Source organism: Molossus molossus, unplaced genomic scaffold, assembly GCF_014108415.1.
Source record: "Molossus molossus isolate mMolMol1 unplaced genomic scaffold, mMolMol1.p scaffold_m16_p_15, whole genome shotgun sequence".
NCBI lineage: Eukaryota > Metazoa > Chordata > Mammalia > Chiroptera > Molossidae > Molossus > Molossus molossus.
Window position 1 is genome coordinate 65,455,670 of NW_023425350.1, and position 72,089 is coordinate 65,527,758.

Here is a 72,089-nt window from a genome sequence, read left to right on the forward strand (position 1 = left end):
TCTGCGCTGGCATCACAGTAGGTCTCCCTCTCGCAGCATCCAGTAAGGACATTTCAGGTAGTCCGAGAGACTTTAAAAAGCACTCAAATGAACTGTTGAGAGCTCCTCCAAAACTGGTATTGCTTTTTTTTTTTTTGACCAGCACACTGCCTGGTACATATTGCCAGGCAGGCATGCAAAAAAAAAAGGCAATTTATAATAATGGAACTTCATTTCAGTGTTTCGGAAAACATGGTTATTCTTGGACAGTTTATTCTTCCATGACTCTGGATAACAGAGGTTTTGTCCTAATTTTTATAAGCCACTTAGGACTAACAGTGGAACGAACACCTTAGATTAACATTTAAGTGCTTTGGAAGGAAGGGCAGTTAAAACTCTCAAGAAATTCAAAGTTGCCGTAACTGCAGGGAAGACGGTCGGTGGCGTCTGCAGCCCAGGCAGATGTGCAGTGCTGAGAGGACACGGGAAATGTCTTCCGTCTCTGCCGGGCCGGGGACCTTCAGGTCAGTCCCCCTGCTGATTCCTATGTCTCCTGGCAGGAGGCAGACCAACAGAGAGGCACCACAAACTTCTCCAACCAGCCCAGGCCTCACACTGCAGCATGGCCGGCCCAGTACCAGTGGTTTTGCTCCTGAGCAGGTCCTCCTAACAGTGGCTCTGACATCTGTCCCACGACACTGTAACAATGTAACAAGGACCAGAACCAGGCGTTCAGGGCTCTCTTCACAGGCTGACCTCCCGTCTCCTTCCACTGACCTGCCTGGTATTCTATGTGCACTAGACATGGGCAGAGTTCTTACAAATTAAATAACTGTCTTTAAATACAATAAAACATCATTACACATAATTCTCTGTGAAAAGTCTTTCCAATTCAATTCCCAAAATTAATTTACAAAATTCTGTGCTTCAGCCCTGGCCAGATAGCTCAGTTGGTTAGAGCGCTGTCCCAGTACACCAAGGTTGTAGGTTCGATCTCTAGTCAGGGCACGTACAAGAAGCAACCAATGAATGCATCAATAAGTGGAACAACAAATTCATGTTCCTCTCTCTCTAGTCAATAAATAAAAAAAAAAATTTTGTGCAAAAGCAAAATTTTGATCTCAAATAAATAGGGAAAAAATGGGGGAAGAGCTAACTGCTTTTTGTCTTTTAAATTAAATGTCAAAACCACCAGCTGCGCTTCAAAGTATTTGTAGGACGAAATGTCTCAAGAAAGCCACGGAAAATGGCCCTCGGAGTCAGGGGTGCGTTTTCAGTGAGGTTTCCTGTGTTCAGAACTCGCAGTGGACGCCCCCGCTGAGGTCCTTCACCACGCCCTCTTTGACCAGCTTTAGGAGCAACCTCGTCTCCGTTGTCACATTATGCATGGTCTGGAAGTTCATGGCAGCCATGCAGAGATTGTCAAAGTAATGCAGAGGTGTTTTGGGTTGATTGAGGTCATATCCAAAGCCTGCCAAACTGACTTCATCACACAGGTGTGTGGCTAAGACAACAGCAATGACACCAATCGTGGGGATGTTCTGAAAAAGAAAAAAGACAAAGCCGTCTGGGCACCATTCACTGCTTCCCAAGTAGCATACATGCTGCGCCGCGCAGTAAGGGCTGCAACGTTCAACATCACACAGTTCTCTGTATCACAGAATTCTAAACTTGGACTTCCCATCCAAGTCAGGATGCTGGACTCTAAAACATGATCCGTGGTGTGAATAAGACACACCACCCAGAGGCAGCTTGGCAGTTCTTTTTACGCCAAGTTAAGAGTTTCCCCGCCTAAAACATCTGCCGACTGGTCCTACATATGACGAGCAGCATTGCAAAACAAGCCCATTTCCTCTCTCACATGACAACTGTCTGAGGTCTGTTCGGGGACAAGTGGCCAAAGGACCTTCCACAGTCATCTTGCGATATACCCCTTCCTGGCCGCATCTGCGCACGGGCTCTGCCTGAGAACAGAGCAGCAGCAGGACCGCCAGTGGAGACTGAAGCCACGTCCACTTAAGGTCCTCGCTGACTTTTCTGGCAAGTAATACCTCCAGGCCACTTTCACACGTACAGCGTAAGTCGGTTTCTGCTCACCCTCTGTTTGGGCAAATACATTTTCCGGCCCCAAATGTCCAAACCATCTTGGGTTCTGACTGTACCAGCACTCCCTCCTCAGGGCTGACATCTTGCCACTTGCAAATCTGGAATTCCTGCTTTCGGGCTCTGCGTCCCGGCCTTGAGCAGACACAGCACACAGGGCCGAGGGGGACAGAAAAAGCCCTGTGGCTGTCTAAGCCCTCTCTGAAGGCTGCTGCTGACCTACTAATCGACACCCTCTGTTGAAACCGGGAGAAATTAACCCGAAGGAAGTCCTCCTCCTGTTGAGCCCAGGACCCCAGGCAGCGTTCTGCCATCTCCGCCCGCGGTCAGCTCGGCACCCGGCCCGGCGGGAACGCTCCGCCAGAGCTGGTGGAAGGAGTTACGGAATCACTGTTCCCGGGGCAGCGTGTGGAGGGAAACTCAGAAACTGCCCCAAACAACCCAAACCAAGTTTCCTGTCTCGAGAAACTATCCCCCAAGATCATTACCCGCCAGCTTCTCTCTTTGTGGGAGGCCACTGCATGAGGACGTTTCTGTCCATGCACTTTCTCAGATCAGAAGTCATCTTTAAGTTATTGTTCTCATCCAAAAGAAAAATACCATCTTGTCAACTATAAAAATTAACAAATATTCAATTCAAATAATAAATTGGGTTATAATGTGGAAAGTAAAAGTCTTCCACAGATTCACTTTCCAGAGAAGGGCATTCTTCAGTCTGTTTACTTCCAAGCTTTTTCCTGTGCATCTCCATGTATACTCTTTTATTTTAAAATGAAAATGGGATTGTTCTGCAACAAAATTTTCTTGCTTTTATCGAGGTGTTTTCATATCCATTAGTTTTTCTTAATTTTAACAGTCACACAATATTGCACTGACTAGATCATAGTATTTATATACTCCCCTACTAAGGAATGTTTAGGCTGGTTTTAGTCCTTTGCTATTATGCTATGGTGAGCATCTTAGAATACCCATCTTTTCAGATTTCTCTAATTTCCTGATACTAAAATTTTTACAGTAAGATGACTGGGTCAGGAATTAAATATTTAAAATTGATACATATTGCTAGACTGCCCTCCAGAAAAAGCACCCACATATAATTCTACCCAAAAGCTAAGAACTAAATTCTACTCAAAATCTAAAAATTGAGTCAACACCTTTATCTGCTTTCTTTCCCAAAGCCTGTTTTGTTAAGTGCTCAGACTTCTCAGCTCTGCCCCATTCATACTTTTTGCTTTCCTACTGCCTCCCCACCCAATATTGTTAACAACAACAACAACAACAAAAGCCCAAGGAGCCCTGGCTGGCTTGCTCAGCGGTTAGAGCATTAGCCTTCGGATGGAAGAATCGTGGGTTTGAGTCCAGTCAAGGGCACGTACCTCAGTTGTGGTTCGACCCCCAGCTCTGGTTGGGGTTGTGTGGTAGTCAGCCAACTGATGTTTCTCTCACTTTCTCTCTCCTCCCTCCCTCCCACTCTGTCTGAAGATCAATGGAAAAATATCATGGGGTGAGCATTAAAAAAAAGCCCAAGGACATTATTAAGCTTTTCATTGTTTTTGTTTTTTTTTGTACGTGCCCCTAGTGGGAACCGAACCCGGGACTCTCTGGTCCGCAGGCCGATGCTCCAACCGCTGAGCAAAACCGACTGGGCAGTAAAGCCTCTTTTTAACTTAGTTTAAGAATCTTGTCAAAGTCTAAGTCTTTAAAAAAAAAAAAACTTTTGTTAAAAGTGATGCGAACAGATTGCCCTGTTCTAGGGGCCCCGATGTGCTTCCGTGTGGGCGGGGCAGCTAGAGCACCTGTTCGGTGGCTCCAACCACAGACCCCGACAGTCACTGCAGAGGGGGCCGCTCTCCTCCGAGGATGCACCGCCTCTTGACTGGAAAGCTGGTCCCGGACCAACCCCTGCAAAGGGCAGGAGCTACACGGCCTTCACGGCCTTGCCGTGGACGGAGGTAGGAAAGCACCAAAGAGGACAGAGATCCGAGGAAAACAGCAGCCTGCTAGGTAGGGAAAGAGCTTCAACACGAGGAGCATCCAGGTGAGCTGGGTGCGTACTCGAGCCCGAGCCCGAGCCGAATTCTCCATCACTGATCACAGGTTTCGTTTTCAAGAAGCCTACTTAGGTGTTCGTTTTCCTTAATAACCACAGAATTCTTGCTTTACAATTTACACAGTTGTTTTCAAGAATCTTTATAATGAGAATTTGATTTATACGGCAAATAGAAGAACCTGCGAATCTGCCTATCAGTTGCCTACATCTGAGTCTAACTCAGTGTTTGCAAATTGTGACCCTGACCAGCTCCGCATCCTAGGAAATATCTCAGGCCCTCAGTGTGAACACTGATGTCCCTATTTCAAAATTGCTTGCTTTCCTTTACATATAAAGGTTTTGCTCAAAATGCTAAGAATGATTTCCACTGCCTTAATAACAAGTTAAAAAACATTTTTTAAGATGTTTTTATTGATTTTTAGAGAGAGAGGAAGGGAGGAGAGAGAGAGAGAGAAGCATCAGTAGACTTCCACTGGGGATCAAGCCTGCAACCTGGGTGTGTGCCCTACCCAGGAATTCAACCAGCAAACTTCTGGTGCATGGGCTGATGCTCAACCACCAAGACACACTGTCTGGGCACTTTAATAACAAGTTTTAAAGACGCTAGTCTAGCCAGGCTGGTGTGGCTCAATGGTTGAGCATCGACCCATGCACCAAGAGGTCGCTGGTTCAATTTCTATTCAGGGCACCTGCTCAGGTTGTGGGCCAAATCCCAGTGGGGGCATGCAGGAGGCGCCCAATCAATGTGCTCCCGCATCGATGTTTCTGTCTCTCTCTCCCTCTTCCTTCCTCTCTCTCTAAAGCCAATAAAGAAAAAAACTGAGAAAAGACACTAGTCTAGCTATTCAGATTATAAATAAGTAATAAAGGACTTGTCGCCTCCTGCTGGCAGCATGGGCTAATTGCCGGTTAGGAACTGACTGCAGTGAACAGCCTGTATATAGCTCAAAGATTCTCAAATTAGGCTGCAAAACCAGGAACTCTGAAAATCCCACTGTGTAGACCAGGCATCAGTTGAAAGGTATTGCTCTAGTGGCTGACCTTGATGAGAAGTGTCAATTCTCACCTGAGTGGCCCATAGAGTTAAAATGTAAAGAACTTTCCAGTTTATCACAGTACCTTTCAGTGTCATGGAGTTAGTTATAGGGAGTCCCGGAGTAAGACTATTTTAAATAACATCTCAGTGACCTAAGTGTTAATGTGCTGACTATATTAAAGAGAGGAGTCACCAGGGGGAAGACCAATTAAACAAGGAACAGCCCTGAAGTCGGGGTGCAGAGTGGTGAACACAGATGAAGCATCGAATGAACTAGATTTCTCTGCTGGAAGATGCCTCTGTGTACACAGCTGAGCCTAAGTGAAATGTGTACAGATGTCGCCCCTCAAACACAGAGAACAGTTAACTTTAGTAGCAACAACAATACCTTATCTTGGCCCCAGAACCTGGACTGAGGCTCTGAATACTGAAGGATGTCAAAGGCAGTCTCTTTAATAATAACTGGATTCAGAATCCTGAAATGTCTTGGCTGTAATGGGATTTTTTCTGCCACCTGCTTCCAAAAGAAGAGTCGTACCCAAAATGGCTAAAGGAAAGAAAACAAACAATCATCAGGGCTATTTAAATAATCTGCTCAGTGGAGAGTGGGAATCAGGCCGAGCCATGGTTGTGACCCCTTGTGGGCAAGCATTGTGTGGCAAAGTCATTAATCTCTGCAAATTAAGTATCTCAACTCAATAAAGCAACTCTAAAGGACCTGATTTTTATTTTTCCTTGGTTTATTTTAGAAAGAGAGGAAGGGAGAGGGAGAGATAGAAACATCAATGAGAAAGAACATCAATTGGCTGTCTCCTGCATGCCCCCACTGGGAACTGGGCCCACAACCGGGCCCTGACCGGGAATTGAACCGGCGACCTCTTGGTGCATTGGGTTGATGCTCAAACACTGAGCCACACCAGCTGGGCAAGGACCCAGTTTTTAAGGGTGGCATTGGACAAGGAGAGAAACTGCAGAAACACCTCGTTTGTTTGGGGAAGAAACTGACCTGAGGTGGTAGCCTCCTTAGGATTGAAAGCCACCATTTAGCCCAGGGAAGACCAAGCTGACAGCCAACTCGAGGGCATTGAGTACTGTCAGTGCCTGGCTCTGATCAGGCCCTCACTCCGCGTCCTCTCTCTCCACTTACTCTGTTTCTCAGTCCTGTGAGGCCTCTTGGCAACTGAGTATAAGTGTTTCATCTTCCAACTAGAACTACTCAGTAGAAAGTCCCGAAGACCATAATAGCCTGTACAGAATCACGCTCTGGAAATACAAAGTCTCCATCACATGAAGCTTATGTGAGAAGTCTAATATGTCCTATTAGTTTTGTGGACAGTTAGTTTGTGCAAGTGTATATAAACGCACACACACTCCATGACAGTGGGCCTCTGAAATTTATTTCAACATGATGGTGGGACTATAAAGTAATGTGACTGATTACTGTAAAGACAAAGAGGAATGTGACCAAGTGAGGGACATCTCCACACCCGCCCCTCTGGAATGCTGGATATTTGCCCCTGTGAATTTAACCACCAGTCAAAGCCATTTCAGCGAAGCGCTTTGAGAATATTCCTGAGACTTCATGTTTATTCTTTTGAATATCCTCAATAATGGTTTACATTAATCCATGTTAACCTAATTTCTAGAAAAAGCCAAAAATCACACATAAGTTTAAGTCTAGTGAATAAAATGGGTCATCAATCTTAGTCATAACAATTTTGGTCTAAAACTTGATATTCTCATTCATTAATGATCATGATTTCCACCTGTTTCTTGATCAAGTTCAGCAAGCAATCCCCCCCCCCCAAGGAGTTCTGAGGGGTTTCCACAACGGGAGTGGTTATTTAAAACACCATACAGAAGTACGCATTCCACTGTGCTTGCTTAAAAGTCTGTAAAATTACAAGGAGAGAACTCCCTCACTTTTCACAAAGACACTTTGATGGCTGAATTTCTAGTGCTTACCAGGGTTTCGTTTTTGACCATTGCTTGAAGCCAGCTGAAGTCAACACTCTTAAATAAAACAGCAACAAACAAGTCATTGGAATAATATTCGAAGTCAGACAGTGGGGCACCCTCCGGATAAGTCATCCTTATGGTAGTCTTATTTCCAACATGCTCTGAATATCCCTCAACTGGTGCACTGTTTAACCTATTTTAATAGAAAGGACAAGATAAATTGACAGAGCAAGCCATTAACTATCTTACCACACTACAGAATAACCCGTCATCATGCTCTCCACCCTTTTCCTAGGACTGGGGGTGGGGTGAGGAGGGCGCCCCTCCCAGCAGCCTCCTCGCCCCACAGCTCTGCCCTTGCCAGGAGCTTGATGAACGCAGCCTTCAGTCCCCCTGAGAGATGCCCAGATCTAATCTCTGAATGTCAAGCAATTCCCACTAGTCCCGTCATTTTAAGCCGATGGCTTTCTCAGGGCACTAGTAAAGTTTCCTTGAAAGCCTCCCATTATGCTTAGATATTTGTGGCTCTCGTCAGAATTTCAAAAATGTAATCAGAGAGGAAACCTAGAAACCAGGGCAAGGTAAACACAGCGGCAGTTACGTGTGGACAGGGTGGAACAGGGATGTTGGGGGGAGCGTGCGGGGGTGGTGGGCAACGGGCCCAGGTGCAGCCTGGGCTTAAAGTAAGGACTGTTGGATCAGGGAAGGCTTTACCAGGGTGGTTGCTTGGGGGAAAACTCTAAGAATTCTTTCTCCTCTCCCGTTACACAGTTCTGCAGTCTGCCCGGTTCTTCACCTGCACTTTGTCACCTGTGTCTAACCTTTCTTTTCTATCCCACTGTCACTTCCTCTTCTGGGTCTCAGACACCCAACCCCTGGACTACGAAGATCTTATCAGGCAAGACAACTAAATGCAAGGCATGATCCTGGAGGAGTTATTGTTTCTTATTCTGTTCCCTCCTCCCCCCTTTCTTTTCTTTTTTTAAATAAAGGACATGATTAAGATAGCTGGTAACAATGGAATCAAGGCTGTAGGTAAGGACAGTGTGTCAATTCCGAAGACTGTTCTGTGGGCCTGTAACAGACGTCCTTGTTCTGAGGAACACACACTAAGTGCTCAGGAGCAGAGGAGCTCGATATCTGCAGCGAACTCTGGAAGGGTTCAGGAAAGCATAATAGCCTCGAGGGGACCTGACAGAGCCATGTGATTCAGGGCTACCAACCAGGGAATCGGGGAGAAGGGTGAACGCGAGTTCTTTGAACTATTTTTGCTACTTTTCTGCGAAGTCTGGAATCACTTTAAGTCTAAAAGTTATCCCCCAAAAGCTTCTTAACTGATCTTCTCAGGTGATGCTGAGTCACCCTTTCTCTGTCCCCAAGTCTCAGTGGCCTCCCAGTACCTATGCACGAAGCCCGCGCTTCCGTCTGGTGCCCGCTATCACCGGCACCTTCCCAGCCCCCTTCCTGCTTTCCCAGGGCCCCTTCTTCCTCCTGCCAGGGGAGGCTCCTCACCAGACCTCGCCGCCTGCCCTCCTCCCGAAGGGCCAAAGCCCCGTTCGGCTAAGGCCACCGGTCGCCTGGCACCTCTCCTCTGGCCCAGAGCGCGCACTGTTGGCACCCTGGTTTCTCTCGCCTTCTCCCCCCATATCCCAGTCGTGTACCATGAGATGGGCACCAGGTCCTGTCTGCCTCCCCCGAAGGCCAGGGTTGAGGTTCTGGAAGCCTGACGACCCTGATTTGGAATGCAGGGGTCTGGCTTTGACGCTGGGCCCTGTGGTGTCCTCATCTATGACACTGGCCAACGGAGATGGCTCACTGAGGAATGAGGGCGTCTAAAGCACGTGACACACACTGCCACATAGACATCAGCCCGTGAAAGGCAGCGGACGTATCTGCCTTCACCCCAACCACGACCCACTTCACACCATTCCAGCTTCTGGTCACTGGGGCCTAGGGTACCCCTTTGGTCTTAAATCTTGGTTCTTACCTGTTTCTTCTACCTCTTGGAACTTACAAAAGCCTGATTCTCTTCTATGAACACCTCATACCCCTTGCCCACTCCTCCTTGGTCCCCCCAGTCCTACACATCCCCCGTTTTATCTTCACGGTGACCCTGCCAGGTATGTGCTCTTGCCACCTGCACTTGCAGATGAGGGTGAAGGCACAGGACAGTCAGGAAACCTGCCCTGGATCTCAGCTGCCGGGGACGAGGCATTACATGGACATATCGCTTTAGTTCAAAATATCTGAGGTGGATCTCGTCATCCCCTCACTAACCAGAGATTTTCCTCAGCTGCTCCATGTCTGACAGCAGTCCCCCGACTGTCTCAGAGTCCCAGACTAGAAATGCTGGTGTCCTCTGTAATTAATTATCAAACTGTCAGAAAGCCCTGTGATTCACTTTTCCAATATGCCTCTCATATTTGGTCTTTAGCCTCTTTCCTTCCTTCTCCACCTCACACCAGGCCCTCACAATGCAGGCCCCGACTGCACCCTCCAAACCCAGGCTCCTTCCTGCTTTCTCCTGCCTTCAAGCCACACCCTACTCTCGACAAATCTAGGACCCAACGTTCAGCATGTTGCTAGTTCTGCACACCCTTAAGACAGGGACAACTTACAAAATATATCAAGAGCCTTAAAAACATTCAAATATCTTTAAGCCAACAATTCTAGGCATTCTTGTCATTATACCCACGAAAATAATCAGAGATATACATAAAGACACACCTATGAGAATGTGCAAAGCATTTTCACAATAACAAAGAAATTGGAAACATTCTAAACATCCAGCAACAGGAGAGTGGCTAAAGAACTTACGACGCGCCCCTTTAAAGGAACAGTAAACACTTAGCAAAGTTAGTTTCCCCAAAACACAGAATGACCTCAGAAACTACTCATAATATTAAGTTAAAAGAGCAAAATACTCCTAAGAATATAAATACACTCATTTGTATGTATACAGAATAAAAGTGAAAAAAACATACAGCAAATTAATAGTAGTTAGTTATTTGTACTATTAGTATTTTCTTCCTTATATTTTCCTGTATTTTTTAATCTTCAAGAGTAAACATATTTTACTGTCATAATCAGAAAAATGTGTAGCCAGCGAAACCAAGAAGAATTGAGGCTGACTGCCTTAGGGCCTGTTGTGTTGCCTAAAAACTCGGTGTGCTTTCCGCAGCCTGGCCAGTGGCTGCCGGGGCTCCCCCACGCAGGCCCGGCCGGGAGGCCAGGCGCCCCCGGCTCAGTCTCCACGTCCTCCTCTTGGCCCCGCCTCTGCGGGCTCATCGGAACTTCCCCACCCTTCTAAACCTCACCTCTTCCTAAAATGTTTTGCCAAATCGGGGTCAGTACTGCGCAGTTTGCAGCATTTAATCATTTCATGGTTTTGATTTTCAACTTCTTAGGGAGTTACCTCCCCAGATGGCAGCAGGGACGTGGGAGGGAGGTGGGCGCAGCCCAATGTACCTTATCACCACGTCGAACTGGTTCAGGGCGGGGCCCAGCTCCAGCCCGTGCAGAATCCCGCCGCTTCCGATGACCACGCAGCGCCTGCAGCTCTTGGCCTGCAGGTGTTCGGGAAGGCCGTCCTCAGGCAACAGTTCCAAGAGGTGCTGGACTTCGCTGGAGAACTTCCGGAATCCAAACGGAGGGTCGTACTTGGACTCGGCCTCGTGCCCGCGGGGGGCCTTCCTCATGAAGGGCGGCACGTCCGTGCTGTACCTGTGCTCGAACAGCTGCGCCATGGCCTTCTTGGCAAACCTGGGTCGGCATTCCTTTTGCAAGACCTGCTGAGCGTACCTCTGAGCTCTCTGCAATGGAAGCACACGGATCTGAGTTTAAAACGGTCGGGCACTGGAAACAGACTCACAGACGGCACTTTGTGTAAGGGGTCGGATGTAGCTTCCCTTCTGATTATTGTTTTTTATTTTCTTTCTTTTTTTTTTATCCTCACCTAAGGACATTTTTGCATGTATCTTCAGATGGGGGGGGGCATCGATGTGAGAGAGACACATCACTGGTTGCCACCCACACGACCCCAACCGGGGCTGGGGACAAACTGCAACCGAGGTACGTGCCCTTGGCAGGAACCGAACCCAGGACTCTCTGGTCCGTGGGCCAACGCTCTAACCGCTGAGCCAAACTGGCCCGGGCTGATTATTGTCTTTTAACATAGAATATCTGCCGCTTTTAAGAGTTAATTTCGCTAGTAACTTGAGGGAAAAACCTGGGTGATCACATGACAAGGAAAAAGAAGATAAGATTCAACAAGAATCTTATTTCATTACAGAAGTAAAGCAGGAAGGACCTCCACCTTCTACCACCCCAGCCTGACCTTGTTCAAATAAATTTGGGGGTAAAAGACATACTTTGAGGTGTTTAAGATTTCATGTTTCATAAAATCCTGTCACATCCTAAAATATGGACAAACCTTGAGGACATTACACCCAGTGAAATGAGCCAGTCACAAAAATACAAATACTGTGTGATTCCATTATATCAGGTATCTAAAGTAGTCAATGGCTCAGCTGTTGGAGCGTTGGCCTGCGGACCAGAGAGTCTTAGGTTCGGTTCCTGCTAGGGGCAAGTACCAAAACACAAAAAAAACCAAGATATTTTAATAAAGTAGTCAAATTTACAGAAACAGAAAGTAGAATGGTGGTTTCCAGGGATTGGGGGAGGAGTAAATGGGTAGTTTTTTAATGGGTTGAGTTCCACTTTTGTAAAATAAGTCAGTTCCATAATGTGAATGTGCCTAGTATAAACAGTTAAGATAGTAAATGTTATGTTTCTCACCACAATTAAAGATGTTTTCATATTTCAGGTTCCAATCTAGCAGGATGAGAAATAGGCTTATTTATCAATAATCAGTTGGGGTAATGAGCTTCATATAGTCTGGAATGCAATTTACTCTAAATGTAATCAGGGAACAAGGTCATGTTGACATAGAAGTTGCTTTGCTTTCATATACAATTTTCCCTGTAGATTAGCATCAACAGGGAACAACCACCTAATGCCAAGTACACTAGCCCAGCTGAACACAGGTCACGGACACACAGTACAAATGCCCATTTGCCCCACAGTCTTCCTCTTGGCTTAGTCTGGCTAAATGCTGCCTCAGAACCAACTGCTTGGCAGAGAACTCTCCCTCATCGCTGTGCTTTGTCCTCATCTTCACGCTCAGCAGCCTGGGCCCTGCCTCACACGTCCTGCCCCCACACCTCCTTAACGTGTGTGCATGCGCAGTCCTGTGTTCACCGGGATATTTTTAGGACTGAGCGTGTCCTTTGAACTATGTCAGTACTGTTACAAGGATTATTATTGTTGTATATAATTTTAAATATTTGCCCCACCTATGTTCTTTCTCAAAGCCTTGTTATTTTTGTCAGATTTTTGTATAACACATTTTTTGGTATTTTTTATTTATACTTAGCATACAATATTATATTACTTTCAGTTATACAACACAGTGATCAGACATTATATAACTTGTAAAGTGATCAGCCCATCTGATACCATACATGGCTATTACAATATTATTATTATTATTACTTTTTGTTAATCCTCACTCAAGGATAGAGTGGGAGGAAGAGAGAGAGAAACATCAATGTGACAGAGACACATAGATTGGTTGCCTCCCACAAGACCCCAACTGGGACGGGGATCAAACCTACAACCCAGCTACATACCCTTGACCCTTTGGTGCAAGGGGCCAACACTCTAACCACTGAGCAAAGCCAGCCAGGGCCAATATTATTGATTATGTGCCTAGTGCTGTACTTTTATAACTTCCAACTTGTACTTCTTAATCCATTCACCTTTTCACCAAGCCTTCCAACCCTCCTCCCATCTGGCAACCGTCAATCTGTACTCTGTATCCATGAGTTTATTTCTGTTTTGTTTGTTCACTTATTTTATTTTTTAGGTTACACATATAAGTAAAATCATATGGTATTGGTCTTTCTCTGTGTGACTTATTTCACTTAGTGTAATACCCTTTAGGTCCATTCATGTTGTCTGATGGCAAGATTTCATTCTTTTTATGGCTGAGCAATATTCCCTTGTGCATATGTACCACATTCATCCAGTCATCTATTGATGAACACTTAGGCTGCTTCCATATCTTTCTTGGTTATTGTAAATAATGCTGCGTGAACATAGAAATGCATATATCTTTTTGAATTAGTGTTTTGAATTTCTTTGAATGAATACCCAGAAGTGTGATTGCTAGGTCATATGGTAGTTCTATTTTTAATTTTTTGAGAAACCTCCATACTGTTTTCCATAGTGGCTATCCCAAATTACATCCTACCAAAAGTGCACGAGGGTTCCCGTTTTTCCACATCCTCACCAACACTTGTTTGTTTACTTAATGATGACAGTCATTCTGACAGGTGTGAGGTGATATTTCATTGTGGTGTTAATTTGTATTTCCCTGATGATTAGTGACAGCATCATCTGCATGTCCTTTGGAGAAATGTCTATTCAGGTCCTCAGTCCATTTTTTAATCAGGCTACAGTCGTCCCTTGCCACTTTGTGCTTTGACTTTCGCGGATTCACTCTATTGTGTTTTCAAATATATTCATTAAAAAGTTGACTGAGCCCTGGCCGGTTTGGCTCAGCGGTCAGAGCGTCAGCCTGCGGTCCAGAGAGACCTGGGGTCAGTTCCCGCTAAGGACATGTACCACGGTTGCAATTTGTCCCTGGCCCTGGTTGGGTCGTGCGGGTGGCAACCACTCGATGTGTCCCTTTCACGTTGATATTTCTCTCTGTCTCTCTCTTTCTCTCCCTCCCACTCAATCTGAACACAAAATGGAAAAATGTCCTCGGATGAGGATTAAAAAAAAAGTTGACCAAGACAGTGAAAATGATATAGCATGCGCTTGGTTCTCTGAGTCAATTATACACCCCTGTATTACAATTACAATTACAATTACTGTACGTATGGACTGTAGGCCTATGTATTCGAACACCCCAGGAATCCTTCAACACCAGGTGCAGGATTAACCGTGATAAATGAGGGACGACTGTATTTGTCTTTTAGGTGTTAGGCTGTATGAGTTCCTTATATCTTTTGGATATTAACCCCTTATTGGATATATCATTGGTGAACATCTTCTCTCATTTGATAGGTTGTCTTTTGGTTCTGTTGGTGGTTTCCTTTGCTGTGCAAAACCTTTTTAGTCTGCTACGGTCCCGTGTGTTTATTTCGTTTCCCTTGCCCAAGGAGACATTTCTAAAAATATATTACTAAGAGCAATGTCAGAGAGTTTACTGCCTCTGCCTATGTTATCCTCAAGGATTTTTATGGTTTCAGGTCAAACATTTAAGTCTTCAATTCAAAATGTGTTTAACTTTAACAAATTGTTTTGAAAAATCCTCCTCCCTGACTTTACTAATTCAAAGGTAACTGCAGTTTAGAGATGTGAGATCATTAAAAAACATCACAGGCAAATGGTCAGAATGTTAAATAATAATAGATTCCACTACCCTAAGATTTTACTACATTTGCTGGTAAGCAAAACAAGCCAATGTACTATTAACCATGATTAAATGATACTGTGGTGAAGATGACTATTTTCCATCCAATACCTATACATCTGGATTTAGCTTTCTGGATTAGCATCATCTACTTCTTGGCAAACTTGACAAGATCTTCCTTGGACAATGTTTCCAGCCTTCCCCTCTTCAGGGAGCCTGCCAGTCAAGTATTCTCTCCACCTTAGATTTCCCTGTTCCAGGGGTGGCTGGTGAAGCCCCCCGCCGTTAGAACAGATCCTCAATGGCCACCCACCCACTGTGGCCCTGTGGCTCTGTGCCTCACAGCCTGGCCACCACCACCACCTCCCTATATCTGTCTGCAGCTGCTATAATACATTTTTTGTGGAAACATATCTATCTTGTAGCAGAACACCCCTTTTAAAAATATAGCTTCAAAAAGTTTTTAGTACCTGGAAAGATCACACCGTTTACATTTTGAGGCTCTGGCCCTGGTTCTGACAAGGGAAACTGCTCTTCTTTGAGCCTAAGAGGCTGCTGCAGACACTGTGCTGATCTGTCTCAGGTCACAGCATGAGGCCTATGACACCTCCAAGACCATTGCCAGTCATCACTCTGTGGGCTCAAGTTGCATAACCAGTAAGGGCGGAGCTGGCAAGCTAACCTGGGCTAACGGTTACCTCCCCAAGTCCCCAAACCACAGCCTCTGCAGACAGAAAGCATCACACAAATGCCCATGAGAACAATACAAACTGTCATCTTCATGAAGAATCAGGGGGAAAGCCCGGGGGTCGTGCCCTGGAGCAGCCTCAGAACCTGCTACTCAGCGGGCCCTCAATGCCTGGCAGGTGGGGGCAGGGCACAGGGGCTTCGCATACTATACACACTTGTCTTTAGACTCTGGGTCTGAAGGTTAGAAACAGTTCTTTTTTTTCAAATCATCACCGAGGGATATTTTTTTCTATTTATCTTCAGACAGAAGGGGGGGGAAGAGAAACATCAACGTGAGAGGGACACATCAACTGGTTGCCCCTCGCATGACCCCGACCACGGCCAGGCATGAATTGCAACCGAGGTACGTGCCCTTGACCGGAATCGAACCTGTGACTCTTTGGTCTGCAGGCTGACGCTCTAACCACCGAGCCAAACCAGCCAGGGCAAAACAGCTCTTTCTAGAGGACAAATGTCTAACTCTTCACTACAGAATGACATCCCAAGCATCTGGTTTTACAAACTCCCAGACAGAAGTACTGAGAGAGATCTGAAGAGCCTGCTGACTGACTCATGACTGGACGGAGGAAGGTGATCCAGCCGGAAACCTGTACACAACACTGCTGGGCTGCCAAGTTTTCTCCTCAGAAGTTTCGTTTTGGAAAAAGCAAAATTTCATTCCATTTCCATTTTGGCAAGAGTTCCATTTCAGGCTTCAAACTCAATTTTCTAGACTGTGAGCAGAGCACAGGGCCTAGAAGCGTCTTCTGACTGTGACCCCGCCTGGACCTCATTCACAGCGGGTACAATAAATCATCCCCTAGCGAATAACTGTTCCAAATGCCACTGGAAGTGCCTGCAGCCACAGCAATTCCTTTTCTTCTTTTGTTTTAACTCCTTCAAAGATGCTTAACAAGCTCTGAGAAAGCCCCCAGGGATAATTTCTTCTAGCCAGAAACTCCCAGCCTCTCCTCCCTCTTCCACGTTTCACAGCTCAGAAGAAAACCCCGCGGGCTGAGCATTTCGCCCTGCAGAGCTGCGAGGAGGGGAGGAAGGCTTCTCGTCTCTGCCGCAGACGGCGCCAGGCTGGAAGCCAAGGCAGGCAAACGAGGAAGGATGCGGACAGGCCTGGATGGCATGCACCCAGGGTAAGGCCCACAGAGAAGCAGAGAAGGGGTGACTCTCAAAGGCACAGGAACTACCACAGCTCTCGAATCAAGGCATGGGAACGAGGGCTTCAGTTTTTAAGAGTCTTCCAAGGGCCCTCCGTTGGTCAGAATGTCATGTGGCTGTGAGTTCAATCTCTGGTCAGGGAACAAACAAGAATCAACTAATGACTGCATAAATAAGTGGAACAGAAAATCAACTCCCCCCCCCCTCCTCTCTTCTCTCTAAAATCAATAAATTAAAAAAAAAAAGAGTCTTCCAGGCTAAGCTTTCTGGTTACCCACAATTAAGAATAGACAGACATCTGGCAGTTGCAAATGTTAATGGCTGGCGATCTGCCATTAAAAACCAGTGTGAAATTTCATGGAAGGGTATTTTTTAAAAATCAAAGTATGTTGCTTTTTGTTTTCTATCCCACATATAAGTGAGATCATATAGTATTTGTCTTCCTCTGTTTGACTTATTTCACTTAGTATAAGATATAATACCCCCAAGTTCATCCACGCTGTTACAAATGGCAGGGTTCCCTTGTCTGAAAACCACATCTTTACCCAATCACACAACAGTATGGTGGCTACCAGAGGGGAAAGTGCAGTTTCACATCTGAACCATACTTTCAGAGTGTCCGAACACTCCTACAGAAGCCACTGTCACCCTTTTTTTCCCCCCCCTTTAACAAGTGCACATTAAAGGAGATCTTTAAATAGAAAATACAAAACCCACAACCAACATGGCTACACAGGCCAGGTCCAGTGCAACCAGAACACACTCAGAGTCCAACAGGGTCAGCAGGGTCCCATTAACATGCAAGTTGCTGAATGTCATTAACAAAGCTAACAGCGCCCCATCCTCAAGGCTCTGAGACCCTCTTCTAATTTACGCCCACAATAATTCAAATTTGTCCAAAAACTTCAGACCAGCACCACCGATGGCCTGGAGACAGTTTTCTTTGTGAAGAGCTCTTACTGAACGCCACCTCCTAGCCGTGGAGAATACCATGACCACACTGGCCAGCTTCCTTGACCATTTCCCTCTATTCTGGGGACTTGAGAGAGGGTTTCTGCTCTTGGTTTAATGATGCACAACTACATCCCAAATTTAGTTGCTGCTTAGTCTGGCTTTCAAGGCCTTGCACTCTCTGGCCTTATCTCATTTGTCTCGTATTGTGTTGTTCCCACCCCAAATCCTCAGCAATATCCAACTCTTGCTTTCCTCTAAGTGCAAAGCCCTCTGAGGCGCCTGGTTTTGCACACGCTGCTCCCTGTGCCTGGACTGAAGCAGGCACCTGTGAGGACCACTGTGGAGAGTGGAATTCTGACAGAATCAGCACTGTTAAAAAGCCACATTAAAAAAGTCTCCAGTAATAGAATAAAAGACACCCTCAGTTCCACCAAGAAATAGGGTGGTTTTACTTCCTACTTTATTAATTTCTGAACTGAGATTTTCACAAACATGTGTGACATATAACTGCCCCCCCCAATTTCCTTCCTTTCCCTACAAATTACAGGGGACTTTCCACTTTATTCATTTCTGTATTATCTGAATTGTTGGTGTTATTTTTATAATTGCAAAAAATAATTTTGTTTTGTTTTTAAATCCTAACCCAAGGATATTTTTCCATTTATCTTCAGATAGAATGAGAGGGAGAGGGAGAGACACACACATATTGATGTGAGAGAGACACATCAACTGGTTGCCTCCTGCATGACCCCGACCAGGGTCGGGGACAAACTGCAACCGAGGTACATGCCCTTGACTGGATCGAACTCAAGATTCTTTGGTCTGTGGGCCGACACTCTTAACCACTGAACCAAACTGGCCAGGGCGCAAAAAAGAATCTTTCAGAACTCTTTTAGAGCTGGGTTGGTGGGTCTCCATTTCCCATACCTCCTAGGTGGGGAACCACAGTTTTGTTCAGCCTTCTCCATGTCGGCAGTGGGCTTGGGAGGCTGACCCCGCCCATCAGGCCCTTCCATCCCCTTGTTGGTGATTGGTCAGGAATCCTCGCTAGAGCCAATCAGGACAGGGCACTGGCAGAGTCTGTTATTGGTCCAGCAGAAAACTTAGGTTTTAAAAATGGGCCCCATAAGCATGAATGGAGGACTCATATTCCATATTTCAGGGGGAAGGTGATGGGCGAGTTTTTTTCTGTCTCTGTCTACAGGTAGATACGGCGAGTTGAACAGGACGTATCTGTCCTAGTCCTCAAAGGAACTTTAAACTGAATCTGCATTACTGAAAGTACTCAAAGAATTTCTCGTTAGTTAACCTTAGATTTTCTGTACAATTTGGAGTTCAAAGATGAGACAACAGACTGTGGTTCAAGTAATATCTTCCCTTTCCTCTGGAGTTTGATGTAGATAAGATGCATTCACTAATGTAAAATGTAAGCACATCACCCCTATCGCCCAAGGGCTTGCTTATTGGACAGCGAGAGAGTCAAACACCACAGTGGTAAGTGCTAGGATTAAGGTATGAAGGGGCTTCTACAGCCAGAGAGAAGGATGGGCAGAGAAGGCTTCTTAGAAAAGGGAATCTCCAAGCTGAGATTTGATGTGAAAGGAGAGTAACAGAGAGGCCAAGGGAGGGACGGGCCCCAGGCCGAGAAGAACAAAGGAACGCAGCTAACACAGGGTGACTGTCTTTTAACCCCTACCTCCTCCACTTACGAAAATGGGTCAGAGACAAACTATAAAGAGCTCAACTGTAGGATCCAAAACTATAAAACTCTTAAAAGAAAACATAGCCTTAAGCAACATTTTCTTAGGTATGACATAAAAAACATAAGGAACAAAAGCAAAAAGAGACAAACTGGACTTCATCAAAATTAAAACTTCTGTGCCGAAAATGACAGCATCAAGAAAAGTGAAAAAACAACCCACAGAATGGAAGGAGATGCTTGCAAATCATACATCTGACAAGGGACTGATATCCTAAAAATAGAGAGAACTCTTACAACTCAATAATAAAAAGATAAATAACCCAAGTAAAAACTGGACAATGAATCTGAATAGACATTTCTTCTTAGAAGATACACAAATGGACAATGAGCACATGAAAAGATGGTCAACATCATTAGTTAGCAGGGAAATACAAATCGGAGCCATAATGAAGAAGAAAGAAAGAAGCCCAGTGAGGGACCCGTGAGAGGGTTTAGTGTGCCTGACACAGGCTGTGCTGGGACGGAGGCGGTGGCAAAAGAAGGCCGAAGAGACGGGTACGAAACAAGTCATGAAGAGCCCTACAGGCCAGACCAAGAAGTCTGGATATTCTCCTAAAGGTAATGGAGAGAAATAAGAAATTTGAAGCGGGGAAGCAACACGTTAGGTTCAATGAGATTCGATTAGTGGGGCAGCCTGGATGCAGACAGGCAGGTAAGGAGCTTTCCCTGGAGGCTGCGGAAGATAGAGGAGGGTCAGTCCCGGTGCTCGATGACTGAGACCATCTGGGCTCCTGGTGGCCATCGTAGCTAAGCAGGTACTGCTGGGCTGGAAGGTCCCGGTGCTCGATGACTGAGACCATTTGGGCTCCTGGTGGCCATCGTAGCTAAGCAGGTACTGCTGGGCTGGAAGGTGGCGATCGTGCACTGTGAGGGCACCAGCGGTTCTGACGATCTCTCCAGAAACAAGCTGAAGTACCTGGCCCTACTACATCCAGAGCATGCTGCTCACAAGACCAAGCGGGGCCAGGCCGCCCCGGAGAGCCTCGAGGTGTGTGAGGGGACCCCACCACCCGATGAGTAAAAGTGAGTGGTGGTCCCTGCCGCCCTCGAGGCCGTGCACCTGAAGCCTACACGGAAGCCTGCCTACAGGGACCTGCTCATGAGGTCGGCAGTGACAGCCACGCTGCAGGAGGCGAGGAAGGAGGCCAGGATCATTTACTGGATGGATAGCAGCTCATGAGGCTACGGAAACAGGCCGAAAAGAACATGGAGAAGAAAAGGGACAGATGCACAGAGGTCCTCGAGACCCATGGACTCCTGGTCTGAGCCCAGTAAAACTGACGGTTAATTCCCCAGAATAAGAACTGAATAAATAAAGTTGGGGAAGGAGATATGAATTGTGTGGGTGAGGGCACTCACTTCCAAAGGGCAACCTTAGATCATTGTTCCTTTTCTTGAAATCCCCAAAACTACATATTTTTATAAACATCGTCTCTGTTCTCAAATAACTTATACTTTAGATGGGACACTGCAATGCTTACCTAAGTTGTTATAATAGCAGATGGGTCCGGTAAGTTTCAGAGGAGCTTCAAAGTACCGCTGAAGTCCAGCTGGAAAGTCAGCGAGTTGGGGACAAGTAGTGCTCATGTACCCGCATTAGAGCCGGGAAAGCCCCCAGAGAGGTCCAGGTTCGGTTCCCGCTAAGGGCGCGTACCTCGGTTGGTTGCAGTTTGTCCCCAGCCCTGGTTGGGGTCGTGTGGGTGGCAGCCACTCGATGTGTCTCTCTCTCTCTTCCTCCCTCTCTCCCTTCCACTCTATCTGAGGATACATGCAAAAATGTCCTCGGGTGAGGATATAAAAAACAAACAAACCAGGAAAGCCCCAAATTACAAAATCAGCCCACACTTTCCAGCCAAGTACTGGGGGTTGTAGAAAACCCCAAAATCTCAGGGCTAGAAAGGTTCCAAAAGGCCGCTGAGCCTCCCACTTCTGAGGCCTGAATTCTGTCCACAGGACCTCCAGAACAGGCATCCTGGCTTTGCTTAAAGACCCCAGAAATGTGCCATAAAGGGGGCCCACTTATTCCGTCTTTGGACGCCTTGGACTGTCAAACCCTTCTTTCAGCTTGGCCGCCATCACCTGGTCTGCATCGCTGACACTGCTGCCACCTAGGCAGAGCCTCTGGCTTGCCCTGAACCAGGTCTTCTCTCTTCCAGGCTATACAAATGTCCCTGTTCCTTCAAAAGTTCCTCAGGGACATGGTCTTGAGTCTCTTCTCTGGTTATTCTCAGAAGTCACTATAATTCCTTGGGGGAACCTTAGCGAGTGGCAGCCATAGTCTTCAGAGCCCTTATCTGAGCACCGCAGGGACAAGCAGATGGTCTACTAACACAGCTTGCCCACGCTTCATTCGACGCTGACGGCGCTGGCTGGGCACTAACACCACTAAGTTGGTTTTCCCCCAAGTGTCACTGAACCGGAACTTCCCCATCTTGTACTTATGAAATGGTGTGCTCGAGCCTTGCACAAGAGAGTTCACATTCATCAGTTGATCCCTACTCAAGAGCAATTATCTTTGCAGCTGGTCAGGGGGTCAACAGTTGCAAAAGGGTGTGGAAAGAGTGTGGAGAGTGCAGCAAAGAAACAAAGGGAAGAGTTCACAGGTATCAGTAAGTCATATCAAGCATTACCCATCTGGGCCTTTCCCGGGAGACAAAAACAAGACAGGATGTCTGAAAACCTTATCCAAGAGAGCCGTGAAGGGTCTTGGAATGGAAAGGGCCTTGGGGAGGTCCGGAAGGCCGGCCAGACTGGGAGGCGAGGGAAGGCCTGAGCAGAGGCTGCTGGACGCATCCTGCCCCAGGAAAGCGCAGCGCACGTGCTGATGCTGACGAAATGGACTGAGTCATGAACACCCGAAGGCAGAAGCAGCAGGACAAGAAGGCTGTGATCAACAAGACCCTGGGACACAGTCCGCCTAGATCAAGCTGTGCCTTTATTAACTACACTCTTTCCATTTACTTGTTTATACCTGTCTATACCACCAAAAATTTGAGGCACTTAGGATAGACAGATTAAATCAGAGCCAGGTGAATAAAAACCAGGATTAGAAAGGAGCTTGGTGGATATTATCTAACTCAATGTGGATGACCACCCTACTATACAGATGCTGTTATCTATATTTCACCGCTAAGAATGCTGGGTTTGAAAACAATTAAGAAACTTGCCCAAGGCCCTGGCCGGTTTGGCTCAGCAGTTAGAGCGGCAGCCCTCGAAAGAGAGTCCCGGGTTCGGTTCCACTAAGGGTACGTACCTCGGTTGCAGTTTGGCCCCGGCCCCGGTTGGGGTCATGTGGGTAGCAGCCAGTTGATGTGTCTCTCTCACATGGATGTTTCTCTCTCTCTCTCTTCCTTCCTCTCTCCCTCTCACTCTATCTGAAGATAAATGCAAAAATGTCCTCAGGTGAAGATAAAAATAAAAGGAACTTGCCCAAGGTCTCAATGTTACTGGGTGACATTTACGTCTGGTCAGAAACTTCAGCTCTGTCCTCTGTATCACCACCTTCTGGCTTCTTCTCTGTGGACACTCCCTACCCAGGCAGAGAGCAGAGTTATCAGGAGCTCAAACTCTGAAACAGACACTGCTGGGTCCAAGCCCAACTCCACCCCTTACCAGCTATGATAGCCTTGGACAGGTGACAGCCTCCTGCCCCTCCACTCCCTTGGCTTGAGCTGGGGTTAATAACAGTACCTACATCTGCAGGGCTGTTCAGAGGGTTAAATGAGTTTACATTACTAAAGCACTTTTAGAACAGATACATAGTACACACGAAACTCGATTAGTTAACTACACTATATGTGTACTTGGTCAAGCAGCCAGCCTCCCAGTACATCATCTGTAGCATGGAGAGAATACAGGGACAGCTCCCAGCCATGATGATAACTGAGACGAAACATGGAAAGTACCTATATGTTTGGTTATCATGATTATCATGCTACCTTACCTTAAATCATCTCTTCTTTCATCCAAGGCTGAACGTTATTAGATAACTTAACCATTCACGTAATCAGGGAAATGAGCTTTTAATAGGTCAATTGACTTAGAAAGAGAACTATAAATTTAAGGGAACATCTTGAAATACAATGTGAAATCATTAAAAAGAAAAGTGAAACACAGGAGTGACAGGTGATGTTAAAAGAAACTCGTCCCATTATTCTGAGGACGTGCACACCGACAGGTCGTGACAAGCGGCAGAGGGTGGTGCATGGTGCTCTCCCCCACCGTGACCTCAGCGGAGCGGAGTACTGTGGGTTAGCAGCTGCTGGTTGTTTGTTTTTAGGCTCAGTTGTTTCTGATTCTGGTTAGGGTGCTAAGAGTAAGTGTTTTCCCCTCTGTTTATAACTTTCATAAACATTAGTTACAATACTTTAGAGATGATATTTGTTTAAATGTGTGCTTGGAAATGTTTTAATTTAAATCACACCAATGGAATATCTAACCTTCACGCGGTCAGGGTCCACATAATGCATTTTTTTCATATCACATTCTTCAGTAGTATAATTTAACTTGAGGATATAAAGGATCCACACTCCAAACACAAGCAGTATACACCTAGAAAAAAAATCAATTAGTAGAATGATGCAATCATGTGACAATCAAAAGTGATCACGTGAAATAAGAGAAAACCTAACCCCCACTGAGTTTGCCATGTAGCAAATAAGTACCGTCTTTAAAGCTGACCTCAGGGGTCAACGTAAGGCACTACTATTTATTTCCTGAGAAGATAAATTAGCCATTTATTACTGTCTTTGTTACAAGCAAATGTAGAGAAAAACCTTTTCCCACAAAGGCAGCATAATAAAATCTGAATCAAACTGCAGATTACTGGACTTAAAAAAAAGAACTAAGCCTGGCCGGTGTGGCTGAGTGGTTGAGCATTGACCTATGCACCAAGAGGTCGCTCATTTGATTCCCGGTCAGGGCACATGCCCAGGTTGTGGGCCCGATCCCCAGTGGGGGGCATGCTGGAGGCAGCCAATCGATGTTCTCTCTCATCGATGTTTCTATTTTTCTCTCCCTCTCCCTTGCTCTGTCTCTAAAATCAATAAAGAAAAATTATTTTTTAAAAAAAAGAACTAAAAAATCCCCCAAGTAATAGACTTTGAACTACAGAATTGCAGCTTCAATTTTTTAAAATACTGACAATCCTTCAAATACCGTGTGATTCCACTTGTATGAAGTACACAGAGTAGTCAAAATCACAGAGACAGAGTAGGTTGGCGGATGCCAGGGGGCAGGGGAATGGGAAGTTAGTGTTTAATGGGAACAGTTTTGTTTTACAAAATAGAGAGTAGAGAGGGATGCTGTGATGACTGCACAACATGTGAGTGTGCTTGCTTTTTAAAATTTTTTTGTTCTTTATTGATTTTAGAGAGAGAGGAAAGGAGAGGGAGAGAGATGGAAACATTGATGAGAGAGAACACTGACAGGTCGCCTCCTACATGCCCCCCCAACTGGGGATCGGGCTCACAACCTGGGCATGTGCCCTGACCAGGAATCGAACTGGCAACCTCTTGGTGCCTGGGTTGATGCTCCACTGCTGAGCTACACTGGCCGGGAGTGAGTGTACTTTTAACATCACTAAACTGTACACTTAGAAATGAGTAAGATGGTAAATTGTATATTGTGGGTATTCTACCACAATAAAAAAAAATTGGGGGAAAAAGACTGAGTCCTTGAAACGAAGCTCTGTGAGGTGTAACAGTGTAAGACCATCTACAAAAACTGCTTTTAAAAATTCGATAAATTCACAGTATTATATAGTTTAAAACACACACACAGGATTAGGAGAGGAGAAATGAGTCTAGTTATGGTCCTAGAAATCTCATTTTATTTTTATTCCTCACCCAAGGATATTTTTCTACTTATTATCAGATAGAGTGGGAGGGAGGGAGAGAGAAAGAGAGAAACATTGATATGATAGAGCCACATCGACTGGCTGCGTCCCGCACAACCGGACCAGGGCCGGGGACAAAGTGCAACCGAGGTTCGTGCCTTTGACTGGAATCAAACCCGCAACTCAATGGTCCACGGGCCGACGCTCTAACAGCTGAGCCAAACCAGCCAGGGCAGAAATCTCATTTTAAATAAGTTCTCCAAGTGATACTGACAAACCAAAAGTGTAAAAAAAAAGTTTAAACCCATTTAAGAATCACTGCTTTAAGTGATTTGTATTTGAAAAAACAAAGTTAAGGAACAACCTGAAGGGGAAAATAACCTGCTTTCTAAAGGGAGGGGCAAATGTGGGGCAAACAGCATCGAGCACCGCACATGGTACACAATGGATGCCGAGTATCTGTCTACAGCTGAGGATGCTGACGCAAGAAAGTACTGCTAGGATGTTTTTTCAACACTCCTTGATTCTCATTTTAGCAGGCTCCCTCCCCGTGTGAACCGGAACAAGTACCTTAATTACTCCCTGGGAGCCAGTACAATGTTAAATGAACAGGATGCTGCTCTTTGTGTAAAAAGCAGTGGGGAGTGGGGGACAGACATACACAACACACATGGTGTTTCTTGTATCTACCAGGCTGGTAATGTTGGTTCGCTATACATGGGAAGGGAAAACGTGGGAGCAGGGATGAGAAGATACTTTACTGAGGACCTTTAATAGCCACTGAATTTTGACTCTTGTGAATCTAGTTTTACCTATTCCTTTCTCCAGCCTCCAGAAAACACATTACAGTCAGTGCTTGTAATAATTCCCTTACTTTGGTTTTGTTTCTGTTTTTCAAAAGGAAGAAAACAGGGTGTTAAGAGCAGGCCCAGGGACTACAGTGCTGACCCCCGTTCTGGAACTCCCGGTCACGCCTGTCTTGTCCACACTGTAAGGAGCATGGGGTGCGGGTCTGTTCTGCCATGTGGCCAGCACCCAACACAGTGCCAGGCACATGTGAGCCTCCATAAATATTGGCTGATGAGTAAGGAGATGGAAAATGATACAAGTGTTTATAAGTGTACATTTCCTTTTCTCACCTTTTTAAATCTGTACCTCCTAAATTAATAAAGTGAGATGGGAAACTAGATTTCAGGATTCCATTTTTATATTTAGACATGAAAAACGGATACTTTTCAACTTGGTTCAGCTGGTACCAAATCAAACCAAGTTCCTCCTTTAACAATTATACAATTTATTAGGATATAAGGGTCATTTGGCTGAGATAACTGTCATCCTTTTTAGTATTTAATATTTAATGTTATTCAAATGTCTTTAGGGGCCTTTAATTAATCATATTTTAGATTAACTTAAAACAGCTAAGGGAAAAAGCCCTCTTTTGTTAAATAATGGCAGGAAGAGCTGCGCACTGTCTGGGCTGCCCTCTTGGGCATCCAAACCCAGGGACAGAGTCCAGAGGGCCCCTGGCTGGGCACTGCACTCTTACCAAGTACAGTGTGATGCATACACCCAGGGCATCTGTGCTCTGACTCTCTAATCCACGTGCCTTTAAGTGATCCTCTGACCAGTGTGGCCAAGTACAAGAGCCATCGTTAGGGCTCTCATTGAATTTTATTCCCAGTTCTACACAGTTGACACAAACCGGGGGGAATTTCTGGCCCGAGGGCTCATACTTACTTGAAAATGTCTTTTAACAACAAGCTGGGTCTTCTCATCTTGTTCTGAGCGCGGGTGTAACATTGCAGGGAGGGTCTTGAGCAATCGCTTCTCAGTTTCACAGAGTGATACTCACTTGGCATTGCTGTGAGGAAGAGCACGGGAGGAGGAAAAAGAGGGACGAGTTAGGTAGATGATGTTTTTAAAGAGCCTTTATGTGGTACATCCACACCAAGGACTACTACTCAGTAATGAAAAGGAATGAACTACTGATACATGCAACAACTTGGATGAATCTAGAAAGAATTATGCTGAGCCAAAGACTAAAAGGTTACATATTGTGTGATTACATTTATTTTCCTATAGAACATCCTTTAAATGACAAAATTATAGAAATGAAGAACAGCTTAGGAGTTGTCAGGCGTTATATATATAAGGGATGGTGGGTATGGCAATAAAAAGGCAACATGAAGGAATCTTGTGGTCATGAAAATATTCGGGAACTTGGCTGTATCTACGTCAATATCCCAGTTGTGATACATACTATGGTTTTGCAAGGTTCTACCACTGGGGGAAACTGAGTCAAGATTACACAGGATCTTACTGTATTATTTCTTACAATTTCATGTGCATCTATAATTATCCCAGAATAAAAAGTCTAATTTTTTTTAAAGAGCCTTTACCTTTTAGAGATACATATGGAAATATTTACAGATAAAAGAGCAGAGTGAGATCTGCTTCAAAAGTCAGGAAGGGGATAAGCACGTGGCGGGGGAATGGATGCTTTACACTGATAACTGTTGTAGCTGGGCGATGGGTACTCTGGGCTCATACAATGCTCCATACGCGTACTTTTGCTTAAAGTTCTCTATAATGAAAACATTTAAAAATAAAGTGTAACATTAGAAACAAGAAAATTGTTACACTAAGAAAAAAAGAAAACATGGCAATTACAAGTTTTTTCCTTTAAAAAATATATATGTTCTTGGGTATGCTTGTCTATATGTTCTTTTAATTTTATTCTCAGATTTTCAATTTCTAAATAATATTCCAAAAGGTACTGCAACAGAAATGAACACATCTCCTCCCTTCCCCTCAGTTTCCCCCTTCCTCTCAGCTGACTAGAACTCTGCGTTTTCAGCTGGGCACAGGGCCTCCCAGAATAAGGACTAGATTTCCCCAGCCTTGGAGCTAGGTGTGGCCTCATGACTAAGTTCTGACCAATGGGATACAAGCAGAAGTGACTTGTACAACTTCCAGGGTCCCTTTCTTGGCATACTCTCCCTTTTCGTTTATCCCCTTTCCTCCTGGCTGAAATGCTGACACATGATGAGCCACCCTAGACCACACAGAGAGCACATCATCCCAGGGCTGGTGGAGCAACAAGAGCGACGGGGCCTGGGTCCCTGGACAATCCCAGTGGCAGAGCTGCCATTCCACCTTGGCCTGCCTGCCTCGGGACTATTACAAGATATACACTTCTGTCTTGTTTAAGCAATTGTTAGTTAAATGAAATGTCATATCTCAACTAATACAGGCACCTAGTGCTATGATAATAAATTTATATATTAATTTAAGAAATGTCTTTACTACACTCAGTCTCTCAGCCAGGAGGAAGTTTTATCTCATATTCACTTCATTTCCCCCATTAGCATTGTGCCAAAACTTTTATCAAACTGACATTCAAGTGTTCAATATTTTTGTTACTGTAAACAATCTCTCCCTCAATGCCAATTTCATGTAACACTAGAGCGTAAGAACTGTCATATATATGTACCATTCTACTTGAGTGGTTTCAGAAAAATAGTGCCAAGGTCTCCCTAGTAAACCTTTACTGAAGAATCTACTGAGTCCTTAAATGAGAATTAGAACAGCTGAGACCCTAAGGCCTTCAAACACTTCCACTCTGTGGCTAAATACAGTCAGCCGAGTGGACCTGCAGAGAACAAGGCTGACCACGGTCTCCACCTCTGCCTGTGGCTGGAGCTCTCAGCTCTACTCAGCCCCCAGGCTGTGACCCTGTAAACGGCATTTCCCACACTTGCCAGCTGGCTTCCTGTTACGTTGTGATTGTGGACGTTCTGTAGGAAGAGTGGAAGACAAGAGGAGAGAAGCAGCCTTTCCATGCCCCCGATTTGGTGGAGCTTCTGATGGGGCAGCCGCAGTAGCGGGCGTGCAGGGTGAACGTGACTCCAGCAGCGGATGGGCATCCGGCGTCCTTGGTTTCTACTTGACAGGAATGGGGGTGCCTCCAGGAGCTTTGTGATAGTAGGAGCTTCAGCTGAGGGTGACAGCAGGTTCTTATCTCTGGCTAACACTTTTCTCACTTTGGCATCTTCAGGCCTGCCAACGTCTTTGTGATCAATCCCCTGCATGAAAGCCCTCTCTGCCTTTAGTATCTAGGTGGCTTCTGGGTTCCTGCTGGACAATGGCTGGTACGTCAGGTGATCCTCTTCTGCACCTTCAGGAAAGTGGCTTGAGCAAGGGAAGGAGGGGCTCTGGGGGTGACAGGAGGGTCTACAGTCCCGAACACCTTCCTCTTCTCACCATCACTGCCGCAGAACATGCTCACCCAATTCATTCAAATGCTCAAAAAAATAGTTGTGTTTTTTTGTTTGTTTTCCTGATCACACTGGAGAGGATCTCAGGAGGGCACAGCATCTAAAGCCTGACACCTGGGCTCAGCTCCTCCATGTACCAGCTGTGAAGCTCTGAGCAAGCGACTCATTCTTGTAGCTCAACTATCTCGTCTGTGAAATAGGTGTAATATTATTACCTGCCTCAGAGGATTAATACAGGGAACAGCGGTTGCTCATAACAAGCCTTAAATAAGTGCTGGTTGTTGCTATTGTTATTACACAGAAAGGGAAGTTGCAGGTGCCCAGCTCTGTTTTAAACAATTCATCTAACAGGGCTTTAAGGCACTTGCTGTCCTTCAGTTACCTCACTTCTGGCCACAGGCTTTGGCTCTAGCCCTACGGCAGAGTCCCCTCTTCAGTCCGTGCCGTTCCCTTTCCTGGATGTCTCTGAGGCTCCCCCAGCCGCTCATGCACAGCCTAGGTCAGGCCTCGGTCAGCATCCTCTCTCCCACTAACCCTTTCTAAACGCCTGGCTTCCTTCACTGCCCCCCACCCCCGTCACCGCTCCCTGTGATGGCCGAGCCCTCCTGGCCTGAACTGTGTCTTCCTCCCTCAGCTGCACAGCCCAGGACGCCTGGGACCACACTTCCTCCCGACCTCTGCGATCTTCAACTTCCACACACACGTCTATGGCTCCGGGGTCCCGGGGTCCATCCTTAGCACAATTTTCTCCTTGCCCCACACTATTCACTAAAGTTTTCATCATTTGCCTTTTACTTACCTCCTCCAGGGAGGTGTGCGGACCCCTCCCCTGAGCTCAGACCTGTGTCTCTAACGACCTGCCTGCGCTCTTCATCTCAGACACCAATGCCCAGCAGACCGTGCACCCTCCTCTGTCCCTCTCACACAGCACTGCCCCTTCCCCTCACAATCCAAGCCGAAAACCCGCAGGTTCACCCCAGCGCCCCTCAATCAAACCTTGAACTTCCCGGCTCACTGACACTCCCTTAGTGGAGGTCACTTACTGGACTCCCCTATCTCAGTTTTGTCCCCTCAAAGCTGTCTTTCTAAAACAGATGACCTGGTTGGTAGTTCCCAGCTCATCTCAGGTTCTATGCATCCGGGTGACAAATGTGTCTGTCACACTCTAGCCACTAAGAAGCCGCTGGAATCCTGGACGTGCCGGGTTATTGCCTTGGTACCTCTGCACACGATGTCCCCCAGCCTGGAATCCCAGTGGGAATCCCTTCCACAGTCTGCCTGCTGGGCCACTTTTCACCCTTAAGCGTTCTCCTTCTCTGTGAAGACCATGTGTCAATACCACAGCTGTTGCTGGGCACTTCGCTATCCATTTACCACAGCGAACTGAAATTTTCTGTTAACTTTTTAGGTCTCCTCTATCTTTGCACAAGCACCTTGTGACTGAGCTGCAGGGCCCGAACCCTGTTCGTCTTTGTATCTCCAACATCCAGGCAGGGCTTGGCACACGGCAGGCCCTTCAGAAACATCTCCCGTGGAATGGAAAGTGCGTTACACACCTAAGGCCTGTCATTGGCTAAGATAAACTCCCTCTACCCCACCAAAATGTGTTTTCTCAATTATAACTAAGGCTAAAACTGAAATTGCATGTTAACAGAAATTCCAATAGCAAAGAATAAAGCATATGCGCTACTGAAACATCTAACGTGCCCAACAACAGGGAATCCGTTGGTAAACGATGGTGCGAACCACATGGAAGACACCGCAGAGCCTGGCTGCAGAAGCTGGCGTCTCAGGAATCATAAACTGCAGCCTGTTCCCACCCAGCCGGCCAGGCTGAGCGCCTCCACACCCCTGCCTCACTAACCATCTTGAAGCAGAAAAGACCTGGTTTTCGGAATTACAGATTTCTACTCACACATAAAAATGTAACTGATTCTTCATAGATGTCTGCATGCCTGGTGAAGACACAATTCCTATTAAGGCCCTGATGAAGGACGATAAGGGCAAGGCCCGGGCTTTCAGCCCATTTGTAGAACCGGCACTAACATTTTCAAGATTAAGAACTAACCACTCGAGACAAGAGTAGAGCAGATACCACAGAGCAGGACATGATGACTTGCCAAATGAACTGTACACACAGTTATTACTGCAAGTGTGGGTAGGGCATTAGTACTTGGGGGAGGAATAAGCCTACACATGGTATCACTAGGTCTTCAAAACACCTTCTTCGCTGGCTTGCCAGCTGCATTTAACCTGCCAAAGGTCACACGTGACTGAGTAAGGAGCTGAGAACTCCAACCCGAAGGCATCCACCTCCAGTCCGTGCCCTCCACCCGCGGGTGCTTAGGAAAGGCAAGTCTTGGAATAGATGGGTATACACATATGTGAAGGGATTTTCGTTTGTTTTGTTTTTAGTAATGAAGGTGTACCAAGGCACAGATCATTAGAGACAAAAATGTGAAGTTGAGAAAACTGACTAAACCAACATGGCTGGAGTGGACTGTGTGGGATGTTAACATGGCAGCAGCAGGAGCTTGTGTCTGGGGGTGGTTCTGAGAGCAGGACTTCATAGCAGGCGAGAAGCAAGCCCGTTGGCTGATGCAAGGCTGCTGGGGACAGGGAGGCAGGGCACTCCCCACTCCCCACTGCCTAGGTGCAAGGGCAGCCGGTGGCCTGTCCTGGTGAGGAGGGAGGGGGAGAAACGGGGACAGAGATCTGCTGAGAAATGGTGACAGGAAGACTGGTGAGGAAAGAATCCTGGGAAGAGAAATCTGGGTCCTGGTCATGGAAAGAAATAGAAATGGAAGTCAGTTTTTGTCGTTAGCCATGACAATGTGATGACTTCGAGACGATACTAACTACACAAAGATGCCCAGGAGGCAGTGGAAATGTGGCCTGGGGCTCGACAGAACACCCATCCTCCCAGCCAGCCTTTCTCAGCGGGCCCTGAGGCACCCAGGTACGGAACAAATCAGCTTCTCTCCCGTACCCCAGACTTCTGCGAGTCCCATACCATCCCCAGGAAAGCTGAGAAAGGTCACTCAAATCGTGTTCGGGGTTTTGTGTTTTAGATGAAGAATTCTACTTGATAAAGGGGAACAGAAGGCAGAAAGCCTGCCTGCAGGGGGAGGACAGCCTTGGGCTGGGCAGAGAGTAAACATGTCCCAGCGCCCAGGAGAATGCCCAACAGCACTGGCACACAAGGCCGGAATGAGCGAAACACAAAGGCCTGGTTAGCTTGCAGAACAGCAAACGACTGGGCATAGCTGAGAAGCATGGCGTGGGGTGGGGCGGGGTGCACGCACGAGATAAGGACAATTCTGTGGTCCTACTGGACACCCCAGGGCTGGTGCTGTACCTCAGCTGTGAGTGGGGCTGCTAACCACACACAGCTGCCCCCTTCTCTGCAGACTTGCCCTCTGTCTCCAGCCAATGACTGACTGACTAACGGGTACCTCTTGCCTCCGCGTGGGATCACCCTGGGAGAGCAATTCAGGCTCCAAAGCTTCCGGAGGGTTCAGCTGAGACCACAGCTTTGCTCAGCTCCTTCTGCTCCGTGGTCTCCCTCACTCCCGCTCCCCTGGCTGCTCCCTCAATCAACCAGGGGCCCTTGAATTCCTGTTTCAGGCTCTGCTTCTAGAGAACCTGACCTGAGACAAGCCATTTGGTCAGCAGGGTCACAGAAGGTCATGGGCGATCACGAGAGGCCCTTGAGGATTTTGTTCACGGGGGATCATGGAACACGTGGAGGAGAATCACTGGGGAAGCAGCCGGGACAGTAAGAAGGGGGTAGTCTGAGAGGGGAGGCTGGTCGGAAGCGAGCACAGTGCTCACACAGCACATCCTGTCGTCTGAGCAGGTGGCGGGAGCCAGAGGGAGCGGAAGGGTGTCCAGACACAGAAACAACAGGGCCAGCTCGCTCAGATGTGGTGAGCAGGCAGGAGGGTAGACAACTCACGTGATGGGAGGACAATGGAGCCCTTTGTAGAGAGCAGTCACAAGAAGAGGAAGACCTGTGGGGACGGTAAGGTCCCCACGGCTAGAAAACCAAGGTCCGGGACATAACAGGAGCGTAACTGCAACGGTGGGGGGGGGGGGGTGCTGTGAGAGAAGGGCGACCCCAGCACGGACACGGACAGCGGGCAGAAGGCCGAGACCCCCTGGGCTGCTCGCCCAGGGCACTGATGCAAGGGGTGCCCTCTCATCTACGCTCTCTTCCGCCCCCCACCCAATAGGGAGGGGACGCTGGGGGAGGGCAGACAACAGTTCTGTTATAAATGCCCCAAAGTGTGCCAGGGTTTTATCTATTGTCATACGGAGCGCTTGGTGACGTGTCACTTCTCTCTTACTGATTCCAGAAGTCAACCGGTCCACCCAAGATCCTTGAACGATCTGGGTTTCAGCTTTGGAACTCTTTGTATATATGAGAGCTGACCCAGTATCCTAGCACACACGCAGATAAGCAGCATCCAGCTGCTCTCTCGCAGGGTTCCCCCACCACGGCACTGGCGACACTGGGGCTGGGTAGCTCTCTGCTGTAGGAGCCACCTGTGCGGTGCAGGATGTTTGGCAGCATCCTTGGCCTCTTCTCACCAGATGTCAGTAGAATCTCTGGCCCTCCCACTCTCTCCCAGTTGTGAGAACCAAAAATGTCTCCAGATATTGCCAAATGTCCCCTGGGGGCAAACTCACCCCAACTTGACCCACTGGGATAAAGTCATTGTAGATATTAACATTTTAATATTGCCATCTTTTTAAAGTATTGAAAGTGTAAAAAAATCACATAAACGGAGCCCCTTTAAAATAGAGTCAGAGTTGCCATCCCAGAGAAACTGCCCTGTAGGTCTTACTCCTCAAACCTGGAAATTTAAAACTGTGCTGCATTCCAAGCGACTGTCTGTTTTGACTAGGACCGAAAGGTAAAGACATTCTTTATAATTAGCATCACTATGCTAGCTAATCCACACCAATAGAAATCTCTTCCTTCTATTTATGTAATTGTTCCCCTTCCCTTTTCATGCAAACCACTTGCCTTCACCTAATCAAAACACTATTTGGACCCTGGCCAGTTGGGTTCAGCGTTTAGAGCATCGGCCTGTGGACCAGACAGGCCTGGGGTTTGGTCCCGCTAAGGGCGCGCACCTCGGTTGCGGTTTGTGACCGGCCTGGTTGGGGGTGGGTGCCACTCACTGTGTCTCTCTCACGTCGATGTTTCTCTCTCTCTCCCACCTTCTCTCCCTCCAGCTCTATCTCAAGATAAATACAAGAGTGTCCTGGGGTGAGGATTAAAAAAAACACTATTTGGGTTTCTGCCTGAATGAGCACTTTCCGAGTAGCTTGTTCTCCTGGATCTCCACTAAACGCTTGCTGCCTCTCATGTTGGCCTTTACTTATAGGTTAGCAAAGGTAATTAAACTTAATGCAAAAACTGAGAATCAAAGACTGGGGGTTAAAAGTGACGATACCTGAGCTTCAGCATCTAATTGGCAGCCAACAGACAGGCTCAGGCCTGCACTCACACGGCAGCCCACGGAGGTGGGGCCCACAGACGTGCACGGGTGGAAGGACAGCAGCACTCCTGCCTGGGTCCACGCAACTCAAGCAGAGCTCCTTTAAAACCATCTCATTTCACTCCCACACCAAGGGGGAAAACCCCACTACGTGGTACTTCCACTGGGTAGGCGGTGTCTCATTTGTCCTTTAGAAACGTGAAATTTCACCCATGCTATCAAAACCATAAAGACAGTGCTGGCAAAAGCACCAGTGCTGAGACCACACCCAATCATCTCCGATATCTTACAGTGTTTATTCAATTTAATGTATTAATGCCTCCACGGCTGTCTGGGTCAGCAATTCTCCAGTCTGACCATGCACAAGAATCACTGGGGAAGGCTGCAGTGACTCAGATTCCCAGACCTCATCCTCATCCTCATCTCCCACCAAGCAGGACCAGGTCAGGATGCCAACTGTGCGTTGAAAGCAAGTTTTCCCTGAGTTTGTGGGTGCGGCCCTTTGAGAAACTCTGCTCTCCAGCAAGCTTCTCGCAGCTATTAATTACAACAGATTTTAGCCTGAGGTTTTCAGATTCTACAAACTGCAAAATTATGAGGACCTGTATCCTGCAATAAAAAATAAAAGTGTTGCTCTGTGAAGGCACAGTCTACACTCTACTAATTTTGGCCACCAAACAAGACACAAGCACTTCAATGATTCTGAGGTATGCTTTTTAACCTACTTCTAATCAACCAGTATTTCTCTAATGTTGAGAATACATCATTACTATCATTCAGCTACCTGGTTTTCATTTTATTTTTTTATCCTTACCTGAGGACATTTTTGCATCCATCTTCAGACAGAGAAGTAGGAAGAGAGAGAGAGAGACATCGACGTGAGAGAGAGACAAATCGACTGGTTGCCACCCACACAACCCCAACCGGAGCCGGGGATGAACTGCAACTGAGGTACGTGCCCTTAGTAGGAACCCAAACCTGGGGCTTTCTGGTCTGTGGGCCAAAGCTCCAACCGCTGAGCCAAACCAGTCAGGGCTACCTGCTTTTTACATGTTCAAAAGTGTTAAGGCACCCTGACTGGTGTGGCTCAGTTTGTTGGAGTGCCATCCCATGCACTGGAAGGTTGTAGGTTTGATTCCTGTTCAGGGCACATACCTAGGTTGTGAGTTTGATCCTTGGTCGGGGTGCATACAGAGGCAATGGATTGATATATCTCTCTCACATCGATTTTTATCTCTCTCTCTCCCCTCCCTCCCTCCCTAAAATCAATTTTCTTAAAAAATTCTCCACACTACTATCTATGTCCATTGGTTATGCATATATGCATGTAAGTTCTTTGGTTTATCTCTTCCTACTCCTCCTCTCCCCTCACTGAGGTTCATCAGTCTAACAACCAATTTGTACGTCTTAATCCCTTCATCTTTTCACCCCTCCTCCCAAACCCCCTCCCATCTGGCAATCAACAAAAAGTTCTCTCTATCTATGAGTCTGTTTCTGTTCTGCTTATTCATTTGGTTTGTAGGTTCAATTGTTGATAGATATGTATTCATTGCCATTTTATTGTTCGTATTTTTGACCATCTTCTTCAAGAAGACCGTTTAACATTTCATATAATACTGGTTTGGTGGTGATGGACTCCTTTTGCTTTTTCTTACCTGGGAAGCTCTTCATATGTCCATTGATTCTAAATGACAGCTTTGCAGGATAGAGTAATCTTGGTTGTAGGTCTTTGCTTTTTACCACTTAGAATATTTCTTGCTACTCTCTTGTGGTATGCAAAGTTTCTTTTGAGAAATCAGCTGACAGTCTTATGGGAGCTCCCTTGTAGATAATGCATTGCTTTTCTCTTGATGTTTTTAAGATTCTCTCTGTCTTTAATCGTTCACATTTTGATTATGATGTGTCTTGGTGTGGGCCTCTTTGGATTCATCTTGTTTGGGACTCTCTGTGTTTCCTGGACTTGTATGTTCATTTTCTTTACCAAGTTAGGGATGTTTTCTGTCATTATTTTTTCAAATAGATTTTCAATTTCTTGTTCTCTCTTTTCTCCTTCTGGTACCCCCATGATGTGAATGTTGGTACACCTGAAGTTGTCCCAGAGGCTCCTTACACTATCCTCATTTTCTTTGGATTCTTTTTTCTTTTTGCTGATCTGATTGGGTGTTCTTTGCTTCCTTATATTCCAGATCGATGGTTTGCTTCTTGGCTTCACCTACTCTACTTTTGATTCCCTATAAATTATTCTTTATTTTAGTTAATGCAACCTTCATTTCTGACTGGTCTTTTTTTATGCTCCTGAGGTCCTCACTAAGTTCCTTGAGCATCCCTGTAACCAGTATTTTGAACTCTGCATCTGTTACACTGCTTATCTCCATTTTGTTTAGTTCTTTTCCTGGAGTTTTGTTCTGTTCTTTCATTTGGGACATGTTTCTTTGTCTCCTCATTTTGGTTGCCTCCCTGTATTTGCATTAGGTAGAGCTGCTATGTCTTCTAGGCTTGGTAGGGTGATCTACTGTAGTAGGTGTCCTGTAGGGTCTGTGTCACAGCCTCCCTGATCACCCCAGTTGGGCAATTGAGGTGTACCCCCCATGTGGACTGTACACCCTTCAGTTGTAATTGAGACTCCATTGGCACATCAATGGGAGGGATTTACTCAGTCTGATTGGCTGCAAGGACTGGCTGTGACCACTGACCTCTGACCACCTTGGAAAATCAGCTGTGTAGGGGCCCACCACAAAGAGCAAGACTTACTTCAGCAGGGCTCTGGTACCCACTGAGTCCACCCTTTGAGTCTGTCACTTGTGGAGGTGGTTGGACGCTGGTGCTTTGATGTGGTCTGAAGCTGTCCAGTGGGTGTGTTGGCTCTAGGGCCTCCTGGGGGACAAAGGCCAAAGTCAGCCATTGCCTGTGTTCTACCTGGGGCCACCAGGCATAAACCACAAAGCTGTCTGCAGATGGCTGCTTCTTGTGCTGGGCTTGGAGGTGCCTAGGCCAAGCTGTGAACCAAGGTTGGCTGCTGCTAGTGCTGGGCCTGGGGCCACTTAGCAAGAGGTATGGGTCTCACTGAGGCCAGATGCTGCTTGTTTGAGAGATTTTAGGAAAATCTGAAGCAGGATCCAAGACAGGCCATTCCTCTGGAAACAGCTTGGGTGGGGCAAGGCCTCAGGGCGGGGAAAACAGTGTGAGCCAGGTACCTGAGTCCCAGATATGGCAACTTCTATGGGTCCCCTGGGGGAAGGGCTCACCAAAAGGAACAATAGCCTCCATGAGCATGTCTGTCCCAGAGAAGGCTGCCCCTCCAGCTCTCACCCTGATGCCAAACAACTCAGTTCTTCCCCGTCCTTGGTGCCTTTCAAGCTGCCTCCCCCATGCAGAAGCTTGGAGGGAGCAAGTCCGAGAAAGTCTGTGCATGGGCCCTTTAAGAGGAGCTGCCTGGGGCTCCAGCAGCCTCAGCCTCCCTCAGCCTCAGTTCCCGCCGGTTTTACGACCAGAAGTGATGAGAACTTCTCTTCCTGGCACTGGAACCCTGAGCTGGGGGCCTGGTGTGGGACGGGAACCCCTCACTCCTCAGGGAGGACCTTCACAGCTGAGGTATCTATCCTGATTTTTATCTGTCACACATGGGTGTGGGACCAGCCTGTCCACACCTCTGCCCGTCCTACCAGTCTTGATGTGGCTTCTTCTTTAATTTCGTAGTTGTAGGACTTCCATTCAGCTCAATGTCAGGCGGTTCTGAATGATGGTTATTCTGTAGTTTAGTTGTAATTCTGATGTGGTTGTGGGAGGAGGTGAGTACCACAAAAGCTGCCATCTTGACCCAAAGTCCTGTTTCTTTGTTTTGTTTTTTATTTATTTTTAACTTTTTTTCTTTATTGACGTTAGAGAGAGGAAGGGACAGGGAGAGAGAGAGAGAAAGATTGTTGAGAGAGAACATGGATTGGCCGCCTCCTGCATGCCCCCCACTGGGGATCGGACCCACAACCTGGGCATGTGCCCTGACCAGGAATCGAACCGGTGACCTCTTGGTGCATGGGTCGATGCTCAACCACTGAGCCACACCAGCCAGGCATCCATTACTTTGTTGTTGTATTTGTTTGTTTGTTTTTTTAATCCTTACCCAAGGACACTTTTGCGTATCTTCAGACAGAGTGAGAGGGGCGGGAGAGAGAGAGAGAGAGAAACATCGACGTGAGAAAGACACATCGACTGGTTGCCACCCACACGATCCCAACCGGGGCTTGGGACAAACTGCAACCGAGGTATATGCCCTCAGTGGGAACTGAACCTGGGACTCTGGTCGGTGGGCCGACGCTCTAACTGCTGTGCCCAACTGACCAGGGCCATTACTTTGTTTTTTAAGAGAAGAGGAAAGAGATAAAATATTCAACTGTTCCGCTGTTGAATATCTGATTGTGGCCAAGTGACCTCTGTAAGGATGATTGTTAATATGTAAAAAGCGAGAACACGCCCTGGCCAGTTTGGCTCAGCGGTTAGAGCGCCCACCTGCGGTCCGGAGAGACCCGGGTTCGGTTCCCGCTAAGGGCATGTACCTTGGTTGCAGTTTGTCCCCGGCCCTGGTTGGTCATGCGGGTGGCAGCCACTCGATGTGTCCCTTTCACATCGATGTTTCTCTCTCTCTCTTCCTCTCTCTCCCTCCCACTCTGTCTGTACAAAAAATGGAAAAATGTCCTTGGGTGAGGATAAAAAAAAAAAAAAAAATGATAAAGAAAAAAAAAAAGCGAGAACACTTTTATTGCCCCTTCTTCCAACTAAAACTTTGAGTCTCACATACCTACTTTTCAAATAACAGGAAACGGAAACGTAAAATGTAGCTTATTCAGTGGATGTTAACATTTTATGGCCACTTAGGAGAGAGAAACAGGAAGCTGGAATAAGTGGGAAAAGACAGATTAAAAAGATAAAAGGGGAGAAAGATGGGAACACAAGAGAAGAGAAATGGTGTGGGGGTAAAGGACGGGATGTTCAGGGAAAAAAGAGCTAGAAGGGGAAGACCGAAAAGAGGAACAAAGCTTTGTCACTATTCTTACCATATTCTGTTCTCTGGGGCCCACAAGTTTCAGAGGAACTCCTCTTGACAAATTCAGATAAACAGACCCACCCACAAGTAACTTCAGGCCCCAACTTAGAGCTTCCCATCTGAATCCAAGAACTGCCTCTGCCACCCCCACCCCACGGGAGAGATTCCAGCCAGAGCACAGAAGGTTGCCCTCACCTGGATAAAAATGACCTGCGGGCTGGAAAAGGAACCCCTTCCTCATGCAGAACACAGTACCTGCAGGATTTCTACCAAAGCATACAACCTGAGGTTCTGTCAAGGAAGGAGCGGGGACCATCTCTAACTGGCCAGTGCCAAGGCTCTGGGTAAAATGCCCCCTCTGAAGGCCTGGGCCTGATTGGCTGGCAAGGGCTCAACCAAAGCGTCCCGGTGCGGACGAAACAAAGGGGTGCTCTGGAAAGTAACCTCACAGGGTAATCTGATCATAAATTCCTAACTGGGCAGGTCATGGTGGGTAGTCATGCCTATAAATTCTTTAGTGAAAGGTCTTAAGCCAACCCTGTCCACTTTTCCTGGGCATCTAGGTTAACACACCTTTGAAATACCAGAAGTAATACCTCTTTAAGGGGGTGTTAACCCACAAGAGAGCATATAATTTTGTTAACTATCCTATAATCCAATCCCTGCCTTGCTTTCTCCAATCTTCCTTACACCCCCTCCTTAGTTTCAAATACATAAAAGAAGCCACAAAACTGTTATTTTCAGGAACATTTGAGATCTTGCTTCCCGGCATGCGTTGTCAGTTTGGCTCAATAAACTCATAAAAATTCTCTACAGGTATGGACGCTTCTTATGTTGACATTGGTGAAGTGCACTGCATTTATGCACAAACACTCTTAACAGCATTTAAATCTATTTTCAAAGCCACACTGTGCCTGGGAAGCCTCTTTCACAGGACAGTTGGAGGCCTCGTCTAAACCAGGTCACAGTGTGGGTCAGAGATGGCTGACCAGACCTGAGGACAAGCAGCAGGAGTGAAGTCCAGCACAGCCGCCACCGCCGCTCCAGACCGCTGAAGGAAGAAACCTTCCTGTCAGCTGAAGCCACACTATTAGTGGTTGTCTACCCTGTTTTCTGCTGATGCCAGAGCAAGAAAAGCCAAGTATGAAGTGAGCTCAGTGCTGTGGGAAATGACTTCAGCACCATGACCTGGAGGCTTCAGAGTTTTTAAACCGTATTTTTTGACATAATCTCAACCTTACGGAAAGACTGCAAGAAGAGTCCAAAGAATTCCCGTATACCCTTCACCCATACTTCCCAATTGTTAAAGTTCAGTACATATGCCATGTTACCACATTCTATTATATAACTGGCATATCACTTTTTTTAACCGTTTGAAAATAAGTTACAACATTCCCTTAGCAACCACAGTATAATGATAAAAAACAGGAAATTATTTTTTCTTCAGTAGTGTTATCTTCTCTAAAGACCTAATACAAATTTCTCTAGTAGTTCCCAAAATGGCCTTAGAGAGCAAGCTGTCTTATCTTTTCAGCCTCTGTTAATCATGGCCTTGGCTTTTTTTTTTTTAATCCTCACCCAAGGATATTTTTCCACTTATCTTCAGATAGAGTGGGAGGGAGGGAGGAAGGTGGAGAGAGAGACAGAAACATCAGCGTGAGAGGGACACATCGACTGGTTGCCTCCTGCACGACCCCGACCAGGGCCAGGGATGAACCACAACTGAGGTATGTGCTCTTGACCAGACTCGAAACCATGACTCTTTGGTCCTCTGGCCAATGCTCTAACCGCTGAGCCAAACTGGCCAGGGCCACCTTGGCATTTTTTGAACAGTACAGGCCAATAATTTTCTGTAATGCCCCTAAATTGAGGTTTGTCTGTTTCATCATTTGGGGCAGGAAGATCACAGAAGTGATTCTGGGCCCTTCTTGATGGATTTCACGGGAGGCGTGTATGTGCTGATTTGTCCCAGTACTGGTGGCATTAAATGTGACTACTGGCTCAAGTGGTGTAAGGCAGGTTTCTCCATTGTCAAGTTACAATTTTCCCTTTGTAATTAATAAGTAACTTGATAGGAGACACTCAGAGACTAAGCAAATATCCTGTTCTTCACCAAACCTACTTGTTTTACCACCCACTGGTAGATTCTTCCCTGGATAAAAGATAAAATTCTGTGTGAGGTCAAACAAGGTCCAACTTCAGGGAAAAAACGAGGGCCAGTCGCAGTGTTAGCGGATGAGCACGTGAGACCCCTCTATAAGACTTAATTAAAATAACTTCCAGTTGTGTCCACTCTTGGCTATTAAGAAAAAAAACACGCCACCTCTAGATTTGCTTATGAGAGCAGCCGTGAGTATCCGTGAATGTGCCAGATTCCCTTACGGTGAGCCATGCCTGCTGGGAACTCAGCCCTTCAGTTCCCAAGGTGCCCTGTGGCAGCAAAAAGGGCCACCCTGGTGCAGAGCTGACAGCCAAGCCTCCTCAGGCCGAGGCCCAGTTCTCCAGGGACAAGGCTGAGGGGCTCAGCTCAGTGATTCCGGGCCCACTGCGGCAGGGCACAGGGAGCTCTATTTAAAAACAAAAACTCCAACTTCACCGCCTTATACTGAGGCACAACCAAGTATGGGAACTCGGGTTTCGCTTACTGGAGAAACATTGTTTCAAACGGTTATCACAAAGTTAGAAACTTCAGAAATGATGTGAAAGCGGAGAAAACATTTTGAAATCACATACTGGTCGTTACACCACAGCCCAGTGACATCTACTGTTAACTTTCTGGTCTACCGTTCTACAGGTCTTTTCTCTTTGCATGTGTGTATTTTATCAGGATTGAAATCATGCTGTCCATCCAGCCTTCTTTGAGTGGGGCTCTACTGGACAAGTACAGAAAAGGATGTGCATGTCTATTTTCTCAATTCTCCTAAGGATGATCGGTACTTAGACTCATTCCAGAGGCATGGGAGAGAAGTTATTCACAACTTGCAATGGCTGACTTAGAGTATTAGGGCTAAATTCTCTTGTAGAGCTGGCCTAAGGAGGGCTGGCCTGTATTGTTGTGTAATTTGTTTTCTTCAACTAATAATCCATTAAATAAACATTAATAAGCACTTTCCCTACATAGGCAATGGGAATGTAAAGATATTTAAGACACAGCTCCTTTCCTCTTTAAGTGAATGACCCAGCCAGGGAAGGCAAAAATACCGAGATACCCCAAATACTGAAGCACGGACGCCACGGCAGAGCAGCAGCAGTGCACCTGGAATGCCCGGGGCACGGACACTGGCTCCATCTCAGGAAACAGGGAGGCTTCCCTGAGATGATGTGTAAATGGGTCCTTGAAGGATGGGCAAGACTGCAGAGACATTCAGAAGGAGAGGAGCAGGCATTCTTGATGGCAGGAAGGGCATGCCTAATGCCCAGAGAGGTGTGCTCAGGCCAGAGCACAGGGGACCTGTGGGAGATGCAGTTCAGAAGGAACCAGGCCCACCAAACTGGCCCCAGAGGCGGCATCGGGTGACCCTCAGTGGTTCTTAAGCAGGGGGTGGTGGACTCACCCTGGGATAGTCAAGGGGCCACTGAGATCACTGCAGCCAGAGGTGAGGGGAGCTGAGCCAGAGCAGGGACAGCAAGAAGGGGGCCAAGAAATGTGCAGGAAGAAGATGCCTCCCAACTTGGTGACTAAGCTGGCAGGGGCTGTTCTTACAGCACCCAGTCAGCAGGGATCGGCCTGCATAATAACAAATTCAGGGCACGAACAGAAAAAAATAAAAAAAAGAGTATACAGGAAGGCTGCACATATTGTCACCATTCTGAGACCTGAGATGACTTAACAGCAGAGGTGGGGCCAGAGGGAATGAGACATGACACTGGGGAAACTGAGAAAACTGCTCACAGAACTGCCCCTCCTCTTGGGGTCTCTCCAAGCTCTAACAAAAGCCCTTTGCTAACAGCTCTCTGGCGGTGGCCCCTGTGAGAGCAAATTATATATGCAGCACATGCTACAGGAGAATGAGTCATGACAGCCACAAATAAAGCAAAATCTAATAGCTACTTCTTTACTAAAAGATCTCACTCTTAATTGAAGAGAAATGCAAGTAGTTGGGTTGAATAAATAATCTTTAATAAGAGAAAGTGAAGATTAGGAGAATTAGCTAACAAAAAGCAACTCTGGGACCCAATATTAGAAGGCTCCAACACAGGGACCTTCCTCTAGACTTGAATATAATGGGAAACACAGGAAATGAGATAATGGGAAAGAGTGTATGCAAATTTTAAAATAACTGAGATCTCACCTCCAAAAAGACAAGGTAGGTGTACGGGTTCTTAAGGTGTGGGATTACAAAGTGACATCACTAAACAGGACTTTAGTAATCCTCCTCAGGGAGCACCTGGCTGGGTGGATGGCTAAGGCAAGGTGGAGGATTCGAAAGGCAGTTTATGCAGAAATCCAGTATTCAATAATCCTGTTCGTCCTATAGGAATAGAAGAACCAGACTGGTCATATAAAACCCCAAATCAGCAAGTGGTAATGACCCTAGCAAAGTGGTGGTCACTGGAAACAACCTGGAGTTTGACCAGCCCTGGCAGCTAAGAGACTGAAGGAGAGGAAACAACCATATAGCGGACAAAGGAAAGTTTTGCTAGGGTCACTTCAAGCTCAGAAAAAGTTAAACGTGCCTGAATTCCTAAAAGCAGCCACATGTATTTAGTTCTGTAGGAGGGATGGCTAAAACATCCAATTTCCTTTTATACCCCAATCATACATCCCTTTACTCTGCTCCAAAAATCTGGGAAGCCAGCATTTAGGCCGAGTCCCAATCAGGCATGCCTTCACACACACATCCAGTCTTTAATGACGTGTGCAGCATGCACCCGGGGATACAGAAATAAGCAACAGTCTCTTCTTGAAAAAGCTCTCACAATCTCATTTCCAAAATTGGACAAGTAGATTTATCACCAATGTAATTATTTTCACAGTATTTCTTCTTAACTTATTATTCTACAGAGAACATGAGGGCAGTGTTAGATGTTTTATATTTGGGGTGTGTGTGTGTGTGTGTGTGTGTGTGTGTGTATGTGTGTCTGGGAGGGAGCTTAAAAAAGGCTCCCCTGGAAGAAATGAATAGGACTAGGTGGGGGTGGGGGCAGGGAGAGGCAGGTGCCACCTGAGCAAGGACAGTAGGCACCAAGGGTAAAAAGTTCCCAGGGGAGTGTCTGCAGGTCCAGCCCAGGGGGAACAATGTACAGAGAGGCTAGAGGAGGAAGCAGGCTCTGCCATGTTGGGTTGGAATTGTATCCTAAAAGGAGAAACTGGGGGAGGAGGGGATTGAAACTGGAACTGGATTTTGGAGAGACCTCTCTTGAGGCTAGAATGGTGATGGAGAAGTCCTCTTGTGAGATGAGACCAGTCAGGCGGTGTGCCTGGGAATGCAAGACCTGGACCAGGGAACAGAGCCATCTCACCAACCTCAGCTAAACCCTCCCAAGAATTTCCCCAGGAGCCTTTCAGAGGGGTGGGGTGGGAATGCACTATATGCCACAAAGACAGAGATGCATTTGCTTCATCTACCACCTGCAGGCCAGACTGCCCCAGTCTGAATCCCAGCTCTCCTCTAGACTTTCTTAACTTCTTTGAGCCTCAGCATCCTCATGTGTCAAGTGGGGATAACAATGGTATCAAACTCATAAGGCGCTTTTGAAAATTAAATGGGCTGACATATATAACATGCCTAGAACAGGTGAGGATAAAGTAAGTCAGTAGAATATTTATGCTTTTTCTGGTCCTATCTATGTTTTGTTGTATGTGAGTTTGTTGAGAGGGGATGTTTAGCCCTGGCTGGTTTGGCTCAGCGGTTAGAGCGTTGGCCTGCAGTCTGGAGAGCGGGTGTTTAGTATCAAGAGTTTTACAAAGAGCCCACTCTCTTTGCCAACCACAAACACTGCTAGATTACCCTGACTCTAGATTCACTTGGCAGATAACTGAATCCCACCACTGTTAGCTCTCACTGTTCACTTTATCAAGACAAGTCAGCTCAATGTTGTTTACTGACTAAGACTTAGAGCCATGCTGTCCGATACAGTTGCCACTAGCCGGTGTGGCTGCTGAGTACTTCAAAAATGGCTGGACCAAATTGAAATGTGCTCTATGTAAGTACAAGATACACATCAGGCTTTGAAGACTTAGTTGAACAGAACAATGTAAAATAGCTCATTAACAATTTTTACTTTGACTTGATAACATAGTTAACATATTGGGTTAACTAAAATAATATTGTTAAAATTAATTTCACCTAGATTTTAAAAATTGCTTCCTTCTCATTCATTGGATTTATTTTCATTGCTATGTTTTCAACTTCTTAATTTAGGTGATTAGCTCATTAATGCCTTTTTTCTTGCTAATATGAGCAATTAAGATTGCGCATTTCAGCCCTGCCCAGTTTTTCCTAGTGGTTAGAGCACCAGCCCGCAGACCGAAGGGTCATGGGTTTGATTCCCAGTCAAGGGCATGTACCTGAGTTGCAGGTTAGATCCCCAGTCCAGGTTGGGGTCGTGTAGGAGACAACCAATTGATGTGTCTCTCTCACATCAATGTTTCTCTCTCTCTTTCTCTTTCCCTCCCCTCCCTTCTACTCTGTCTATAAAAAAAAAAATCAATGGAAAAATATCCTCAGTGATGATTAACAAACAAAAAAAGACTATACATTTCTCTCTAAATACTGACTTAGCTGCATCTCATAAGTTTTTTTTTTATCCTCACCCGAGGATATTTTTCCATTTTTTGTACAGATAGAATGGGAGGGAGAGAGAGAAAGGGAGAGTGAGAAACATCGATGTGAAGGGACACATCGAGTGGCTGCCACCCTCACGACCAACCAGGGCCGGGGACAAACTGCAACCGAAGTACGTGCCCTTAGAGGGAACCAAACGCGGGTCTCTCCGGACCGCAGGCCGACGCTCTAACTGCTGAGCCAAACTGGCCAGGGCTGCATCTCATAAGTTTTTTTAAGTGTACAATTCATCTTGAAGTTTTGATATACATTTTTTCATTTACTTCTCAATCTTTCAAATTTCAATACTTTCAAATTCAAATTTTTTAAAATTATCTCTTAAAATTGATATATAATTTAGTTGCATGTGTTCAGAAAACTCTATCTGTATGATACTGATTATTTTAAATGTTAGGACTTACTTTATGACTTGGTGTATACTCAATTTTTGTAAAAGTATAATCTTTACCTACTGGGATTATGTTTTCTATATAATCAGTCTGATCAAGCTTATTAATTGTGTTGTTTTTTAAGAATAATTCATTATTGGTTTTTAGTCTGCTTATTCTATCAGTTACTGAAAGGGGTATACTAAAATCTCTCACTATGATGGCAGATTTGTCCATTTTTTTGGTCGTTTTGTTATTTTACTTTATATTGTTTAAAGCTGTGTTATTAGGTGTTTAGAAGCTGATAAGTTTTTATCTTCCTGGAAAAATTCAAACTTTCATTCACTTGTTTCTTTTTAATTTTTCAAATGTAACTACTTGAAAACTTAAAATTCTGTGTGTGGCTTGGGTTATATTTCCACTGGACAGTGCTGGTCCAGGGGAGGACAAGCAAGAAGACTACACCAGCCACCAAGTCCTGGATGGCTAAGGATATGATTACAGAAAATGACAAGCCAAGAGAGGAGCGTATTGGTGGCCTTGATAAAGTAACCACACTCTGTCCTCCTCTCTTGCTGTTGCAGTCTAATGAGAACAAGATGTGAAAGCTAGAACGGAGGCGAGGAACAGACAGAAGAGGATGAAAAAGCAGGAGCAAAAACAAGCAGAAGCTGAGGAGAGAGGAAGGCTAGGGAAGAAGGAAGTGTAAATATGTAATAGAAAAATTGCTCCTGCTCTGACTGTAACACACATAAGCCTTTAATTATGAAAATGACACCTAGTCTAAAAAAAGCCTTAATGTTCAAAAGTCAGAACTACTATTTTGTCAAAGTAGACTTTTAAGATTTCATTTGTTTTTATCAATTTTTCCTCTTTGGATGAACCAAATCATATGATATGATGCTTAATTACTATGAGTCCAGATGTTAAAAACTTAAAGGGAAAGGGGGAAATTTACGGGGATAGGAGTTGATGAACCATCCAATCACTTAATCCTGGATATTTTTCCAAGCCATGTAAGAGGAGAACAAAAATGTCTTGTATGGCCTCAAAAGACAAAATGAGAAATGGGCTTTTCCTCTAGGGCAGTGATGTTCAACATTCTTCATTTCATGGCATATACAAACTAATTACTAAACTTCTGCGGCACACTAAAAAATATACTATTATATTTTGTGGATCTGACCAAAAAAATTGGTATAATTTTGATTCATTCACATTGGACAGCTCTTGTTGTGTTGGCTGTTGTATTTTTTTATTTGCCAATCAATCTAAAGGAAAAGAGTTCAGTGCTCCTGACTAAATAGTCAGGTATTGCATGTTTTAAAAATTCTTGCAGCACACCCTTTGACAATCGGGGCACTAGAGCATGGGGTAATTCTTAAGTAGAAACCTAGAGGTGCAGGGGAGGCAGGTCAGAGAAGTAAAAGCAAAGTATAGAAAGTATAATGTTATAAAAGCTAAGGAGGGAGAGGTTCCCAGCAGCCTCTGCAGTAAGAAGCAAGGGAACTGAGACAGAGAAAAGCAGTTTGACCAGAGAAATTCCCAGAAGACAGGGACTCTTGGAGCTAAAGGGTTTCCACAGCTCAGCCTGACTCAGGGGAGACTGGGGCCTAGAGGTGACTGCACTTGCAGAGAACAAACAGGGTACAGCCAGGCAGAAACTGATGTGAATCCTGGTCCAATTCCAGCCTCAGTCTCCTTGGCGGTGCAAAGTGACGGTGCACTCATCAGCTAGTAGTGAGGAACTACCTGTGTAGTTATTCCAAATTGGAATGAAATAGCTTTGTTTGTAGCTTTCAAAGCTGAGCATACATGCACCTATACATATGTACATACATACAGGAACCACATAACAATATGAAGGCTGAAAGGGCAGCCGGTCATTAACATCCTCTCTTATTATCCATTCACCTCCAAAGAGCCAGCCTACTAGATAAACACCCTGTATTACTGCCAAATAACACAGCAAGGAAAGCAGGGATGAACTGGAGGGGGCAAATCAAAGAACAAAGGGTTTGTTCTTATTCTGCCTTGACTATTTCCTTAAAATTCAATACAAATCTATTTTGAGAACATGGGGCAATTTGATAGTTTGTGCCAAAATTATAGGCACTTTTAAAATAGTCATAAATGCAAGTTTTTAGAATTCATGTCTGTCAGCCCTATCTCATTCATTTCTTTTCTTGCTTAGAGGAAGAATCCGCGACTAATTATAAGCAAGGTTCATTTCGTCTCACAGAAACAGCAGCACTCATAATGAACAGACATGTAAAAAGACCCATGACATTTGGTTACAGTGCTTTCGCAGTTCACAGCAGCCTCTCCTTGCCCACGGAGTGCTTGGAATTTAGGTGATCCCCAGCTCTACCAGGAGAGATGTAAGACATTCTTCAAAGCTGTCACGCTTGCAGGATTACACAAGTGAAACCGCAATCCATCCTGACTGTGGTTGAGTCTGTGCACTTCACTCAACAATCACGGATTCCTTTTCCACAGTTTCAGGACATGCATCCTTCTGTGGAAGAGGATTAGCAGTCACAAGAGGGCAGGCGATCAGAGTCCTTCCTCTTTATAACACCAACACCCAGCATCGTGCTGGGCACAAAGAGCAGGCAACCAACCCAAAGGTTATAGATAAAGCACAGTATGTAAAACCATTTTTTCCTTTAAACAAAAGATACTTAATTAAGCAGAGGTCATGTATTTCATGAATTAAGGCATGAGGACATAAAATTCGTCTTTCAAATCACCTAATGGTTCTGTAGGACCTTCTTCACTCCTAAACACATTTTGTGGTCAGAACCACAGAACCAGGGACCTCGGCCATGAGCAGGTCAAGCCTCCCAGTACAGACCAGGAGACCTGGCCCCACAGGGGCATAAATGTCGGCCAAGGTCACCCAGCTGGTGTGGGGTAGGGTAGGACCCTGCCTCTCCCTATTCGCCCAGCTCCTCGGAGATGCTCTCTAAAAACCTTGTGTTATTTACACACTTAAAGGCGCATAATAAATGCATACCCAGGTCAAGTCACTGCTGACAACTCAGAAGAAACCAAAGATCTCCAGAACCCCTTCCGCAGGGTTGGGTGCAAAGTCGGAGCAGGAAAGGTCACTGAGGAATTTCTACCTGCAGACATCACACGTTCCGTTCCGCCTTGCCTTCCCGATGGATGCAAAGGGCAGTTTCTCGGTAGCTACCTTGTAAAAGGTCCCCTAATCCCGTCCCCGGGAAATGAGTTAACTCGGCTCTGCTGGCTCGGAAGCTTCCAGCAATGAATTAAACCCCAAGCCGCTGCGGAAAGCTGGGGGAAAAGGGCCGCTGCAGCTGGACTCGACACCCGCACCGTTCACCACTGTGCCTCCCCCGCGTCCCCACTTGCGCGGGCCGCAGCGCTCCACGCCCGTCCACGCGGCCCGAGCCCGCGGCCCCCCAAGGCGCGTCTGGGGGAGCCGTGCCCTCGGCGCTGCCCGCGGGGTCTCGGGTGGAGCCGCCGGGCACAGCCAGGCCGGGGCAGAGACGGCTCGCCGCCGCCGCCCCCAGCCCGCGGGCCCCGCTACGCGGAGGAGGGGGCTGCGCCACGTACCTCGGCCGGCAGGTGCCGCCGCCTCCACCGCCTCGGTTCGCGACTGCAGGGGACGCCGCTCCACACCGCCCGCCTCCTTCGTCCGCATACTAGGGAGGGGACGCCGGCCCTCAGCCAGCCCCCGGCCCCGCGCGTCCGCCTGCCCCCAGCGCTGCGCTCGCGCCCATTCAGTCCTGGAAGGTCCGCTCCCCCGCGCCGATGCGGAGGAGGGGCGTGGGGGGCGGGACCGCACGTCACGAGGATAAGGAAGACCAATCGGAGAGCGCGGTGGCTACCGCGGCGGCCCCGCCCCCAGGACGCACAGCCCCTCCACCCAGCGGGGGCGCCCCTAACTCGGACTCACCCAGGGCGGTGGTCCCGGGAATTCCCTACTCTCTCGGATTCTGCGTGTGGTTAGATGGTGAAAGGAACAAAAGATGTACCCAGACTGCTTATAGGTTTTTACTGCCCAGAGGACTCGTAGGTGCGGAGCCAGTGAATGAAGGGGCTTTACGTAGTCGGTGCTTTACTCGCCGGCACAGCACCCCAAGGCCCACGCTGGTTCTGAGCTTCTGGGGCCCTCCAGACCAGACGAAGGCAGCCTGGGCGTGTCTGGGAACTTGTGGAATAGACTTATGTTGTTCCACGTGTAGGATAAAAGAGAGTGACAGCGCTGATTATCTGCCAGTTTTGTAGATGGGTAATTGAGATTCAGAAGCCAGACGTTGAGTCACCCTAAATTAAGTCATGTAGTGGCAGAGCCGATATCAGAACCTGTACCTGGAGCGCTCACTTCCATACTTCCGGAGTTCCCTCTGATTCTAGAATTTAAAAAAACATAAGTACTAGTGAATTTCAAACGTCAGAAAGTAAAGAGTTTTAAACACTGCTATGTTATTTCTGTAACACCGCTAGCTATGTATTATGCTCCTGCAACATATTTGTCTTATGACTTGTTGACTCTTCAGTGAAGTTGGTCTGCTTTCAGAATTTTCTTTCTGTTTAACAAACCCAGAGCATTGTGGTTATGCACCTGTGATATGCACTTCCTTTTTGAAAAAGAAGGTCCTAGACTTTGAGCCAAATATATTTATTTGATTAAACCAAGAATCTTGTCACTCTTTTATTGCAAGGTCTTGTACAGGATTTGAAGGTGTCTGTGTTCTTCCCTGGGGGCAGGAGTTCTGGGGGAAAAATGTATCTGGTTAATACAGGTCAGGAGGGAAGTCTTCAAAAGGAAAGGGTGTGGGGACTCTGCCTTCACACCTCCCAAGAAGATTTTGCGATAAAAATGTTTCTGAATTATTCTAAGCTGATGATTCTTGATGATACAAAAAATTGGAAGAAAAGCTGTCACTAGGAGATCTAATCCAGAAAGTTGGCCAAGGCTGGCCAGGCAGAACAGCTGCTTGGGTCAGTGACAGCTGCACGGAGAATGCTGAGCACCTCACCTCCTCTCTCTTGGAGACCAGCCTGAGGCCTGCCTGCTTGATCAGCTTGATCAGGCACTTTACCTCTCTGCCTCAGCTACTCTTCCCTTTTTCTCCCAGATACTCCTTGTTCATAGAACCAGGCCCTCAAAACATTTTGGCTGGCCTGGGGTCAGCAGTACTCTAGCTTGGAAAGTGGTAGTGAGGAAGAATGGGAGCTTGAAGCTGCCTCCTATCTCAGCCTAACAGGACAGCTATTTAGCTTACCTTGTACCCACACCCCGATCAACCCACTCACATTTGATGGGGAAAGAAACAGGCTGACCCACTGATGAAACAGGTCAAGCCTGCCACAGAACATTCTTTCCATTGGCCACAGAGCCAACTTTAGCTACTGTTCTGGATTAAGACAGAGATCCCCAAACGATAAATTAGGACCAGCCACTAGATCTCAAAGCCTCACCTGGAATCTCTTCAAGTCAGTGTCTAGTGTCAAAAAAGCTTCTGGACCCTGCTAGCAGAGATTGTAAATCCGGGCCAGCAACCATAATTTTTTATTTAATTCTTTAATTCCTATGCTCATTATTTTGGTTATTCTGCTAGCAGGCATTTGATTGGCCCAAGCATCCACCCCATTATTCCCCTCTTAGGTAAGTTTGCCCTACTCTCATGTCCGTGAGTGGGGTTTAATTGATCTAAGTAAGTGGTTCTGAGAGTATGGTCCGTGGACCTTTGGTGGCCCCTGAGGACCTTTCAGGGAATCTCTGAAGTAAAAATTATTTCATAATAACTTAAGGCATTACTTACCATTGTCATTAATGATTCAAAAGCAAAGGTGTGCAAAACTGCTGGTGCCTTCACAAATCAAGGTAGTTGCACCAAATTGTATTAATATTCTCCACTACCACATACACATGGTTTTTAAAAAAAATTGCAGTTTCACTTAAGAATGTTCTTGCTAGAGCAGTAAAAACTATTAACTTTATTAAAACCTCAATCATTGAATATGCATCGTTTTAATAAGTGATAAAATAAAAAATTCATGTAAAACATTTTGCTACAAACTAAAGTATAATGGTCATCTAATGATTGTGCAATCATTTGCATTGCAAGCTGAACTAGCTGTTTGTTTTATTCCATGAAACCCCATTTTTACTTGAGAAAACAACTGACAAATTATGGTTATTCCAACTTGGGTATTCGGTAGACATTTTCTTGAAAATGAACTAAGTGAGCCTGTCTGTTCAAGGAAAACAATTGACTGTTGCCAATGATGAAAAAATTCCAGTTTTTAAAAGAAAGTTAGAATTTTGGAAAAGTATTATTATGAGTTTGACAGCTTCTCAATATTTAAGGACTTTATTGATGAGATCAATGGCAATATTAATGAATGTGATTTTTGGATAGCGGATAATGTATAATGTGTCAACATTTGGAAGACCTGCACTTACTCAGTGAATCAATGTTTTAAGAATGGCTAATGCATGATGTTACAAAATCATTGATTTTATATGCAAGACAGACAATGGATTTTAATTTAACAATATGTAAAGTTTATAGATAAGGTTTCAGATTCCATAGTGCAACCAACCTTTAAGAAATTACCTCTTGGAGAGTATCAAAGAAAAATATTGCCCTGGCCGATTTGGCTCAGCGGTAGAGCGTTGGCCTGCGGTCCAGGGAGGCCGGGGTTTGGTTCCCGCTAAGGGCATGTACCTCAGTTGCAGTTTGTCCCTGGCCCTGGTTGGGTCGTGAGGGTGGCAACCACTCGATGTGTCCCTTTCATGTCGATGTTTCTCTCTCTCTCTCTCTCCCTCCCCACTCTATCTGAACAAAAAATGGAAAAATGTCCTCTGGTGAGGATAAGAAAAAAAAAAGAAAGAAAAATATCCACAGTTTTCTTTATAAGCTATTAGAATTCTCCTCCCTTTTCCATTTACATGTTGATGTGAAGTAGATTTTCTTCATGGACTTTTTAAAAAATTTTTATCCTCACCCAAGGACATTTTTGCATTTATCTTCAGATAGAGTAGGAGGGAGAGAGAGAGAAAGAGAGAGAGAGAAACATCGATGTGAGAGAGACACGTCGAGTGGTTGCCACCCACACGACTCCAACTGGGGCCAGGGACAAACTGCAACCAAGGTATGTGCCCTTAGCGGGAACCGAACCCGGGACTCTTTGGTCCATAGGCAGATGTTCTAACTGCTGAACCAAACTGGCCAGGGCTTTTCATGGACTTTAACCAAAACAATTTGTGACGAGTTGAAAGCATAAACAGATATGAAAATTCAGCAGTCTTATATTAACGTAGTCTTAAAGAGAATTTAATTTCTCTTTAAAAATTTTTTTATTGATTGATTTCAAAGAGAGAGAGAGAGGGAGGCATTGATTTGTTCCACTTATTTATGCATTCATTGTTGATTCTTGTATATGCCCTGCCAAGTATCAAACCTGAAACCTTGCTGTATTGGGACAGTGCTCTAACCAACTGAGTTACCTGACCAGAGCAAGAATTTAATTTTAATTTGGCAAATTTCAATACACAAAACTTCCATTACAAAGTTTCTTTGGGATCCTCAGTAATTTTTAGAAGTGTAAAGGGATATTGTGACCAGAGTTTGAGACCTGCTGGTCTAAGCCACCCCATCAGACCACCCTCCTTGCCTCTAGGATTGGTGCATGGGTGGCCATAGGAACCAGACTGATCCAATCAGAGGAAATCTTGGGAATGTATTGGATGATGGGAGAGAGATGCTTTCATTTCCTGCTAGACAGGAGCCAGGCAGTAAGTAGCTGCTGATAAGGCAGCAATTTTGACTATAGGAAGAGATTATTTTAGGAAGAGAATAATGCTGTGGGAAGCAGAGAGAGTGGTTAGAAGTCATTTCCTTTTGATATTTTTGAGCCACTAGATCAAACCAGCATGCAGCCCATCCTACTGCTTGCTATACATTCCAGTTTAATGAGCCAATTAACTCTACTGTAGGTTAAACTAGTCAATCCCAGGGGCCCCAAAGGATGCATTGTGTACCTATTTGTTAACATTTTTACTTAAGCCAAGTACCTAATGTCTCAGATAATATACTTTGTAGGGTTTACTCATTCAACCATTATCATTAAAGCACAAGTTAGTGTCCTGGCTTGTTTGCTCAGTGGTTAGAGCATCAGCCCACAGACCAGAGACACCAGGTTCGGTTCCCACTAAGGGCATGTACCTCAGTTGCAGTTTGTCCCCGGCCCCGGTTGGGTCGTGTGGGTGACGACCACTTGATGTGTCTCTCTCACGTCAATGTTTCTCTCTCTCTCTTCTTCCCTCTCTCCCTCCCACTCTACCTGAAGATAAATGCAAAAATGTTCTTGGGTGAGGATAAAAAAAACAAAAACACAAGTTAGTTCCTAAAATAAAATTGGAAGGCAGAGCAGGACCTGTGAGGAAAAGAACCTAGCAGAGACAAGTGGGATCAAAAGTGCTAATAACATTTTTGAAAGCAATAAGGAACTGTGGCATATGATATTAAATAGCAAGATTATAGCAGATTTTTTGTTTTCTTTGCTTTTATGTATTTCTCAAATTGGACAACATGAGCATGTGTTTTTTTATGTTAAGGAAAAATTATAACTATATCATTATTATTCTTATTATTTATTGATTTGAGAGAGAGAAACATCTACCAGTTGTTCCACTTATTTATGCACTCATTGGTTGCTTCTTGTATGTGCCCTGACCAGAGATCGAACCTGTAACCATATTGGGATGATGTTCTAACCAACTGAGCTACCTTGTCAGGGCTTATATTATTATTATTTTTTAATAGCCCACTGAATAGGCACATAGAACAGGTTGGGATTGGGATATGCCAAGAGAACTCTTCAGTTAAAATTGCTAGCAGGGAAGAAAGATCTGTAAGGTATTTAGTGTGCCCAGAAAACAAACTTCCTTTCATTTACAGTTTGCCAAGAGCTAACCTCAAAGATTCAAGGGTATGAGCAAGAATCCCAAGGGTTGTAAGAAAGAAAGATCTTGTATCCTTTGAGACGACACGGAAGGACCTGGAGAGTATTATGTTAAGCAAAATAAGCCAATCAGAGAAAGGCAAGTACCCCATGATCTCACTTATTGATGGAATATAATGAACAACAACAACAAAAAGCCAATGAACAAAACAGACCCAGAGACATAGAAAGGGGTATGGTTCAGACTGACAAACCTCAGAGGAGGGTGGCCAGGGAGAAGGATGAGATAAACCAAAGAACTTATATCCATGTATGTGTAGCCAATGGACGTAGACAACAATGTTTGGGGGGCGGGGCCAGATAGGGAGGAGGGTGTCTGGGGGGAAAAAGGAGAAACATCTGTAACAAAAATAAATAAATTAATAATAATTCTTTTAAAAGATAGAAAATGAAATAAAGTAAAATGGGCAACCAGGCCCTGGCTAAGTAGAAAAAAAAGAATCCCAATGGTTAAGAATTGCTAGTTATGCTTCAATCAAATCAGCTGGAATATTTGCAGTTTTAAAAAAAGAAAGAGGGGCCAATGTGAAGATTATGTCAAAGCTGGGAAAGGATTAAGATACAACATTAAGTGAAAACCAAAAATAGGACGGAGATTATATGCAAACTTCTATCATGTGGCCAGAAACAAAGAGAGTTTAGAAAAAGGAAACAGTTGTGGTGTTAGGATGATGGGGTCATAAATAATCTCTTCTTCCTTTTTAAGAAATATCCTTTCATGTTGTTATTATTGTTTTTTACAATAAATAAAAATGAGTGGAGTTGCTGGTTCAAATTACTGAGGTCTTGGAATCCTCTCTAGATGGCCTGTTTCTTTGCACCAGCCAAATGGCTCTCATCTGACACCAGGAAAAAAGCTGTGTCTTCCCCAGGACCTGGTATTTTCAAAACTGTTAGGGCTGACACTGATGTGATTATTTTATAGGTGGCCAAAATTGATGATGTGTGTGAAGTAGGGGATCAGGAATCCCTGGTCCTCTACCACCACCTTGTTGCAGGGGTTCTTGCCCAGCCACTGTCTTTGTCTTTTTCTCCCGGTGGGCTTCACCTTGTGTTCAGCCCCCAGTCTCCTCTTCCTGAGTTGCAATCTTCCCCTCCCTCCCTCCCTCCGTCCCCAGGGAGGCTGGAGCACAGCTGCAGCCAACAGAACATAGACTCTGTCTGCTGCCCTGAAGCACAAAGGAAGTCACTCCCTTGAGGTTTTTCTAAGAATGTTTCCTGTGAGCAATAACAGGACAAGCAGGAGTAAAACAAACAAAAAGGGAAAGAGACAAAAACATCAGGGAAAGGCTTTCTGTTGGCAGATGGGCGGCTCAGGTGGAAGAAACAGTTTCACTCAGACAAAATATTTTTAAAAGCTATGGGCCATATCACACACATCGATTCAGGCCCTCATGCTGTCCATTATATTAAATTGCACGCACATTTGCTGCGTGCCTATTATGTGCCAGGTATTATGCTAAGTGATTTACATAAATTATCATTTTGTCTTCAAAACACCCCTTTGAGATAGGACCTTCCTATTCTCATATATTATTTAAGAAGGTGAGCCTTGGAAAAATTTAGGGAAATGAAGTAAACTGCCCAAGGTCTTAGGGCTAAGAAGTAGCAAAGCCAAGATTTGAACGTAGGCCATCAGACTCTAGAGCCATCTAAGACATGGTCCTTTCCCTGAGGGACCAAATGGTCTAACTGAAGAGAAAGATATTTTAAAATAAAACCAGTACCATGATGAGATATAAGAGAAGAACTATTAACAAAGAGCCCTGGGAGCTTCAAGGGGAACATGGTTAGATATTCCTCGGAGCTCAAGGACACCTCTTGGAGGGGTGTGCAAATCAATTGTGACCAAGAAGTGCAGGACAAACAAAAGCTTTATTTGGGGTTCTTCTTAAAGAATTGCAATCCAGGAGACACAGATTTGGAACCCAACTGATTTCCAAAGGGAAAAGGAAGGGACACAGTTTATAAAGACAGAAAAAGGGGGCCTTTGAGAAGGATTTCAAGTTGGCTCGAAAGACCTGTGATTGGTGCTGACAAGCAGACTTACCATATGCTATACACGATGAATTGCTTATGTTTATTGCTAGGTGAAAATTTTATCTTTATATAGAAAGTTCAATAGTGCAGAACCGTTTGTGTCAGGATGTAGCCATTTGGTTTAGCTCAGTTCAAACGTTCAGTTTCAACTTCTGGTCAAGATGGCAGAGTGGGTAAACTCTGTGCTTGCTTCTCCCATGACCACATCAAAATCACAACTAACTTATAGAGCAACCACCCTTAAGAACCACCTGAGGACTAGCGGAACAGAACTTCTACAACCAAGGATATAAAGAAGAAGTCTTAACGGAAACTGGTAGGAAGGGCAGAGACATAAAATGAGCTGATCCCATACCCATGTGTGGTGGTTAAGAATCAGAAGGGATATCTCGGCTTCAGATGTCCCCTCTGAGAACGAGGGGTCCCAGTCCCACACTGGGCTCCCCAATTCAGATCACCAGGGTTGGGAAGACGGGTCCCCATAATATCTGGCTGTGAAAATCAGCTGGGATTCTGTCCAGGTGGGACAGAGGGCTGCTGGATGGAATCCTATGTATTCCTTTTAAATGACTGAGCAAGGATTTACAGTTGTCCCTCATTTATCGCTGTTAATCCGTTCCAGACTCTAGCGGTTACACCTGGCATGGAAGGATTCCTGGGGTGCTCGAATACATAGGCCTACAGTCCATATCTACAGTAATTTTAATTTTAATTGTAATATAGGGGTGTGTAATTGACTCAGACAACCGAGCGCGCACTGTATCATTTTCACTGTCTCAATCAACTTTTTGATGAATATATTTGAAAAAAAATGCAATGGAGTGAAGCCGCGAAAGTCAAAGCACGAAGTGGTAAGGGACAACTGTAATTGCTAATGGACTCACTTCCTCTGAGCTCCAGGGCTGGGGCAGCAGCTGGAAAAGGACCAGGGACAAACAAAAAGGAACTAAATTGCTGGTTTCAGGGTGATGAATGAAGGGGTAGCTCTCTCCAGTTCAGTGTCCACAGGTGCCATTGTGCTTTGGTCAGCCATCACCCCACAGAGCCTTTAGGCTCAGGCCAAGCCAAACCAGAGCTCTCCATTAATCTGCCTAACACTACTCTCTCCCCACCCAGTTCACACACCTAGCTGGAACCTCTTTCAGAAGCTAATCCCCAAAAACTGCCAGCCTTGGCTGTGCACTGAAAACTTTTCCAAAATCTCTCAGAGGTCTACCAACTCCAAACAAGCAGCAGCTGGTCTCAGAGTTCCCCGTACCTCTTGCTAAGTGGCCCCAAACCCAGCACTAGTGGAAGCCAGCTTTGGTTCACAGTTTAACCACTTCCAGGTGCCTTGGAGCCTAGCACAGGTAGCCACCAGCCACAGACTACTTTTTAGCTCCTACCTTGTGGCCTCGGACTGGAAACCAAGAGCACTTGACTTTAGCTTTCACTGGAGCCCCTCCCAAGAGTCCCAGAACCAACACACCTGGTTGCTGTCTTCAGAACATAACAGAGCACCATCCAGTAAGTGCCACAAATGACCAACCCAAAGGGTGGACTCAACACACACAAGAAACCCACTAAAGTGAATCCTGCTTCGTGAGGTCATTTCCCACACAACATCCCCTGTACTCAAGGCTAGTCCCCTGAGTGTCATTCCTACCCATTAACATGCCAACAACAATCAAGGCTCAACTACAATAAGAGAGTACACACAACACACATAAGGGACACCCCTGGAGCACCTGGTTCAAGTGAACAGGGAGGCTGCACTACTGGGTCCCACAGGACACCTACTACATAAGGGCCACTTTGTCACGACTGGGAGATGTAGTAGTTCAACCTGATACACAGAAACAAGCACAGGGAAACAGTAAAAATTAGAAGACAAAAAGCCATGTCACAAATGGAAATATAGAACAAAACTCCAGAAAAAGAACCAAACAAAATGGAGGCAAGAAAACTACCAGTCGCAGAGTTCAAAACACTGGTTATAAGGATGCTCAAAAAAACTTAGTGAGAACTTCAACAAAGAGATAGTAAGCATAACAAAGAACACAGAAACCACTTTTAAAAAGTCAAAAATAAAAATACAGTAACGAAAATGAAGAACACACTAGAAGAAATCAATAGCAGATTAGGTCTTGTGACAATTTGTTTTTTTGAGGCACAGCTGAGTTCTTGGGTGGAAAGCACCAGACTGGACTTGTGGCTGAACTGCAGACATTCAACGTGAAAAACAAGCTGAAACTAGCTGATTGGAAATACTGTGAGCAGGATGCGTGGAGAGAGGACAAGAGATGACGTGGAGTGGGTGAGCCAACTCGCGCAGCTGTGCAGCGAGGCTGGGAAGCCAAAGGAGGGTGCGGCAGTGCAGCTCCTGCCCCCTGGGAGCAGGGGGACTCGGCCCCACATAGGGATCCCCAAACAAGAGCAACAGAAAAGGGAAGGGGAGCCCACGTAGCATTGGACAGTGGGAGTCAGAAGTGATTCAGCCCACCACGGGGACTCAGCATTATCACAGGTGAAAAACAGGTGCTTGGCTACAACACCAGCCTGGGAAGCTTGCCCTGATTGTGGTTGGCAGGAGGGGCAACTAAACAGAACTCCAGACCTGCAGAGGGGTCTCAGTGGATCACCCAGCAGTAAATCTTAGGGGCTGGTTATTTGCTGAAAGAACTTCGATGGGGGGCTAGTCAGAGTGCCCTGGGAAAGATGTGCGATCCTCACCACCTAGAGGGAAGAGGAGGCAATCTTTCCCCCACCTGTGAAATGGCTCTGGGCTGGAAATCTGCACCCCAGTGGCTGGGCCTTGTGGTGCTAGAAATTCAGACATTTGACCTGGTTGGAGCCTGGGCATAGCCTTGTCCAGCAAGAGCCAGCGTGCTGAAAGATTAGACAGCCAAGCAGGGTGGGTTTTGTTTGTTTGTTTTTTAATTCTATTCTCTCCTGCTTCGGGTGGCAACCAGGGGGGTGCCAGCAACCCAGGCAGACCTGAGGCATTGGAAGGATAGGAAGTGACTGCCTACACCCTCCTACAAACTATGGGCACACCCGCATCCTGACTGGACCTGATACCCTGCAGAACCCAGTTCCATTGAGGAAGGGAAAGCAGCCCAAAAGAAGTAAATTTGTAGAGCAAGCTCTGAAGCAGACCCAGCCTCTTGGTTAGGGATACTTGGGTCCTGCCCTGCAGGGCTTCAGCCAGGTTGCCCAGGGCCAGGCAGGGACGGTGATTCACATTGGCCTGCACCAGAGAACTGCCCAAGATGGCAGGGACTCACACACCAAGGGGCCAGATCCAACAACATTGGAGCAAAATCCAGTAAGCTCCACAAATAGCAGATTCAGGTTTTGTTGTTGTTTTGCTTATTGCTATCTTTCATTATAGTCTAATTTTTTTCTCTCTCCTCTATTTCTCTTTACCTTTTAAAAATTTTTATTTTTAATTCAATATTTTCTTCTTTTCTTTTCCCATTTTCACTTTCCTATTCTATGTTTTATTTTATTTAGCATTATTACTTTCTAAACTTATTATTATTTCCCTGGCCAGTTTGGCTCAGCAGCTAGAGCGTTGACCCACAGACCAAAGAGTCATGGGTTCAATTCCAGCCAAGGGCACATGCCTTGGTTGTAGTTCGTCCCTGGCCCTGGTTGGGGTTGTGCAGGCGGCAACAAGTCAATGTGTCTTTCTCACATCGACGTTTCTCTCTCTCTTTCTCTCTTCCTCCCTCCCTCCCCTCCACTCTATCTATAGATAAATGGAAAAAATATCCTCGGGTGAGGATTAGAAAAAATAATAATATATATATATATATATATACATACAAACATATATGTGTGTGTGTATACACACACAATTATTATTCTTTAATTCACTATTTTTTATCTTTTATTTTTTATACTTTATTTCTGGTCTCTGCCTTCTTTGCTTTCATTTACTTTTTTTCTTTTTCATCCTCTAATTGTTTTGGTCTTGTGCCTTCTATTATTTGTGTGTGTGTGTGTTTTGCTAGTTTGTTTGTCTTTTATTCGTTTGTTGAGATTGTTGCTTTTATTGTTGTTGTTGTTGTTTTTGTTTTTTATGTTGTTTTAGTTTGGTCTGGTTTTGTCTTTTTTAGTTCTGTCAGCAACTATGTAGCAGTTGGCATGGCATGGTTGGGGTTGAGACTCATAGTCAACAACCCTGAGGCCTGAGCTCATCTACAAATGAACAATAGCAATCAAGACCCAAACTCATCAGGAGAGCCCACATAACCCACACAAGGGTCATTCCGAGAGCACTTAGCTCAGAACACCAAGGAGACTACTCCACTGGGTCCCACAAGAAAGCCACCCCACCAAGACTGGGAGGCATAGCAGTCTTATCTGATACACAAATAAAACCCACAAAGAAACAACAAAAATGGGGAAACAAAGAAACAGGCCCCAGATGAAAGAACAGGAGGAATCTCCAGAAAAAGAGCTAAGTAAAATGGAGGCAAGCAATTTATCAAATATAGAGTTCAAAGTAATGGTTATAAGGATGCTCAAACAATTTAGTGAGAACTACATTGAACTTAGTGGAAACTTCATCAGCATGAAGACAGATGTAGAAACTATAAATAAGCCCTGGCCAGTTTGGCTCAGCTGTTAGAGCGTTGGCCTGCGGTCCGGAGAGACCCGGGCTCGGTTCCCGCTAAGGGCACGTGCTTCAGTTGCAGTTTGTCCCCGGCCCTGGTTGGTCGTGTGGGTGGCAGCCACTCGATGTATCCCTTCACGTCGATGTTTCTCTCTCTCTCCCTTCCTCTCTCTCCCTCCCACTCTGTCTGTACAAAAAATGGAAAAATATCCTCGGGTGAGGATAAAAAAAAAGAAAAAAGAAACTATAAATAAGAACAAATTAGAAATGAAGAATGACAAAGCTGAAATAGGGAATACCTGAAAGGAATCAACAGTAGATTATAAAAAGCTGAAGACCGGGAATTAGAAGATAAGGTAGAAAAAATCCAATCAGAGCAGCAAATAGGAAAAAAAATTAAAAAGCAGGAGGATAGCTTAAGAGAGCTTTGGGAAAATATGATATGTAACAACATTCACATCATAGGGGTACAAGAAGAAGAATAATCAGAGCAAGGAATAGAGAACCTATTTGAAGAAATAATGGCAGAAAACTTTCCTAACCTGGTGAAGAAAAAAGTCACTCAAGTTCAGGAAACACAGAGTCCCAATCAAGATGAATCCAAAGAGACCCACTCCAAGACAGATCATAATTAAAATAACAAATGTTAAAGACAAAAGAAGAAGGCAGCAAAAGAGAGATAGAAAGTTACCTACCAGGAAGCTCCCATTAGACTGTCAGCTGATTTCTAGATAGAAACACTGCAGGCCAGAAGGGAGTGGCACAAAGGATACAAAGTAATGAAAAACAAGAGACTGAATCCAAGACTGCTCTATCTAGCAAGGCTATCATTCAAAATTGAAAGTGAAATAAAGAGCTTCATAGACAACAAGGATTAAGGGAGTTTACTATCACCAAACCAACACTGCAAGAAATGCTAAAGGGACTGTTGTAAGAAGAAGAAATAGAGAGAGGAACACAGGCATAAAGAATTAAAATGGCAACAAATAAGTACCTATTAATAAAAACCTTAAATGTAAATGGCTTAAATGCTTTAATCAAAAGACACCGGGTAGCTGAATGGATAAGAAAACATGACCCATATATATGCTGTCTACAAGAGACCCACCTCAGAACGAAAGACTCACACAGGATGAAAGTGAAGGGATGGAAAATTTTTTTTCATGCAAATGGAAATGAAAAAAGCTGGGGTAATAATACTCATATCTGACAAAATAGACTTCAAAATGAAGGCCATAACAAGAGACAATGAAGGCCACTTCATAGTACTAAAAGGAACGATACAACAAGAGGATTTAAACCTGCTCAACATATATACACCCAATATAGGAGCACCCAAGTACACACACACACACACACACACACACACACTTATATATATACATACATACATACATATATTTTATCCTCACCCAAGGACATTTTTGCATTTATCTTTAGGTAGAGTGGGAGGGAAAAAGGGAGGAAGAGAAAGAGAGAAACATTGATGTTAGAGAGACACATCAAGTCATTGCCACCTCCAAATATATATTTTTTAAAAACTTCTGGAGAACTGTAAGGGAGAGATTGGCAGCAATACAATCATAGTAGGGGAATTTAACACCTCACTGACATTGTTTGCTGGATATTCTAGACAAAAAAAAAATCAACAAAGAAACCACAACCCTAAATGACACACTAAATCAGATGGATTTAATTGACATTTACAGAACATATCACCTCAAAGCTGCAGAATATACATTCTTCTCAAGTGCTCATGGGACATTCTCAAAGATAGAGCACATGTTAGGACACAAACTAAGTTTCTACAAGTTCAAGAAGATTAAAATCTTATCAAACACCTTCTCAGATCACAATGGCATGAAACTAGAAGTCAACAACAATAAAAACACCCCAAAACATTCAAAGGCGTGGAGGTTAAATAGCATGTTATTAAATGATGAATGGGTTACCACTGAGATCAAGGCAGAAATAGAAAAAATCCTGGAAATAAATGAAAATCAACACACAACCCAAAATTTATGGGACACAGAGAAAGCAGTCCTGAGAGGGAAGTTAATAACACTACAGGCCTATCTCAAAAAAAAAAAAAAAAAAAAAAATCTAGTAAACTAACCCTACAACTTAAAGAATTAGAAAGAGAACAAAAACAAAAACCCAGAGTAAGTAGAAGGAAGAAAATAATAAAGATCAGAGTGGAAATAAATGACATAAAATCCAAAAACAAACAAACAAGCAGAAAAAAGATTAATGAAACCAAGAGTGGGTTCTTGAAAAAGATAATCAAGATTGATGTACCTTTAGCCAGCCATACCAAGAAACAAAGAGAGAGGACCCAAATAAATAAAATCAGAAATAAAAGAGGAGAAGTAACAACTGACACCACAGAAATACAGAGGATTGTAAGAAAATACTATGAACAATTATATGCCAACAAATTTGACAACTTAGGTGAAATGGACAAATTCCTAGAAAAATACAGTCTTTCAAAACTGAATCAGGAAGAATCAGGAAACCTGAGTAGGCTGATAAGAACTGATGAAATTGAAGCAGTAATAATTTTTTAAAAACTCCCAGCAAACAAAAGCCCCAGTCCAGACAGCTTTACAGGGGAGTTTTACCAAACATTCAGAGAAGAACTAACACCTCTCCTCCTAAAGCTAGTTCAATAAATCCAAGAGGAAGGAACACTCCCAAGCTCTCTCTGCGAGGCCAGCATTATTCTAATTCCAAAACCAGATAAATCCACTATAAAGAAAGAGAATTATAAGCCAATATCTTTGATGAACATAGATGCTAAAATTCTCAACAAAACATTAGCAAATCAAATCCAGCAATATATTAAAATGACCATACACCATGACTAAGTGGGATTTATCCCAAGGATACAAGGCTGGTACAATATTTACAAGTCAATCAATGTGATATATCACATAAACAAATTGAAAGATAAAAACCACATGGTCATATCAATAGATGCAGAAAAGGCATTCAACAATCCAACACCCATTTTTTTTAATTATAAGGAATTTTTTAGAGAGTAACACTGACAATGAGAAGTAAAAACAAATAGCTTAAAGTGGTGGAGAAAGAAGCTCTTATAAAATCAAATATATAAGAACTAAAAATTTATAGGGCCAGTGTAGTGTAGGTACAGCAATATTATAGATTTCAATACCTTGAAAGAAGCAAATGTGTGCAGTACAAAAACTGATGTTTATAAATCATGACCCTCAGTCATCCTTAAATGTTAGAATTGAAGCTCATATATATCTATATAGATATAGATAGATATAGAAATATATATATTTTAATCCTCACTCGAGGACATCTTTTTTTATAGTTTGTTCAGATAGAGTGGGAAGGAGAGAGAGAGACAAACGTCGACTCAAAAGGTACACATCGAGTGGCCGCCACCCGCACAACCGAACCAGGGCCAGGGACAAACTGCAACCAAGGCACACGCGCCCTTAGTGGGAACCGAACCCGGGTCTCTCTGGACTGCAGGATGACGCTCTAACCACTGAGCCAAACTGGCCAGGGCGAAGCTCTTAAATATTAACAATAATGTTAATACTGATAATCACAAAAACAATCATTTGTCAAGTCCTCTGTAGTTCAGAAAGCACATTCTTAAAAGTATATCTCAAATTAGGATAATCTAGTCTAGCACCCTATGAACAGGTAATAAAAATGAAAACTAAAGAAACAGAACTTGTTCAAAGTGACATGGCTTATCGGTGGCAGACCTGGAGCTAAGATCCTGGTCCTCTGAATCTGGATGAATACTTCTTTCATAAGCATGTCCTCTTATTTAAAACAAACTGATTAAGTGGGTAGGAAAGAATATAATTTAGAAACATTTCCTGATAAAATGATGTTTTAAATATTTAGGTACTAAAAGAGATACTTGATTATTTCTATAGAATACAGCTGTCTAAAATACAGATCCTTAAATGACTTCAGAGAACTTGAGTTTTCCCAATTTTTTAAATCTTCCCTGTGGTAAATGTTATGTTTTTGTTTTGATACCCAATAACTATTACAAAAAATTCACACAAATAAAACATTTTGTAAATTTTCAATCATATAAAATAATAAAATATTCTGAGAAATGCACCATTAGGCAATTTTGTCATTGTGGGAACATCACAGAGTGCACTTACACAAACCTAGATAACAGAGTCTACTACAAACCTAGGGTATGTGGTATAACCTATTGTTCCTAGGCTACAAGCCTATATAGCATGTAACAACACAACAAAAACAACAACACATGATTAATTCAATCACAAGAAAAAAGAATGCAATTAAGAGACATGGTAAACGTGAGATATATAAGCCTGCTGCCTGTGTAACACAGCATACTGTTTTTCAACATCCATTTTTGATAAAACAAAACTCAGGAATAGAGGGATTATACCTCAACATAATAAAGGCCATGTATGACAAACCTACAGCCAACATCACATTCAATGGACAAAACCAGAAACCATTTCCCCCTAAGAACAGGAACAAGAAAGGGATGCCCACTTTCACCACTCTTATTCAACATTAGTACTAGAAATCCTAGCAACAGCAATCAGACAAGAAAAAGAAATCAAAGGGATCCAAATAGGAAAGAAGAAAATAAAATTGTTGTCATTTACAGATGACATGATATGGTACCTAGAAAGCCCTAAAGACTCCACCAAAAATACACTAGATTTAATAAATAAATTTTGCAATGTAGCAGGATCCAAATTAACACACAGAAATCAATGGTATTTTTATACACCAATAATGAACTGTCAGAAAGAGAAACTAAAACAACAACAAAACCAATCCCATTTACCATTGCAACAAAAAAATTAAGATAATTAGGAATAAACTTAGCCAAGAAGGTAAAAGACCTGTACTCAAAAAAACTACAGGATGTTGAAAAAAGAGATAGAAGAAGTTAAACAAGTGGAAGATTATACCATTTTTATGGATTGGGAGAATTAACAAAATTAAAATGTCCATACAACCCAAAGCAATCTATAGATTCAATGCAATCCTTATTAAAATACCAATGGCATATTTCATAGATCTAGAACAAATACTCCAAAAATTTATATGGAACCAAAAAAGATCCTAAATAGCCACAGTAATATTGAGAAAGAAGAACAAAGTAGGAGGGATCACAATATCAGGTATGAAATTGTACTACAAAACCATTGTAATCAAAACAGCCTGGTACTGGCACAAGAACAAGCATATAGATCAATGGAACAAAACAGAGAGCCCTAAAATCAACTCAATGACATTATACTCAATTAATATTTGACAAAGGAAGGAAGAGCATACAATGGAGTAAAGGCAGTCTCTTTAATAAATGGTGTTGGGAAAACTGGACAGGTACATACAAAAAAAAAAAAAATGAAATTAGCCCTGGCCGGTTTGGCTCAGTGGTTAGAGCTTTGGGTCACGGACCAGAGAGTCCCAGGTTTGGTTCCCGCTAAGGGCACATACCTTGGTTGTGGTTTGTTCCTGGCTCCAGTTGGGGTTGTGCAGGTGACAGCACAATGTGTCTCTCTCACATCGATGTTTCTCTCTCTCTCTCTCTCTCTCTCTCTCTCTCTCTCTCTCTCTCTCTCTCTTTCTCCCTCTCTCCCTCCCACTCTGTCTAAAAATAAATGCAAAAGTGTCCTAGGGTAAGGATAAAAATAATAATAATAAAGAAACTAGACCATCAACTTACACCATACATAAGAATAAACTCAAAATGGATAAAAGACTTAAATGTAAGTCATGAAACCATAAAAATCTTAGAAGAAAATATAGAGAGCAAAACAAATGGGACTACATCAAACTAAAAAGCTTCTCCACAGAAAAAAGAAACCAGCATCAAAATAAAGAGGGAACCCATGGTTTGGGAGAACATATTTGCCGATGATATATCTCATGAGGCATTAATTTCTAAAATATATACAGTACTCATACAACTCAACTAAAGGAAGACAAACAATCCAGTTAAAAAACGGGCAGAGGACCTGAATAGATACTTCTCCAAACAGGACATACAAATGGCCAAGAGACATATGAAAAAATTCTCAAAGTCATTAATCATCAGAAAGATGCAAGTTAAAATAACAACAAGGTACTACCTCACACTGACCAGAATGGGTACCATTAGTAAATCAACAAACAACAAATACTCACAAGGATGTGGAGAAAAGGGAACCCTAGTGCACTGCTGGTGGGATTGCAAACTGGTACAGCCACTATGAAAAACAGTATAAAATTTCCTTAAAAAATTGAAAATTGAGCTGCCATTTGACCCAGTGATCCCAGTCCTAGGAATATATCCTAAGAATCCAGAAACACCAATCAGAAAGAATATATGCACCTCTATGTTCATAGCAGTGCTATTTATAATAGCTCAGATCTGGAAACAGCCCAAGTACCCATCAGTAAATGAGTGGATAAAAAAGCTGTGGTACATATACATAATGGAATACTACACAGCTGTAAAAAAGAAGGATTTATTATCCTTTGAGATGGTGTGGAGGGACTTGGAGAGTATTATGAATGAAATATGCCAGTGGAGAAATAAATTGATGAATAAAAAAGAAACAGAGGTATGGAAACATGGAACAGACTGACAAACCTCAGAGGAAAAGGGGTGGGGGGGGGGCAGGAAAAGATTAACCAAAGAACTTACATGCATATATGCATTACCCATGAACACAGACTATAGGGTGGTGAAGGCCTGGGGTGGGGTGGCAACTGGGAGAAAGAGGTTAATGGGGTGGAAGTAAAGGGGGGAACATCTGTAACACTATAAAGATTTATTTAAAATAGCAAATTAGATGAAGCAAAGAATCAAAAAACTAGTTGGAAAACAAGGTAGAAGAAACATCCAATCAGAACAGCAAAAAGAAAAAAGAATCCAAAAAAAAAAAAAAAATGAGGATGGGTTAGGGACCTCTGGGACAACATCAAGCATAACAACATTTGCATCATAGGGGTACCAGAAGAAGAGAAAGCGCAAGCGTTTTAGAACCTATGTGAAGAAATAGAGACTGCAATTTTTCCTATCTTAGTGAAGGAAATAGACACACAAGTCCAAAAAGCAGAGTCCCAAACAAGATGAACCCAAAAAGGCCCACACCAAGAAATATCATAATTAAAATGCCAAAGGTTAAGGACAATGAGAGAATCTTAAAAGTAGCAAGAGAAAAGTAGTTAGTTATCTACAAGGGAGATCCCATAAGATTGTCAGATGATTTCTCAATAGAAATATTGCAGGTCAGAAGGGATTGGTATGAAATTTTTAAAGTGATGAAAAGCAAAGACTTACAACCAAGATTACTTTACCCAGCAAGGACGGCATTTAAAATTGAAGGAGAAATAAAGAGCTGCTCAGAGAAGAAAAAGCCAAAGGAGTTTCTTACTACCAAACCAGTATTGCAATAAATGTTTAAGGGTCTTTTAGAAGAAGAAGAAGAAGAAGAAGAAGAAGAAGAAGAAGAAGAAGAAGAAGAAGAAGAAGAAGAAGAAGAAGAAGAAGAAGAAAAACATAAATATGAATAATAAAATGGCAATAATTACATATCTATCAACAATTATTTTAAATGCAAATGGATTAAATGCTCCACTCAAAAGACATATGGTGGCTGAAGGGATTAAAAAAAAAAAACAAAAAAAACAAGACCCTTACATATGCTGTCTACAAAAGACTCAATTCAGATCGAAAGACACACAGAGACTGAAAGTAAAGGGATAGAAAAAGATAGTTCATGCAAATGGAAATGGAAACAAAAAAGCTTGGGTAGCAATACTCAGACAAAATAGACTTTAAAACAAAGGTTATAATAAGCAACAAATAAGAATATTTTGTAATAATAAAAGGATCAATCCAACAAGAAGAAATAATCCTTATAAACATTTATGTATCCAAAATAGAAGCACCTAAATATATAAAGCAAATATTGATGGACATAAAGGGAGAGATTGATAGTAATATAGTCACAGTAGGGTACATTAACACCCTAATGTCATCAGTAGATAGACATTCTAGAAAATCAACAAGGAAATAGTAGCTTTAAATATTAAATTAGCCTGGCTGGTGTGGCTCAGTGGTTGAGTGTTGACCCATGCACCAGGAGGTTGCTGGTTTGATTCTTTGTCAGGACACATGCCCAGGTTGTGGGCCAAATCCACAGTCGGGGGCATGCAGGAGGCAGTCAATCAGTGTTCTTCTCTTTCGTCAATGTTTCTATCTCTCTCTCCCTCTTTCTTCCTCTCTCTAAAATCAATGAAGAAAAAAATTTTTTAATTAAATTAGACCAGATGAATTTAATTGATTTTTTTTTAGAGCATTTTAGCCAAAGTGGCAGAATATACGTTCTTTTCAAGGGCACATGGCATATTTTCCTGGATAGGTCATATTTTAGGCCAAAAAGAAAGCCTTGATGAATTTAAGAAGATTGAAATCATATCAAACATCTTCTTTGAATACAATGGTATGAAACTAGAAACCAATTACAGGGAAACAACTGAAATACACAAACACTTGGCAGCTAAGAAACATGCTACTAAATAATGAGTAGGTTAACAGTGAGATCAAGGAAGAAACTAAAAGATATCTTGAGACAAATGAAAATGAAAACACAGTGACCCAAAATCTATGGGACACAGTGAAAGCAATTGTAAGAGAAAAATTTGTAGTAATAGAAGCCTACTCAAGAAACAAGAAAACTCTCAAGTAAACTATTTAATCTTATACCTAAACAAACTATAAAAATATCAACAAAGAAAGCCCAATGTGAGTAGAAGGAAGGAAAAAATAAAGATCAGAGCAGAAATAAAGAAAATAGTCTTTAAAAAGTAATACAAAAGTGGAATGAAACCAAGAGCTGGTTCTTTGAAAAGATAAAAATGACAAACATTTAACCAGACTCATCAAGGAAAATAGTGAGATGACCCAAGTAAATAAAATTAGAAATGAAAGAGGAAAAGTGGCAAATGACATCACAGAAATATAAAGGATTATAAGAAAATACTACAAACCACATTATGACAACAAATAGGACAATCTGTAAGAAATGGATAAATTCCTAGAAACATATAATCTTCGAAGACTGAATCAAGAAGAAACAGAAAATCTGAACTGACCAATTACTGATAGTGAAATCAAATCAGTAATCAAAAACCTTTCAATAAGCAAAAGTCCTGGACTGGATGGCTTCACGGGTAAATTTTACCAAACATTCAAAAAAAAAAAAAAAAATTAACACCTATTCCTCTCAAACTATTCCAAAGCTAATCGAAGCGAAGGGAAGGCTCCCAACTCATTTTACAAGGCCAGTGTTACCCTGATTCCAAAATTAGACAAAGACATTACAAAAAAAGGAAATTATAGGCCA

General features: G+C 44.3%; 1 protein-coding gene across 9 annotated transcripts; it reads right to left on the bottom strand.

Moving 5' to 3' along the window:
- Positions 1-979: 979 nt before the first annotated feature.
- Positions 980-50,796, bottom strand: ST3GAL5 (ST3 beta-galactoside alpha-2,3-sialyltransferase 5). Of its 9 annotated transcripts, XM_036263536.1 has the most exons (8): positions 50,631-50,720; positions 49,344-49,563; positions 26,802-26,925; positions 23,668-23,779; positions 10,596-10,939; positions 7,134-7,320; positions 5,557-5,715; positions 982-1,520 (listed from the first exon to the last, which is right to left on the bottom strand). In XM_036263536.1, exons 3-8 carry the CDS (start codon positions 26,921-26,923, stop codon positions 1,272-1,274), a joined length of 1,173 nt encoding a protein of 390 aa, XP_036119429.1. In that variant the 5' UTR covers positions 26,924-26,925; positions 49,344-49,563; positions 50,631-50,720; the 3' UTR covers positions 982-1,271. The 9 variants fall into 9 exon arrangements, with proteins under 9 accessions (XP_036119432.1, XP_036119434.1, XP_036119433.1 ...); XM_036263540.1 differs by lacking the exon at positions 49,344-49,563 and having other exon boundaries at positions 981-1,520; positions 50,631-50,796; XM_036263538.1 differs by lacking the exons at positions 49,344-49,563; positions 50,631-50,720 and adding an exon at positions 44,182-44,730.
- Positions 50,797-72,089: the final 21,293 nt, after the last annotated feature.

Excerpts from the sequence above, each read along its gene's own strand:
- ST3GAL5 (XM_036263540.1), bottom strand. The coding sequence starts at position 50,718 with ATGCGGACGAAGGAGGCGGGCGGTGTGGAGCGGCGTCCCCTGCAGTCG. Across the intron at positions 26,926-50,630 it reads GGCGGCACCTGCCGGCCGAG|CAATGCCAAGTGAGTATCAC; the intron begins GTACGTGGCGCA and ends TCTTCCTCACAG. Across the intron at positions 7,321-10,595 it reads CAGTTCGACGTGGTGATAAG|GTTAAACAGTGCACCAGTTG; the intron begins GTACATTGGGCT and ends CTATTAAAATAG.